This window comes from Rhineura floridana, chromosome 7 (genome assembly GCF_030035675.1).
Source record: "Rhineura floridana isolate rRhiFlo1 chromosome 7, rRhiFlo1.hap2, whole genome shotgun sequence".
Taxonomy (NCBI): Eukaryota; Metazoa; Chordata; class Lepidosauria; order Squamata; family Rhineuridae; genus Rhineura; species Rhineura floridana.
This window is the reverse complement of record NC_084486.1, coordinates 96897378-96969054: the sequence shown is the minus strand read 5'-3', so window position 1 is coordinate 96969054 and position 71677 is coordinate 96897378. Positions and strand designations below refer to the sequence as shown.

General features: G+C 42.9%; 2 protein-coding genes across 9 annotated transcripts; one reads left to right on the top strand and one right to left on the bottom strand.

Annotated features, from left to right (window-relative positions):
- Window positions 1-24932: 24932 nt before the first annotated feature.
- ANAPC13 (anaphase promoting complex subunit 13) lies at window positions 24933-33839 on the bottom strand. Of its 2 annotated transcripts, XM_061636593.1 has the most exons (4): window positions 33327-33839; window positions 32043-32163; window positions 27961-28086; window positions 24933-25659 (listed from the first exon to the last, which is right to left on the bottom strand). In XM_061636593.1, exons 3-4 carry the CDS (start codon window positions 28057-28059, stop codon window positions 25534-25536), a joined length of 225 nt encoding a protein of 74 aa, XP_061492577.1. In that variant the 5' UTR covers window positions 28060-28086; window positions 32043-32163; window positions 33327-33839; the 3' UTR covers window positions 24933-25533. The 2 variants fall into 2 exon arrangements, with proteins under 2 accessions (XP_061492577.1, XP_061492576.1); XM_061636592.1 differs by lacking the exon at window positions 32043-32163 and having other exon boundaries at window positions 33327-33685.
- CEP63 (centrosomal protein 63) lies at window positions 33396-68138 on the top strand. Of its 7 annotated transcripts, XR_009764053.1 has the most exons (18): window positions 33396-33504; window positions 33648-33795; window positions 33892-34054; window positions 35472-35529; window positions 37972-38152; window positions 39835-39930; window positions 44238-44363; window positions 48020-48133; window positions 49881-50114; window positions 51184-51329; window positions 52979-53098; window positions 54015-54129; window positions 56834-57019; window positions 57566-57631; window positions 59720-59925; window positions 60450-60738; window positions 67111-67205; window positions 67630-67716. XR_009764053.1 is itself a non-coding variant. In XM_061636588.1 (17 exons), the coding sequence occupies exons 4-17, from the start codon at window positions 35486-35488 to the stop codon at window positions 67786-67788; spliced, it is 2079 nt and encodes a 692-aa protein (XP_061492572.1). In that variant the 5' UTR covers window positions 33396-33504; window positions 33648-33795; window positions 33892-34054; window positions 35472-35485; the 3' UTR covers window positions 67789-68138. The 7 variants fall into 7 exon arrangements, 6 of the variants coding, with proteins under 6 accessions (XP_061492572.1, XP_061492574.1, XP_061492570.1 ...); XM_061636588.1 differs by lacking the exon at window positions 67111-67205 and having other exon boundaries at window positions 37975-38152; window positions 67630-68138; XM_061636590.1 differs by lacking the exon at window positions 67111-67205 and having other exon boundaries at window positions 44238-44336; window positions 67630-68138.
- Window positions 68139-71677: the final 3539 nt, after the last annotated feature.

Genomic DNA, 71677 nt, shown 5'->3' with positions numbered 1-71677 from the left:
TCATGCCACCACACTTGACAGGCGATGCTCCCTAGGGCTGGCCCAGGATATTTTGCTGTTTGAGGCAGAGCAGCAAATGGTGCCCCTCCCTCCAGCCTGACAAGTCAAGGTGCATAATACTAAAGGCCAGCCAAGTTATTTTGGCTTCTGGGACAGAACATTTTACAAGCATCTCTCCCACTCTTTGACAATATACATACAATAATAATAATACATTAAATAACTAACAGTTTGCTTTCCATTCATGACACCCTAAACCACTTTGCCTAACAGTAGAGCCAGCCATGATTCACTGCTGCTTTGGGAATATTAAGCACAGGACAAGGATACTGCTAGATTCATATGCATTTGTCATGGGCAGGCCCATTGGCAAATGGACATCATGTGTAATATTCCTGGAGCTCAGTCCAAGCAGAGTAACCAAATCAAATAAACAGTGTACTCCAGAATATGTCCCTGGATCCTGTGTGACACTGGAATTTATTCTGAGCTACATTCTAGGCACACTTTTAGTTTGCCCACACCATGCCCGAAGCAGCATGGGTGTGGTACTTCCCATAAAGGCAGCACCTAACACACTCTCTGAGAGACTATTGCTCAGAGCACGTATGAGGTTTGCAAACAGTTTCTCCAGCTGTCTGAAGAAAAGAACATAATACCCAAATAACAATAGCAATATTTATCTTGTTTTGTCCTCAATTAGTTTCCCCTTTCCTTTGTTGTCCTCATTTTATATATTTAGATTGCATACCTTTTGGGGCAAGGACTTGTTTTTATTGTTTTATGTACAGTGCTATGAGCATCTGATGGTACTATATACATTATTATTATTATTATTATCATCATCATCATCATTATTATTATTATTATTAACAACAACAACAACAACAATAAATGTTCTACTTTTAGGGTATCAAGGTGCCATAAGTGTAATAAATGATGTCTACAAAAGACAAAGACAAGTTGTAACTTGTAAATCACCTGCTCAATTCTTCAGCTTAATAGCCAGTTTAAATGTGAGACCTTCATTGAAACAGACTTTAGGTCAGGTCTCAGGAAAGATACTTCAGAAGGTTAATCTGTAGCTCTTTTATCTTCCTTTTGGGATGACATTTCATTTTGTTTGGTAGATTTATTTTCTTCCACCTTTTTCACTAAAATGGTATTGGACAAATAGTGACCTGTGGGCACATCTCCCAGATCTGAAACACAATGGAGAAAGTTTCCTCCCCAGGAATCTAGCCAGTACCTATCCAAAGAACTGGGCTTTATCACATCCTGCAGCTGGGCACTAGTCAACTGATAAGAGCAAAGGCACCTGCAGGCACAGAGCTGGGGCTGTGTGAAAAATCTCTGCTTTTACAGTTCACACTTCTGCGATAAAGGGATTTTACTAATTGAGACTAGGGGGAAATAGTGCCCTTGATTATTTCTCAAGGGGGCAGGTGAAGAAGTAGGCCTAAGCATTCTGTTCTTCTTTCCTTTCATCCAGGGGCGAGTCTCTCCATATGCAACGCAAGGACATGCAAGATACAGGCAATGTCCTTATTCTGGGATCCATGCAGAGGTGCCTATAGGTTCTATGAGGCAGTAGCTCTTCTGCCCCCCCCCCACCTTCCGTGAGAATGTTCTATATCAGAATCTGGACTTGGTGATTTTTCCAATGTACCTTAGAAGATGATTTTCCCAAATCTGTGAAGTCCTTTCTCAAGGGATCACTTCTCATGGAATATTTTCCATTATTGCTTGGCGAATTGTTCCTGTGCCAAATCCATAGGATTGTAAAAAATAACTCTAGACTTCAAGGGGTAGATCCCATGGAAATTCAGCTTGCTGTCATTGTTCAGTGCTACTGGTGCACAAAACAAACAAACAGTAAAAACCCAGTTCTGCTTGTGAAGGCTGAACACCTCAAATCATACTTTGCATGAAAAGGGCCCCCTTTCTTTGTATTATTATTATTACAGGTATCAATCAAATTGTGTTTAAAACAATGTCATTTCTTTATCAGAGACAACCAAGGAGAGAATCTTAATTCAGAGATGTAGGCTGCGCAACTAGATGGCCCAGATTTAAAATATTGCAATATAAAGTTTTACAGGACAATATTTTAACATGTGGAAGGTGTTCCACCCTTGTGATAATTTTGTTGCCTTTTCTGTATAGCAGAATGTGGAACTCTTTGTAGAGAAATGAAAGCTCTTACAATGCAGAGAGGAAAACAAGTGGCTCGTGCTCACTGTCCTATTTCTGTAGCAACAAGGAAAGTGGGACTTGTGCATCTCACCCACAGTGAAGACTTTGAGCACCAGGAAAGCCAGAAAAAGAAAAGAGGGAAAGTGGACAATTAAGTCTCTCTCTCTCTCTCTCTCTCTCTCTCTCTCTCTCTCTCTCTCTCTCTTACACACACACACTGCTGCCGCTTTCTGTGCTTCACTCTGACTGTAATGAACTGGCTCTGTGTGTGCATATGCCTCTTAAGCAACACTCATCCTTATGTGCAAATCAAAGCTAGTTAGCTTTAGCTACAGAGTTGTATTATGTGTTTACTCAAGCTGACATTTCTCCTGGCTGCCCCCAGCCCCCAGGTGACCTCTGTCCCTTTTCTTCCCCTGAGCTTGGATCAATTTTAACTTTTAATCCACACCCCTTTACACATTAGGATGATGAATGGGATATAAGGCAGGCTGTAAATATAGCTGATAACACCCAGGCTTGTACTTTTCCTAGGCTGCTGTCACACTGCACTTTATTCCATTATTCTGATGATTTCTTACCTGGTAATTTGTGCATTGTATTTGATCTTTCACATGATGTACCAGCTAGTTCTGGAATTCTAGTGGAATATAGTGCAAGTTTTGTGCTAATTTTCATGATAAATAATATCAGGAAGAATCCATTTGCAAGCTTACGCACTCTGAAAAATCGCAGGAGTTTTTCACTAGCTGCACTTGCTCATGTGACAGGCACCCCAGCATGCAGTGTGTTCCTGCCCTTTAGGGACACGTTTTTTGCTTTGGGGTTTGTTTGTTTTTCGCCTGACGAAAATTGTACTGATATTCCAGCGTAGGGGCAGATAGCAGCAGCATTTCCCACCCACCCCCATGTTTATACAACTTTAAAAAAAGTCGGATGCTAAAGGTGATGGAAAGAGATCTTAGACCTCCTACACAGTGGGGAACTACACTGCACATGTGTATAATGGGTGAGGAACAAAAAGAAGATGTTCACTGCAGCCGTGTGAAAGACAGTTGCACAAAATGCCTGTATATTGAAAAAGCTACTGTTGGTTAATGCAACAGATACTGCAGTGTGAAAGAAATTTTAGAAATCGAGAGAGAACAGCTACCATTTTAATCTTGTAAACTAACACAATAAGCCCCATATCTAAAAGAAGCCCTAGAGTGTCTGTCCTTTTGATAGTGGTAGTAAAGACTGATCTTGAAAAATAGGCATGCGTTATGATATTGGGCTGCTGTTTTCACTATCCCACTCCCCTTTAAGCTCTTAAATTGAAGCAGGGACAATGAATTGGACCAAAGGGTGCCTCCCAGTCCAGGAAGTCATGCCCTGTCAAGAAATATGCTACCTTGGAGGTATTTCCTGATCCCTTCCATGACCTGCCATTCCAATCTATTTGTTTCATATCCTGCTTTTTATAAGGCAGACTGCATGCCACACAATGCAAGCAGAGAAAACAAATGCCATTGTACAACTTATAGAGGGGCAAGCATACAACACTCTATAAGACTTTAGCCCAATCTGCACATTTAACAGGACAATGCCTGAGCATGGCTCACTAAAATGCCAAGGTAGCGCTGATTAGCTCCCTCCTGTGTTTCTGCCGCTGTGATTAATGCTGGCACTATTTAGAATTAAAGTTGTTTTTTTAAATGGCATGCCTTATATGATATAATTTTGTATGTTGTTAGCATGTCATGTTAGCCACGTTGGAGACATTTGAGTTAAAACATGGATTATAAATATTTTCATAACTAAACTAAAGACGTAATTCCGGGGCACTATACCTGCTTAAAAAAATGGTCTACAGTATTGCATGAGTTTCATCCTCATGTGCTATATTTTACATGAATATACTGCTTGGATCAGTTATTAAAGGCACATATCAGTAGCTAAAGGTAATGTATGGATTGGGCCTAACAGACTGGGTTGTAATTAGAACCATAAAATCATAGTAGAATTGGAAGGAGCCTACAAGGCCATTGAGTCTAACCTCCTGCTCAGTACAGGTATATACAGCTTAACGCTTACCTGACACTTCCGTGAGTGAGGATAGTTGTATGTACTGGGACTTACATCTGAGTAATTTTCTATTGTCTGAGCTGCTTGTCTATTATTTACATGTATATATTTCTCAAACACACCAGGGTAACTTTTAGTGCAGTCTTTTGCATGTTCACCTGGAAATATAAGCTCCATTGTAGTTAGTGGGGCCCATTCCTAGCTAATCATGTACTGTATATCAGGGTTCCCAAACTGTGGTCCTCAGACTACTAGCGGTAAAGATAAACACAATAAATTTCACCACAGTGGAGAAGATGTGATCTGTGTGCCTACTCATTCTGCTGTCCAGATGGTCACTGTCGATGGCAACTTCAAAGCTCCTACTTTCTCTTCTTATGATTCTTTATCTTGAAACCAAACTTGGAAACACCTTCAAATAGGTGCCCCCTATAAAGGACACGTTGCCACCCTAATTTATATGAGTGAGATCTAAAGCAAAACGAAGCCAGAATTTAACTGACATTAGTCAGTTTTTCTCTACAGATTCGTTCAGTGGTATAGTTATAAGCCCTTTTTGTCCCAGGGCAGCCCCCATACCTCACTGCATCCAGCTTTCTGTTGCAGATGGGATTATTGCATAGATTAGGTATTCGTTATTTTCCTCTCTGCTTCATCATATTCTGAGGCTATTAAACTTGTGTTTATATTAGTTCTGAAGTCCATCTTACATTTGGTGTCATCTTAGTTTAGCATGCTGTGCAGCTTGAGGTTCACAACTTCAAGAAAAGCATGGGGTAAAAGCAGTAACACAAGGGCTTCTCTCTGCCTGTTGGTAAGAATAAGCTCTGCTTTGTCTACATAACATTCCAGAGCAGTAACCTGAATGTTAGAGATGCAGGGAATGTACCCAAAGAGGCTGTTTACTCCCTCTGGACATAGCCAGTCCATGTTTAGAAAATATTTACACACTAGAAAGGAGCCGTGAAGACTCTAAAATACTGCACTGAGCAGAACAGTCACTCCTGTCAGTGTGTAGCTCTCATCTGATATACCCATCTTTTTATTGTGGGGAAGGGCAACCTTGTGTGGCAAACATCTAGTCTCTAAACCAGTTAAATAATTTTGGTCATTTCACTTTAAAAATGAGTTCATATAACACATATTGCCAACATTATGTCTTTTTGAGAAGTTGGTGGAATTTGCTCGCCTCTCTCTGACCGTAATGGATTGGTCTCTCAAAGACAAGATATTCAAGGCAACTTTTTGAAGAGCAGAGTAGACCTGCAGTGCCTTTTGTAATTTAAAAGTATACAGGTTGAGCAGGTGGCATCAGGGTTTATTTTTTATCAGGAAATAGTGTCTTTCACTTCCCCTGCCACCATCTGGAAAAAGGATCCCTATTTGAGTGAATGTTTGGAGGGAGACAATCAAACAGGGACAAAAATTTCACTACATCTGCAGCACTATTTACAGAGAGATTCCCATCTACTTATTGTGGGCAGTGGATGGGCAGGTTTAGGCTCCACGTGACATATTACTGAGGATTAGCTTCCCTTCTAGTGGCTGTTGGAGCCAAACTGCAGCATGATGCCCAGAAGGAACCCTCCCTTTTTTTCAGCCAGTGCTCTGTCAAAAAGGAGGAGGGAATCCACTGTCACAAGAAAAGGTGATTCTCTGCCCCACCACCACCACCAAGAATTCTGCTCTTTTAGATAAAACGTTGCATTCTCCACAATGTCACCTTTTGTTGTGAAAGAAATATTGTCATGAAAACTCAGCCCAGGGCTATGGGGCAAGTAAGCAAGCACCCAAGCAGTGTTAGCCCCAAAGTAGCATCAGTACTTAAATATTCAATAGCTACTTCTGCTAACCAGCTCCACATACCTAGAACTACCTAGATGTTTCTCCCTGTCTCTCTGGTTAAATTTAAATCTGCTTTAAAAAAAGTTATCCTGGTGCTTATACTTTCTCAACTAATTTGATGAGCCATTAATGGCCATTAAGGAGAACTAGGCTGCTGACACACTAAGGGTGATATCCAACTAAGTCATACTTGAAACCAATCTTCTAACTATGGATACCACCGTAGGTGTTAAGTGTGGCATTTCTATGCCTTGTTCACTCACATTTGTCCTCATCCATTTGTAATCCTCTCATGTTTTCCCAGTATGTCTCCCAGTTTGTTTCTTGCCATTGGACTTTATAAAATGGAAAAGTACAATATCTCCACTGGTTTAGATGCCTTTACTGCTATCCATCTTTTTAAAAGAGGTATGATTTTTGATATAGGTAGTGACATGGGCAGGTGAGCTTATCACAGTGCAGAACATATTCATCACAAACTGTTAATTGAGCACCATTTAATAACCCGGTTGATTTCCCAAATGGCGACTCAGTGAACTGGACTTTCTTTCCACCCAAAACAGTGATGTCACATCCACTAGTGTGGACATAACATACTGGGATGAACATACAGAAAAAAGTACATTTTCCTCAATAGTGTGGAAAGTCAACTGCAGTTCCATTTGTAGCTTACATCGGAAGAGCAATGATTGATCACCTCTAGAAACCACTGCCTAGGAGCAGCCGTATAGTTCATAAACTAGCAGACTGTACAACAACCCATAAAGAGTGGTATCTCTCTCTCTCTCTTCCTGCTTGGCATGACAGAACACCATTGCTGGAACCATTCATGATCCCTAGTTAAAAATCAGAGCTTCTCATCACACTTTTATGTTTTTCTAGGTGATGAGAGAATTCCTAAAATCCCAATTTAAGTATATAGTCCATGCTAATGCATCAACTCTTTACTTTCTTCCTTTCTTGTGATGGTCACAGGCAGATATGAGACTTCTTGAAAGAAATTGGAATGTGCCAACACAAAGCCATTAAAGGACATTCAAACACAGTCAGAGAAATTAAGTAAGGCGCCAGAGTTACAGTTTTTGGAGAGCACCAAAATAAGGCTGAACAACAAAGAAAGGGGGACAGTGAGTATGTTAAGGATGTGTGTATTTTCCAGCTACTGCTTCTCTGTCACAAGCTACTAGTGCAGAGGTGGGTGGCCTCCGGGCCAATCATGGCCCCCAAAGGGGGTCAATTTGGCCCATCAGGCCATTTCCCCCAAACCACTTCACCCACTCACCAGCTGATGTCACTAGCGAGGGTGGGCATTTGAGGACACGTTCCAATCTATTCATCAGTTGATAGGCCAATCAGGGCTGACCTTCAATCCCTTCCATGCTTTTCCTTCAGACCACAGAGGTCTGATGGAGAAGCACGGAGAGTAGCATTTGAAGGCATGCTCCCATCTGCCCATCAGCTGATGTCAGGTGATTGATGTCAGGTGATTGATGTCACTGTGATGTCAGGGGATTGACAGGAGGACAGCCTCACAAACCCATTACTTTTGGCCCACCAGGGGTTGGGGAGATGAAGATCTGGCCCTCCGGCTAGAAGAGATTCCCCACCCCTTTACTACTGTATATCATACCCTTGTAAGAAAACCAATATAACTAAATGTACTCATGGTACTCCCTTAGCTCCAACCAGAAGTGTATGGAAGAAAGGATATGGGAATGTGTGTAGAGCATTGCTGCTTTTGATACTTGTCTCCAACTCCTGCTCCCAATTCACAGTTCTGACTATTAAAAATAATTTGAAACCTCCTGTCCTCACCTCCCACACTCGAGATCCAGCTGTGTTACCCAGTCCTGAAGAACAAAGCTATCACTGGTAAGATGGAGGGACAGATATACGAAGCAGGCAATTCTGCCTAATTCAGCCCTTGGGGACATAGTATTAAGACTGTGCTTGAATGAGAGAGAAAGTTGGATCATCTGGAATAGGAACTTGGTTAGGTCAGGAGTATAATTTAGGCAGCCAGATTATCCCATCCTATTTCAGTGTGAACAGTTTTGCATCTTCTCAGTTTTCTTTCAAATTGCCCATCAGAGAGGTAGATGGGCAGTAAGAAAGAAGGGTCATAAGCAACGCTCATAACCTTCAAGGGAGAAGAACGGACTGTCTGCCTACAGCAGCGGTTTTCAAACTGTGGAGCAAACTGACCCTAAAACACCTGGAGATAGGGAGCAAAGTTTCAAGAAGTGTTAGGATCCTGAACCAGGTGAAGCCTTCCAAGATATGGCAAATTCAATGCCCTCTAGCGAGGATCATCACTGATTAATTTGTGGGAAGAGAGCAGCTCTCCCCCTTACCTCCTCATCCCAGCCTGATTCGGAAGAGCTACTGCTTTATTCTAATTTCATTTTCCTGTTGGTAGTTAGAAGTAGTCAGTGATACCTTGTTCTGTTCCTTTTTCTAATGCCAGTGTTTGATTACTGCTGTAAGCAAAATTCTCTAGCAGGTTGCAGATACATGGCCAAGTGCAAGGATCTGTCCTTGCTTTGCTATAGAACAGATGGTTGGAGATGGGTTCGAGGGACTCAGAAGGCATAATAAGTGTAGAGCAGGGCCCCCAAGCTCAAGATGTTTTTGAAACCCTGCTCTGTGGCAACACTGTACTCACCAATTCCACCCCCTCCACACTTCTCTCCCTATCTCATTTCCCCTTTCCCACTCTGTTGTCTCTTTGATCTCTTAACACCCTCTCAGATTGTAGACTTCCAGCTAGTTAAAGAGCCTTCCTCTGATATTCTCTTTCCTGTTTCCTGCTCCCAACATCCCTACCTTTATTTCACAATGATCAATCACTTACACCTCACTGCTTCTTTCAGTAGTGCCTTCAAACAGCAAAAAAAAGAAAAAGAAAAAGACACTTCTTTAACTTAGCCTCAAAAACTACCCATGATGGCAGCAGGCCCGTTTGCTTAAATCCCATGTCTGTCTGTCCCAATCATGTATAAAGCAAGGGGTGAGGATGGGGTCTGATTTTTGAGAGGAAAAGGGATGCACAAAAGTGAAATAAGCTGAGCCCATGTGCCTCCCATAGACTCTCTCTCTCCTCTCCCCCTCGTCTCCAGTTTCAGAACCGTGCAGGAATGGCCCTGGAACCAAGGCTGGGGAAAAGAAACAAACTGGTCATGATCCATAACAGGCCAGGCACCATGCAGTCAATTTTCAGGGCCCAGGAAGAACCAGCTGTTTGTTAGTCCAGTGGCCCAAGGGCAAGTGGTGTGGTCTACTCTTCATTCTGTTGCTCTAGGTGTTTTTCTGGCTCAATTCTGGTATTGGAGAAAAGCAAGAAAGAAAAGTGTCCAGAACCCCCCCCCCCAGGGAGTTATTACACCAGAGAGCGGGGGAGTTCGATAATGTTTCCCATGCACTCCTTTCACTGTAAAAGTAACACATACACCCGCATACACACATGCACACAGTATATTAAGGGGCCTGACATGTGAATGACAGTCTTGTCACATCTGCCCTCAGACTCAGTCCGTTATTCTTGATTATGAAAAGGGGCTTGGCCCATTAAAATAAAATTTTACTAGATGAGTAGGAAGCCCTTGTTTTTACAGTCATGTGTAAAACACATGCACACAGTAGGAAATGCAAACATTCCAAACATACCAAAGGATCCGTGCGATTATTATTCTCCAAACAGCCAAGAGTAAAATATTTCTAGCATATGGAAGCACTGAGGAAAAAAGAATCAAGCATTTACTCATGGGTCACTATGAATGTTGGTAGGGAGAGCTTGAAACATATATGAAAAGTTACCTGGGGGAAAAAAGTGACCGAGATCCCTTTGATGTCTAAGGAACAGCTGATGGTGTCATATTAAGGTCCCACATTTTTCTGGGTAATTTGATGGGAATTTGTATTGCCTCAGTTCCTTCATGACTCTATGGGTGGTCACTGTTGTGTAAACCCTAAGGCTCTTGTAAAGCCTGTTGATGTCAGTGAAAACATATTTTTTTTGCATTTGGACATCGGAGCAAATCCTCATAGATGATTGAGCACTTGCTACTTACTGCATTCACTGTCACCCTCTGGAGTAAAATCCTGGCTGTGGTAAAAGATGATAGCATTCCACATAAGACCTTACAAACTCAGCCCAACAATATGGGTTGTCACATTAATTAATACTTTTAATACATTAATTAATTAATACTTTGTTATTTGTAGTTAGGATTGCCCACTATTTTTCTTGCAGAACTCCTATGCTTTTAACAGCACAGACATGGTTGTTTTAGCAACATAGATGAAACATAGGTGAAATTCCCCCATCCCCAGAGTATTTCCAGGTCATGGAAAGGATTGATACTATCAACCCATTTGGCAGCTTTTGTGATATTAGCAGAATGTTCTTTCTAGGATTATTCTTTTGCTGGAGAGGGGAAATGCGCACTGTTCACTGCTGAGAGTCAGTGTGATATACTCGCACCGTTAGAGTGTTGGACTAGGACTAGGGAAACTCACTATCAGCCTAACCTACCCCATAGGTTTGTTGTGAGAGTAAAATAAGGGAAATGAGGGACATATCTTGTACACTGTCCTGAACTCTTTTGAGGAAAGGTGGGATTAAAACATAATAGAGAAAATGGATGGAAAGGTAGAAAATTATTACTATTATTGACTTATGAAAGTGCCTAAAATCTTCTGTATATGTTTCTGAAATAGCAGGTCATGGTTGTGGGGAAGTGGATACTATTGTTCTCTTAGAGGGTTACCTGAATGCTCAAGCATATAAGTGGATTTGCACATATACCAGTCTAAATATGTCTACTCAGAAGTAAATCTGATGGAGTTAAATGGCATTTACTTCTAGATAAGTGGGTATAGCAAGTTGGCTAACTTTTGGCTGTCTAGATGTTACTAAACTACAACTCCCATCATTCCTGGCTACTGGCCATAATGGCTGTATCTGATGAGAGCTGGAGTCCAGCAACATCTGGAGAGCTACAGGTTAGCAGTCTATACACACTTGGTAGGAAGGAGAGCAGACAGCATTATTCATCACCAGTGCCTGTCACAGGCAATAGGTGTCTATGAAAGTCAGACACTATTTGGCTGCCCCCCCCCCCGATCATGCCAAAAGCACTACCAAAATGTGTGTTTAGTTTGAGCTGAGACGGGTAGAGGGTATGGATGTGGACTGTAGGCAATGATGGCTCTTCAACACCATCTTCTGTTCCAATAACCTCCAACCTCACATGGACTCAGGGCTAGCACATGCATACTCTTCTGTTCCCAGGAATTCCTGGTGGCCTGAGGGAGGTATGTATGTACCACACTTGTGCTGCTGCACTTTGTGTGTGTGTGTGTTTTGGGGAAGTAAAGAATTATCCAACAACCTGTGATTCTTTGGCAAATATAGGGGTCTCTACTCTAAAGATTCTCTACCTTCCCTACCCTGCTGTGTGGATAGCAACATATAGTTTACTCATGAGCAGGAGTGTAGTTGTCCAGGATCTTGAGGGGTCTTAGATGTCTTACTTTTTTGGGAGCAGGGTCCCAGCAGGGTCCCTATGTTTCCAGCATCCTATCAGCCAATCAGCATGAAAGGGGAGCGTGTTAGCCACTGAGAAGAGTCTTCTAAAAGGCTTCCTTGTCCTTTCCTGCTGATTGGAGCCACTCAGAATGAAGTGAGGTGAGTCAGCCACTGAGAAAACTTTTCAGTACCTAACACACTCCCCTCTCATGCTTATTGGCTCCTAGGTATATCTTTTGTTGTGAGAGAAGGCCTTAACAAGGACCTCATTCTCAACCCAGCAACAAAAAAGGGTGTGTGGCTTTGCCTATGTCGGAAGGCAGAACTGGGGTCCCAATCCCGGGGAGCTGGATCCCGGAGAGTTGGGAGAAGAGTATTTGGATGGATGGCAGAGGGAAGGGGGAGGAACTTCCCCCCTTTGGAGCGAAGACGAAACAGAGGAACTGCCAGTGATAAAGTCGCTTAGCAACGGGGAGCCTGAGCCCTCCCTGGACATTCTCACGCCTCCCCCTCTTTCAGGCTCAGAGCAAGAGGGGAAAGAGGGAGGGCTGCTCACAGCCGAAAAGCGGGGAGGCAGTTTACCATCAGCCCCTCCCCTAACCCCCATCCTGGAATCGGAAACTTCAGAAGAGGAGGGGGTGATGCTTCCCCCCTCACCGCGCACACGCAGACAGCTGAAAAGACAGGAGAGAAGGGGGGGAAGGCGGGCAGTACCTGAGGGGCAGTTAAGGAGGAGCGAAAGATTGCGCGCCCGTTTGGCCCCTTCTTAAAGAACAGGCGGGAAGAAGTCCCTTGCTCTGTCAACTTTCTCCCAATGCCGCAGGACCTGTATCCCTGTATTGCTTCATGAGAAAACGCAGTCTTTGTTTGGACATTACCCTAATAAAACACGAATTAACTACAGCCGTTGGTCTGGTTCCTGAGTCACATCCTGGGCCTGACAGCTTGACAGAGCCACCTAAATCACCCTCAACGCTCTCTTCACTTGACTGGGACAAGATGTCAAAGGGAGCAGCGGGGGGGACGAACCCCACTTCTGAGACGGAAGAAGTGGAACTCTTGAGGACTAAGGTAGCTGATTTTCAGACGGATGTTCAAGCCCTGCTAGCAGCAGTCAAGGCGCTGAAGATGGATAATCAAACCTTGAAGGCCACGATAGACCAGATGCGAACAGCCCCTCCAGCTGCCGTAGTAAAGGTTCCCATTGGATTGCCCCCAAAATACGCGGGACAAAATGATCAGTTGGCAACCTTCGTGGCTCAATGTGAGTTATATCTGGATGTCAGGCACACGGAATTTCCAGACGATGGGGCTAAAGTAGCTTTCGTGATTAGCCTCCTGGAGGGAGAAGCTGCAAAATGGGTGACTCCATATCTCGTGAGAAAGGATACTGTCTTAGGAAGGTACAGAGGATTTATACAGGAGATGACCGAGATGTTTCAAGACCCGCAAAGGGCTGAAACAGTAGCGCGGCAACTAGGTGCTCTGAAGCAAGCTAAAGGGACTGTTTCCGAGTACACTAACGTTTTTAAAATTCTGTCCCAGGAAACTGGTTACAATGACGCCGCCCTAATGTTTATGTACCGGAGTGAATTAAATGCTGAAATCCTGGATGAGTTGGCCAGGACCTCCCCCCCCCCGCTGACCTACCAGGGCTCATCCAGCTATGCCTACAGATAGATCACCGGATGGAAGGAAGGCGCCTGGAAAGGAAGCAGGAGGTCCCGAGATACTCAGCCTCGGCATCCCGCAACAAGACCCTTCCCACTGCAGGGATGGCAGGTAATGCAACTGAGGGACAGGGAGGGGCTAGGCCAAGACTGTCGGAAGAAGAAAAGGAAAGACGACGCCGGGAACGTTTATGCTTTTATTGTTCAAAGCCGGGCCATGTGGCCAGAGACTGTGGACTGAAAGGGGGGAAAGCCGAGCCGTCGGGAAACTAGAACACCCAGTCCACGTGCAGGCCGGTGGACTGGGGGCAGCGTTGTATAAAGGCCCCCCAACGATCCAACCTCCCTCAAAGGGGGTGTTGGTCTTGCCTATTCGGATTACAACTTCCAGAGGAGTGGTGTTTAATTCCACTGCCTTAATTGACAGTGGAGCCTCCACAAATTTTATTGATGCAAAGTTAGTCAAGCGTCATGGAATTTCCCGGTGGAAACTGGACACTCCCCTAGCTGTGGAGACTATCGATGGGAGACCCCTGAAGTCAGGAGGGGTGACACAAGCCACGGAGGAAGTGAAACTTCAAATCCCTGGGCACGAAGAGTTCATTTCGCTATACGTGTCAGATCTCTCGAACTTTGAGGTGATTCTGGGAATGCCCTGGCTAGCAAAGCATGAACCCAAAATAAGTTGGAAGGAGGCGGTGGTGTGGTTCACCTCACAGTATTGCCAGGAGAACTGTCAACCTGAAGGAATCAAGAACACCCTAGCGGGGGCAGTGCAAGAGATCGAGCAATTGTCCCTGCCGCCAAAGTATGAAGAATTCAAAGATGTGTTTGATGAAAAAGAGGCAGAGACTTTACCCCCCCCGCCCTTACGACTGTGCGATTGACCTAGTGCCAGGAGCCAACATCCCATCAGGGAGAATCTACTCTCTCACAGAGAATGAGAGGGAGGCCCTGAAGAAATTCCTGGATAAAAACCTGAGGCGAGGATTCATACGCCCCTCACAATCCCCTGCTGGAGCGCCACTATTGTTTGTGAAAAAGAAGGGGGGGAACTCAGACCCTGTAACGACTATCGTGCATTGAACCAGATCACCATCCCCAACAGCTACCCGCTGCCCCTGATCTCAGAGTTGCTGGACCGACTGCACTCTGCAAAAATCTTCACGAAGTTGGATTTGAGAGGAGCGTACAATCTGATCAGAATGAAGGAGGGAGATGAATGGAAAACAGGATTCTTGACCGCTTACGGACAGTATGAATACCTGGTCATGCCGTTCGGGCTTTGTGGAAGTCTAGGAATTTTTCAAAAATTCATGAACGACGTGTTTAGAGACTTGTTGGACACATATGTAATCTGTTACTTAGATGATATCCTGGTGTTCTCAAAGAACCAGGAAGACCACGACCAGCATGTGAAGACGGTGTTGAAGAGACTGAGAGAAAATCACCTGTATGCTAAATTAGAGAAATGTGGATTTGACCTCAAGTCTCTAGACTTCCTTGGATATCGAATCTCAGCGGAAGGCATGGAGATGGACCCAGGGAAAGTAAGCTGCATATTGGACTGGGGCCAACCTGTCACCAAAAAGGATGTACAACGGTTTTTGGGGTTTGCCAATTATTACAGAAAGTTCATTCCAGGGTTTTCCAAATTAACAGCTCCTCTGACTGACTGTTTAAGGGGGAAGAAGAAGTTTCAATGGACAGAGAACGCCACCGAGGCCTTTGAGGAGCTGAAGAGAAGGTTTGCTACTGAGCCCATTCTGCGCTTTGCTGATCCGAACCGCCCTTTCGTAGTGGAAGCAGATGCTTCAGATTTTGCCATCGGGGGGGTCCTGCTACAATTAGACCAAGAAGGGAAGGAGCTGCACCTCTTAACTTCTCTCGGAAGTTAAAGCCTGCAGAGAAGAACTACACAGTTTGGGAGAAGGAGCTGCTGGCCATCAAGGACTCTTTTGAAAACTGGAGACAATACCTAGAGGGGACCTCTCATCGAATTGAAGTGCGCTCCGACCACAAGAATCTTGAAAGCCTCCAAACCACCAGAAAGCTGAACCAGAGACAGATAAGATAGTCCCAGTTCTTCACTAGGTTTAACTTCCAGATTACTTACCATGCCCAAGCCAAAAATCAGAGAGCGGATGCCTTATCCAGACAGCCACAATACAAAGAAAGTGAATCCGAGGACCAGCCTCAGTACGTAATCCCGCCAGAGAAATTAACGTTGGGAGTATGCCAGCCTTCATGGGAAGAGGAACTCAAAAAGGCACAACAAGAAGATGCAGACATGCTAAAATATCAGCAGGAGACGGGACAAGGTCAAGACTCAGAAGTAACCTTTCACTGGAGAAATGGACTGTTATGGTTCAAAACCGCCAGATATGTGCAAGAAGGGGAATTAAGGCTCAGAATCCTACGCCAGTGTCATGATTCCATCACAGCGGGACACTTTGGGATTTACAAGACCATTCAGAACGTGGCCAAGGACTTCTGGTGGCCTAAAATGCATCGGGATATTGAGAGTTATGTAAAGTCCTGCTCTGTCTGTCTGCGGACAAAAACACAAACAGGGACACCAGCAGGACTGTTACAACCGTTGCCTGTCCCACACGAACCCTGGAAGGACCTCTCCATGGATTTTATAACTGATCTACCCAAGTCCCAAGGAATGACAGCCATCTTAGTAGTGGTGGATCTACTTACCAAAATGGCACACTTTCTTCCTTGTGCAGGGGCCTTAGAGGCTAAAGAAATGGCCAAGTTATTCATAAAAGAAGTCTACCGGCTGCATGGATTGCCAAACAGCGTAGTCTCAGACCGAGGAACTCAGTTCACAGCCAAATTTTGGAGAGCAATGTGGAAACAGTTGCAGACGGAATTAAAACTCTCCTCCGCCCATCACCCCCAGACAGATGGGCAGACGGAACGCTTGAACGCCGTTTTGGAAAGATATTTACGAAGTTATGTGTCCTATCAACAGACTGACTGGGTATCATATTTGCACTTTGCAGAGTTCGCCTACAACAATTCTCTGCACTCCAGCACTCAACAAACCCCGTTCTTCGCTAATTATGGATTCCATCCTAAAGTCTTTCCAAGCAGCTCAGAAGGAATGCTGGTACCGGCAGCTGAGAACTTCCTTAAGGAATTGCAAGCGGCGCAACAGACACTGAAACAGCAGTTAAACGAAGCCAAAACGGAGTACAAGCGAGTTGCTGACCTGCACAGGAAGGAGGGCCCCCCCTTCAACCGGGAGACCAGGTATGGCTGTCCACCCGCTTCCTCCAGATGCAGGGCAAATGTAGAAAATTACAAGACAAGAGGGTGGGTCCTTTCGAAATAGAAACTCAAATCAATCCCGTGGCGTACCGACTGAAGCTGCCTGACACGTTTAAAATACATCCTGTGTTCCATCGATCCCTCTTAACGAAAGCCGCCCCTCCCAGTGAGTTACGGCCGGAGGAACCTCCCGGAGCTCCACTCCTGGTAAATGAGCAGCTTGAGTTTGAAGTTGAGGAGATCTTAGATTCCAGGATCAGACGCCACAAGCTGCAGTACTTGATTCACTGGAAAGGCTATGGGGTGGCTGACAGATCATGGGAAGATGCAGCTGATGTGCATGCTCCAGAATTGGTAAAACTTTTCCATCAACGTTTTCCCCACCGTCCCAAGCCAGACAAGGGGAGGGGGGCACAGCCTGGGAGGGGGGATGGTGTCGGAAGGCAGAGCTGGGGTCCCAATCCCGGGGAGCTGGATCCCGGAGAGTTGGGAGAAGAGTATTCGGATGGATGGCAGAGGGAAGGGGGAGGAACTTCCCCCCTTTGGAGCGAAGACGAAACAGAGGAACTGCCAGTGATAAGGTCGCTTAGCAACGGGGAGCCTGAGCCCTCCCTGGACATTCTCACGCCTCCCCCTCTTTCAGGCTCAGAGCAAGAGGGGAAAGAGGGAGGGCTGCTCACAACCGAAAAGCGGGGAGGCAGTTTACCATCAGCCCCTCCCCTAACCCCCATCTTGGAATCGGAAACTTCAGAAGAGGAGGGGGTGATGCTTCCCCCCTCACCGCGCACATGCAGACAGCTGAAAAGACAGGAGAGAAGGGGGGGGAAGGCGGGCAGTACCTGAGGGGCAGTTAAGGAGGAGCGAAAGATTGCGCGCCCGTTTGGCCCCTTCTTAAAGAACAGGCGGGAAGAAGTCCCTTGCTCTGTCAACTTTCTCCCAATGCCGCAGGACCTGTATCCCTGTATTGCTTCATGAGAAAACGCAGTCTTTGTTTGGACATTACCCTAATAAAACACGAATTAACTACAGCCATTGGTCTGGTTCCTGAGTCACATCCTGGGCCTGACAGCCTACTATGAAGGAATCCTGCACTTCTAAATTTGCCACTACATTACTGCTCATGAGGTGGCACTGAACTTAGTTGTATGTGGAAGTGGAGTCAGGAATTTCATGTTGCCTTTCCTTGTTCATTTGAGAGAGACAATAACGTTGTCTAGTTTCTTGATTGGCATGTCCTTTTAGCCTTGCAGGACACCTGCAAACTTCCTCCCAACATTTGTTGCGTCCTGAAATGCATTGCAGACACATTAGGTCATGAGGAACAGATACACAATGTCTCTATCCACCAACATTCTGGTCCTCTCCATACCACTTAGGCACTTTTACACATCTTGGCTAACATCACAATGTAATGTTTCCATATGTGACACGTGACATACTCAGTATAAGCCATAATTTTCCACTAACAATTTATTTTCCTGTTGTCTCAGCTTATGCCAGAGTCTTGCTTGTCTTCAAATCACACACTAAGGTTAAAATAATAAGATAAAGATTTCTTTGGAACATCTGGAGAGGCAAGGTTTTAATTCTAGATAAGAGTCTCACTTGAATCACCCTTTAGGATGGTCCTTAGATCATATGGGGAAAAAATCATCATAGGAGACCACAGTGTCTGAGCTGGGTGAGAAATTTCTTTTTATGTAGTTTTAGGGTCCCCGGTGGTAACTGATTTTCTTAGTAATGCTTCTGCCCCCTATGTGGCCATTGCTTTTTATTTTTCTTCATTTTAAAAAGAGGACTTTTCTGATTCCAGTGAGGCCTGGCTGGCAGTGCTGAAATTCCTGTGCCTCTGTTTGTTGCTCTCCTCGTGGCCAGTTTCCATGGTGACCCAGATTCCATGCGAGCTGGCGGAGAGCCTACCAAAACCCCATACCTCAAAGTCTCCATGGAAAAGAACCTCCTCCCCACTCTGCCTTTTTGAAGAAAGCATGGGGAAGAGAAAATAAACCCATACCTTTGCCTTCCCCCACCCCTGAGCATATCTATACACTGTGCCATCTTTTTTAGTTTGTGTACTGGGAGCAAAACAGTATGTTGATTATTATGTTGTAGGGCAACAAGTACCAACAGCTCACTCTTCCATTCCTTGGCATATGCTCCAAAATTACCACATCATGCTAATATTTCAACATTAGCAAATACTCCAGATGGTCCACATTAAAATTCCAATATTGTCTCATTTGCCGACAACAGCTTGCTCCTGAAATTATCTCACAAAATAAAAACCATATAAGCATTTAGCAATGTTTGTTGTGTGTGTGTGTTTGAGCAAGCATGTGCATGCATGCTCATAAGGATGATGGAAATCAGCAGCAGATTTACTACAGTGGGCTGCTTCCAGTGGTGGTTTGTGCTAGCATAAAGCACTTCCATTCACACAAGGCAGGGCTATTCATTTTCCCCACCTGCCAACTACACCATACTGCACCTTCTGAAAAGCTGCTGCCAAGGGTAGGGGGACCCTCTGGCACAATAAAGGATATTATGTATTATTTGTTTTTGAATTTTATATCTCACTATATCTCAAAGCTAGGTCTCATAGTTAACTTACGGTGTGGAGGGCTGCAATAATTAGGGGGGATTCGTAAAAATCACATGCCCTGACATGTGTAAGCAGAAGTGCTTTCCTCTAATGAAAAGCCACAATTGGATACAATCTGTTGTTGGTGTGGCATATATCAAACATGTAGCCAGTGCTGGAGTACAAATTTATGACACAACAAGTGAAACTGTGTTTTCCAGATGGAAAGGGAATGTATTTTTGGACATGTATATTTCAGAAATTTATTCGGTGGGCCTTTCCTCCACACTCCATGGAAGTGGTTTGCTCATTTTGAGGACACATACTCATACAATGAATCTATTCTCTGTTTTCCTCTGCTAAATGTTCAAAGGTAGAGAGAATATGTTCTACTTTTCCTAAGCCTTAGGCCAGAATGCCAAAGTAGTTTTGATATGGATGACGACCTCTTGCTTTGGTGGCTCAAAGTGACTATTCCTGTATCTTCTCTTGAAGTTTTCCTGCTGAGTGACTTGATGAATTGCAGCTGTACTGTGGTGATAGTTAAAGATCATTAGTTGGGGAGCAAATAATGTTAAAGGGGCAGAGGGAAGGCTTTGAATCTTAAAGAAGACAAGGCAATATTATTAATTAATTAGATATATATATCCCGTCCCTTCTCCCAGCAAGAGCCTAGGGAGGCAAACAAAAGCACTAAAAACAGATGTTAAAATATATTAAAACAAAACATCTTTAAAAACATTTTTAAAAGAAGCTTTAAAAACATCTTTAAAAATAAAAGGTTTAAAAACATATTAAAAAGCAATTCCAACACAGATGCAGACTGGGATAATGTCTCTACTTAAAAGGCTTGTTGAAGGACGAAGGTCTTCAGTAGGTACCGAGAAGATAACAGAGATGGTGCCTGTCTAATATTTAAGGGGAGGGAATTCCAAAGGATAGGTGCCACTACACTGAAGGTCCATTTCCTATGTTGTGCAGAATGGACCTCCTGATAAGATGGTATCTGCAGGAGGCCCTCACCTGCAGAGCACAGTGATTAACTGGGTATATAAGGGATAAGATGGTCTTTCAGTTATCCTGGTCCCAAGCTGTATAAGACTTTCTACACCAAAACTAGAACCTTGAACTTAGCCCGGGTAGCTAATAGGTAGCCAGTGCAATACTTTCAGCAGCAGGGTGATATGTTGGCGATACCTTGCCCCCCTGAGCAGTTGCACCGCCGCATTTTGCACCAGCTGCACTTTCTGGAGCAATCTCAAAGGTAGCCCCACATAGAGTGCAGTACAGTAAGCCAGCCTGGAGGTTAGCAGTGCATAGACAACAGTGGTCAGGTCATCCTGGTCCAGAAATGGCCACAGCTGTCTTACCAGCCAAAGCCGATAAAAGGCACTCCTAGCCACTGAGGTCACCTGGGCCTCCAGTGACAAAGATGGATCCAGGACCACTCCCAGACTAAGGACCTGCTCTTTCACAAAGAGTATGACCCCATCCAAAGCAGGCAACTGACTAATTATCTGAACTCAGGAGCCACCAACCCACAGCAATTTTGTGTTGCTAGTATTCAGACTGAATTTATCGGCCCTCATCCAGCCCACCAACAAGTCCAGGCAGTGGTCCAGGGCTTGCATGGCCTCTCCTGATTCACGTTACAGAGAAATAGAGCTGGGTATCATCAGCATACTGCTGATATGTCACCCCAAATCTCCTGATGACTGCTCTCAAGGGCTTCATATAGATGTTAAACAGCATTGGGGATAATATGGTACCCTGCGGCACCCCACAGCACAACTGCCAGGGGGCTGAAAGACAATCTCCCAATACTATTATCTGAAAACAACCCTGGAGATAGGATCAGAGCCACTATAAAACAGTGCCTCCGATACCCATCTCACCAAGTAGGCCCAGAAGGATACCGTGGTCAATGGTATCAAAAACTGCTGAGAGATCAAGTAAGAATAACAGGGTTACACTCCCCTGTCCTTCTCCTGATAAACATCGTCATTCAGGGAGACCAGGGCCGATTCAGTCCCATAACCAGGCCTGAACCCAGACTGGGATGTGTCAAGATAATCTGTTTCATCCAAGAGTACTTGCAATTGCTGCACCACAATCACCTTCCCTAAGAAGGGGGTATTTGTGACCTGGCAGTAGTTGTTGCAAACCAATGGGTCCCGGGTGGGCTTTTTCAGGAGCAATCAGATCACTGCCTGTTTCAGGGCAGCTGGAACCACTCCCTCTTGCAACGATGCATTGACCACACCCTGGATCCACTGGGTCAAACCCCTTGGCAAGCTTTAATAAGCCAAGAAGGGCAAAGGTCGAGAGGACACGTTGCTGGCCGCATTGTCACAAGCACCTTGTCCACATCATCAGGTCACATCAACTGAAATCATTCCCAAGAGGTTGCAGTAGACATTGCACTGGATGCCACACTGGGGACTACAGCAGGTGTGGATGGGGCAGCAAGAATGCTACAGAGGTGAGCAACTTTACCCTCAAAGTGCCTTGCAAACAATTCACAGTGGGCCTCCTAAAGGTCTAAAACTCCATTTCCTGATGTCAACAGACCCCTGACAATACGGAAAAGCTCCACTGGATGGCTACTTGAGGATGCAATGGAGGCAGAGAAGTGGGTCTTCTTCGCTGCCCTCACTGCCACACAGTGGACATGGTTATGTTTTACTTGTGCCCGATCAGCCTCACAGCACATCTTTTGCCACTTGCACTTTAGCCGTCGTCCAGCCTGTTTCATTTCTCTTAGCTCACTGGTGTACCAAGATGCAAACTGGGCTCCACAATGCCAGAGAGGGAGCTCGGAGGCAACCATGTGAAGAACCCAACATGCCTCGCTTTTCCACAGCATGACAAGGGTCACCTGCTCTATCTATTGGGAATTCCCCCAGGGCATTAAGGAATCCTCTGGATTCCATTAGTCTCTGGGGGCGGACCATCTTAATCTGTCCACCACCCCTGCAGGGGAGGATGGGAGCCATAAGTCTAAACTTCAGCAGGAAGTGGTCTGACCATGATAATGGGGTGACATCCATTCTCCCCCCATCTCCAGACCACCTCTTCCTCCATCTGGAGCAAAAACCAAGTCAAGGGTATGCCCTGCCTTATGCATTGGGCTGGTGATAACTTGAGACAGCCCCATTATCATCATGGAGGCCATGAAGTCCCATGCCAGAACACTAGATTCAGCCTCAGCATGGGCATTGAAATCACCCAGGACTATCGTTCTGGGCTTCTCAAACACCACAGCTGAGATGGCCTCTGCCAGCTCGGTCAGAGAAGCTGCTGGTTAGCAGGGTGGATGGTACACCAGCAGCAACCCTAGTTTACTGTCTCCTTGGCCTGACACCAGGTGCAGGCTCTCACAGCCAGCTCCAAGACAGAGTGGTTTCCTGGTGACAGAAATTGAAGTTCTGTAGACCTCAGCAACTTCTCCCCCAATCCCTGCAGCCTATGCTGCTGTTGCACTGAGTATCCAGGTGGGCAAAGCTGGGTCAGACCAACTACTACCAGCTCACCCAATCAGGTCTTGGTAATGCACACCAAATTAGCACCTTCATCCACAATGAAATCTTGGACGAGTGTGGTCTTATTGTGTACCAATCTGGCAGTAAACAACTACACATGCCGGCCAGTGTGCACAGCAGATGAGGAATCCATCCATAAGAGAAGTGGGAGCGAGGAACAAGGTGTAGATAGTCTTACCCTCGTCTTTTATGGTAACTCGCCACCTCCCCATGGCTGTATCTCCCTCTACCCATGATCACTGATACTGGGGTAACATCACGCATGCCCCTCCTTACTAAGGCTCCTTCTAAACACCTGATATGGACCCAACAAGACCCCACTAACAAAACCTACCTGAACCAGTTATCCCAGTAGGACTCTGAGAGAATTGGGAATAGTCAGACTCACTCAATATCTTCCACACAGGCACATCTACTTCCCCCCATCTCACACCCAGGGAGGCCCAGTCTTCTGCCAGTTGCAGACTCTCACTCTGAAGGCATTTGGTGACTTTCTCCTGTTGTTCAGTTCACTGCACAGGCTCTCACCCTGTGCAGGAATTAGTGAATAGCTGCTTTTCACCAGAAGCAGCAAACACCTGAGTTTGATTATGCATGTATGTATGTAACATGTAGCACCCCCAATCTGTCTTCTAAAAGAGCATTATAGAATACGAAATTAAAGGGCCTTAATCCAGCAAGTCTCCCTGATTCTCCATGAAACCCAGCTCAGAATGAATAAGAATTCACTATAAGAAAACCACACCACCACTCCAAACACATAAAGAGTTCATGCATTGTGATTAAGCTGACCAAAAGCTGCCTCAGCCAAGCAAAAGGTTGTTCTTTTGCGACCTCTACTGGATAGTACAAGGAAGAGTTTAGTACTTAAACACCATAAGAAGCATTAGATTGGATAGTTACACAGCATCTCCCTATTGAATTTTATATTGCTCTGATTGATCAGTACTCTAAAAACAAAAGACATATTTCTGGAGGTTGCCTTCTGAAGCAGGCGATAGGTCCATGTGACTTCTGAAGTAGCTTAACGGTTAACAACTTCAGTTGCAAAAGGGATGGATCTGACGTTGTAGGACACACCTGCTTTTTTCCTATTCAGCTTGAAGTACTTCAGTCATAAACCCAGCTGCTAAGATTAGCACTATGTTTTTAATTTACTCTGTCTCAACTTTTCATGCCACTTAAGAAGTTTCTGTAAAAATTGGTCAAATAGATGAAATTTTGTTGCTGTGATACTGTTTCACTTATTTGCTTTCAATGGAAATGTCTCCATCTTTAATTGTATCAATTTCTTCCAGTTGCTTCCCATTATAGTGAGCCTCTGGCTGCAGATGGAAGGACATGAGACAAAACAATGAAGTGTTAGAAAACACGGAGCTTACCAGGATGGGATTCCTGGGACCATGGCCTTTAACTACCCTGTTTCTTTTCCCACACACCCTTGTGTACAGATTAGAAGGAACAAAAACGGGATGCTCAAATCCTGCAAAAGCAATCTTAATCCCCGTCACCTGAAAATTAGGTCTGAATAGTAGCAATTACAAGAATTCATGGCATGTGTGCCATTAATAAGCAAGAAGAAAGCTGAAATCAACTTGCAGTCTTGATTAAAAAATCAAAGATTAATCACAGGTCCAATCTAGTTATCACTATTTGACACATGAAAACAGTTTTGTATTCTGAATGATGGGCTGCCCCTGTGGACTTTCTCTTGGTAGCAGTTCAGTATCCCTTCTTGCAACTGTCAGTGCATTAACCAAAATAATTATTACATGGTTCTTTTATTAGGGTTGTCATCTCACAATTCAGATACCGTATATAAACCAGAAGGCAGCCACAGTGCCTTCTGTTTCTCTCTGCAGTCATTTTGTCTCTCTGTCATGGTTCTGTTGCTACTCCTCACACTCTGACTTTGATGTGAGATCCACACATCCTTCCTTGAAACGCTAATTGAAAGAGTTAAATTTACAGGACAGTTTTACCTTCTGACTGACTGATGGGGAACTCATGAGACATGAAGAATATAAACCAAGTTTCTGATGCACTATAATCAACCTTGTGCCCAAATATCCCATGTAAAGCTACAATCCACTACATAAGGCATACTCCTAAAGAACTCAGTAAGAGTTACTTCTGAGTAAACATGCACAGAATCAGGCTACTAGGTTATCAAAGCCCCCACATATCTCACAAACCACTTTCAAAGAGCAACCACAGAGTTACAAACACATTTCTTTAATATAAATATATGGAATAAATGTTACCAAGATTTCTGTTTCAATGGGAGTGAAATCTGTAAGCAGAATATACAAATTGCAAGGCTCCTTTTCCTCTCTTCAAAGATGCTTATGTAGAATTCCTTTAATGCTTATCTCAGTCAGAAGCAGTCTTCCCATAAGAAAGACTCAGATACAGTAAAAGAAAGTTCAGATTTATCTCCAAGTCTAACTTGGGAGAGGTCATGTAACATAAAAAAACAAGTGCCAAATAGAGAATGACATTAACCATACACAGTTTGGTTAATATTTACTACTACTGTAATCAGATTTCATATCTTTGGCTTATATCACATAACCTAATACTAAGACATAATTTAAAAACAACAACCCTGTTATCTGAACATTGTAAGGAATTATTAATTAACACACACTAGGTGTATGCAGCTGTTAAGGCTTTGATATATTGGCAAAGACCTAATCAGTGACTCAGGACTAGAAGTTTTACAAATGTCTTTTTTCCCACTTAAAGCAAGTTAATATAAGATGATGAAGAGCTGCAAAAATTTGCAGAGAAACTACTGCAAGAAGCATCACTGACAGACTAGTTTCCTGTTGGAGGAATATTTTCATGAAGATACTGCAAAGCCAAGTCCGTCCATTTCATTTCTTGCTCTTTTACTGATTCTGTTGTGCCACCATTGTCTTGTTCTGGTTCAGGAAGCTCATTCTGAGAATAGAAAACATATTAAAGTATTTAAAATGTAAAGAAAAGCCATAGTATAGACATATTTGTCACTGATGATTGTAGGGACAAAAAAATGTGACTGAGAGCTACAGCTGCAATGGATCACCAGCTCAAACTGTACATGAGAGAAATAAAGTCTGGAAATTAAGGCTGCAATTATAACCAGACTTAGTGGAGTGTATGTCCTGCTGAACTCAGTGGTACTTTCTTCTGAGTAAACACATAGACCAGGCAAGATAGAAACATTATACTAGTTCAGGTTCACATTCTAGCTGGGCAAAAGCACTTGAGGAGGGTGTGGAGCCTGAGAAGAGGCCCAAGGACAGGATAGGGAGACCCAGAGGACAACATTTGGCTCCAGGTCAGAGACTCCTCACCTCTGATGTGTATGATTGTCCTCTAAAATTATAATCCACATACACATATCTGCAAATAAACCACAGTGAACACTGTGTGATGTACTGACTAAACACACATAGTATGAAACTACACGAAAGAGTCCCACGATGCTCAGCAAGACTTTTTTGTGATAAGTATGATTATGTTTGCTGCCTGCTTGGGAGAGAGACAGCGGGAGTGTGACCCTCTTGATTCTCCTTGATCTCTTGACAGCTTTTGTTACTATCAACCATGACATTCTCCTGCAGCAGTTCTGTGGGTTAGGAGTTAGAGGCACAATGTTATGGAGGTTCTGCTCCTACTTGCAGATTCACTACTATAGACTGGCATTGGGGGATTTTTATTTGTCCCCATGGTGTTTGTGCTGTAGGATCCCACAGTATTTCATGCCGTCCCTTATACTGTTCAGCATCTATATGAAGCCACTTGGAGAGGTCATTCAGGATTTGGGGCATGGTGTCATCAGAATCCCACCTGAATCAGGTGAGGGTGTGTGGTGCTGAACTGTTGTCTGCAGTCAGTTGTGGACTGGAAGAGGGCCAATAAAGTGTGTACTCTCCCTGAAGGAGCAGGTATATAATTTGGGGAAAACACCTGGAACCATCTTTGTCAAGATAAGCCCAAAGCAGCTTCAGTGGCTAGGTGTGCCTATTTCCAGCTCCAGTTGGGGTGCTAGCTATGGCCTTTTCTGGACCAAGATAGCCTGGCCAGGTTACCCCTGCCCTAGTAAATTCCTGGTTAGACTACTGTAACATGTTCTACATGGGGCTATCATTGAAGGTGGTCCGGAAGCTGCACCTAGTGCAGAATACAGCTACAAGAGTGGTGAGTGGTGTGCCAAAGAGATCTCATATTACACCAGTTCTGCAGGAACTATACTGGCTGTCTAACTGCTACCAGACCAAATTTAAGGTGTTGATATATAAAGCCCTAATTTGCTTTGGTCTCTCACCAGGTGTGATCCATTGTGTGCTGACCTGACATAGGATCTTCTCTGTGATGGCTCCCAGGTTATGGAACTGCCTTCCCCGTGAAGACTCTGTTGTCCCCCTCTCTTATGTCTTTGTACTGGCAAGTGAAGATTCATTTATTACCAACAGGCATGAGGGGATTTCAGTGAAAACTGAATATCTTTAGAGCCACTGCCAAGTGTATTTTTTGATCCAACTGATTAACTGTTTGTGATGATACTGTATTTTAACCTATTTCAACAGTGGTTTATATGCTTGGGCTTTTTTAAATTGCATATGATCCTGGAAGACTGGTTTTATAATAAAATAATAACAGAATATGGTGTACATATATTATTGCATCATAGCCCACGTCAGCGAAACATGCTTAGTACAGCCAGTTTCTTGTACTGCACTGTATCCCAATCCAACAGATGTGCATAGGGTCAGTGGTACAGAACGTGGCTCTTGACAATGCAGTTCCAACACTTCTTATGATGCAGTTTTGACCTGTTTCATTATAGTTACTTATTACAAAAGATGTTAAGTGAGCTAGGCACCTCCATGGAGTATGCAAATCTAGTTACAAGGTACATTTAAATATCCTTGCCTTGATAAGCTTCTAGGAAATTACCCACATTAGCACTGTAGTCAAATGCTGACTTGGGAACCCATTGCTTCCCTGATAATATGTAGTTTAGTCCATAGTCACAAAATGTTCATCTATTTTCTTTTAAAGTAGGACCGCACATATTCTGCTGCATGTGTTTATCTTCCCTGGTATACGATGGCTGACAATATCTGTCACCAGATGAGGAGGCAGAGGCACAAGGATCAGTCTCTTTCCTCAACCACATTGGCACAATATATCTGATACTGCCAACTGTGTGGTCAGGGAAACCCTTTCAGGATCATACTTTGAACTTTCACTTACCAATGGTATTGCTACATCTTCATACGGCAACTTATCCTCCCTCCATGCATCATCAATCAAATCTAGGATCCTCCCATCTCTCTGTACCTCGCTGTCCATCTTTTAATAGTTTAGAGAGAATCAGGGCTGTGACACAAAAGAAGCATCTATAAACATATTTCATTGAAAGAAAATGCCATGTGTCAATGCAACTCATTTCTAAATAAGGGACTTGGAACCCAGCCTTTGATCCTCTATACCAACCTTTCCCAACCAGTGTGCCTCCAGATGTTGTTGGACCACAATTCCCATCTTTCCTGACCATTGGCAATGCTGGCTGAGGCTGATGGGAGTTGTGGTCCAACAACATCTGGAGGCACACTGGTTGGGAAAGGCTGCTCTATACTGAGTGTCAGAGGGTCAGAGGCTTGGCTTTGCATGCAAAAGATCCCAGGTTCAACTCCTGGCATCTCCAGGTAGGGCTGCCTGAAACTCTGGAGAGCTGTTGCCAGTCAGTGTCAACAGTACTGGGCTGGAGGGACCAATGGTTTGACGTGGTATAAGGCAGCTTCTTATGTTACTGTGATCCTAATATATTTATGTCATATTAATCAAACAGAATTTAGCTTTCAATGTTAACTCTTGCTATTTTTCAAATATACTCTGTAGAGTCAGAAGTTAGAAACCACAAAAACAAACCAAGAATAGAAGAAAACTGGTTCACATTAATAAATAAATACATACATAAAAATGCATATACTCTCCACACATCCTTTTTAATATAGCTTCAGTTTGGGGCACTAAAGATTGCAAGAATCCTGTACTGCTGGATCCCATCAAAGGTGCATCTAAGCCAGCATCCGATTTTCATAAGAGCTGACCAGATATTTCAGATAAATCCAGCTGCAGGGCATGAAGGTAATAGCTCTCTCCTATTGTTTGCTTCTCAGCAAGTGGTGTTCAGAGGTGCACTCTCCATAAATGTGGAAATTCCACATAGCTGTCTTGGCTAATAACCATAGACAAACCTATCCTCAGTGAATTTGTCTGATCTCCTGTTCAAGCCATCATTTCATCTTGTGACAGTGACACTAAGTTCCCTTAGTTAGAGGCATTCTTTGTGGAAAAGATATTTTTATTTCTCTGTCCTGAAATATATTACCAATCAATTTCACTGGAAGGAACTGAATTATAACATGATGACAAAAGAAGTAAAAATGAGATGAAGAAAAAAATTATCTGTCCACTTTCTGTCCATAATGATTTTGAACCTCTGTCATGACCCACTTAGATGCATTTTTCCAAATTAAGAGAAGACCAAACGCTTAAGCCTTTCTTCATCTGGAACGTGTTTTATCCCCTTGATCATTCTGGTTGCCATTTTCTACATATTTTTTAGCTCTACAATTACCCTTATGAGGTGGGGTGACCAGAATTCAAAATGTGGCTACACTATACATTTATATAAAGACATTACAGTACTGTAATCCCCATCAGATTTCTTATCCCTTTTCTAATAAACCCTATCATAGAATTTATATTTCATTACTGTCACACACTGGGTTTACATTTTTATTGGGCTATGCACTATGACCCTAAGATCCCCCTAGTGTCAGTTCACAGCTCATTGGTGTCTATGTAGTTGATATTTGTTATCCCAAGCTTACTTTAACTTACTTACACACTGGATTCCATTCTCCCTTTTGAAAATAATAATAAAATAATAAATAATAATAAATTTAATTTATGTGTCGCCTATCTAGGCGACGTACATACCATAAATATGGCAGAATACAATATAAAAATACAGTGAAATATATAAATTATAAGAGCAAACAATACATAATAGGAGGCATTTAAAACAGAAGAATATTAAGCCTCCCCAGAAGTCCCAAAAGCCTGCTGAAAAAGCCAGGCCTTTCAGGCCTTGCGGAACATATTCAGGGAAGAGGCGTGCCGAAGATCTTGTGGGAGGGAGTTCCAGAGGGTGGGGGCCGCCACTGAAAAGGCCCTCCCTCTAGTGCCCGCCAACCTAGCTGCTTTGGTTGGCGGGACTGAGAGAAGGCCTTGTGTGGCCGATCTTGTCAGGCGGCATGATTGGTGGCGTTGTAGGCGCTCCTTTAGATAAACTGGGCCGAGACCGTGTAGGGATTTAAAGGTTAAAACCAACACCTTGAATTGGGCCCGGAAAACAACTGGAAGCCAGTGTAGATCGAACAACACTGGCGCGATGTGGTCCCGGCGACGACTGTTTCTGAGTAATCGAGCCGCCGCATTTTGAATAAGTTGTAGTTTCCGGACCGTTTTCAAGGGTAACCCCACGTAGAGCGCATTACGGTAATCTAATCGAGAGGTGACCAGGGCATGTACTACCAGTGGGAGCTGATGAACAGGAAGGTAGGGTTGGCAGCCTACGTATAAGGTGTAGTTAGTACCAAGCTGCCCGGCTCACAGCTGAAATCTGAGCCTCCATGGACAGCTTGGAATCAAGTACAACCCCGAGGCTGCGGACCTGGTCCTTTAGGGGTAAACTCACCCCATTGAACTTCAGGTCAACGGTTCCCAACCTTCTCTTGTCCCCCACGAGCAGTACCTCGGTCTTGTCGGGGTTCAGTTTCAGCCTACTCCTTCCCATCCATCCACTCACGGACTCCAGGCACTTGGACAAGGTCTCCACAGCCAACTCTGGTGAAGATTTAAATGAGAGATAGAGCTGAGTGTCATCCGCATATTGGTGACACTGCAGCCCAAATCTCCTGATGATTGCCCCCAGCGGCTTCATATAGATGTTAAATAGCATGGGAGAGAGGATAGAGCCCTGTGGCACACCACAATTGAGAGGCCAAGGGTCTGAAACCTCCTCCCCCAATGCCACCTGTTGGTACCTATCAGAGAGAAAGGAGCGGAACCACCGTAATACAGTGCCTCCTATTCCCAATCCCTCTAGGTGATATAAAAGGATACTGTGGTCGACAGTATCAAAAGCTGCTGAGAGATCGAGGAGGACAAGGAAGGTAAATTCTCCCCTATCTAATGCCCTCCTCATATCATCTACCAGAGCGACCAAGGCTGTTTCAGTTCCGTGACCAGTCCTGAAGCCCGATTGGTATGGATCTAAGTAATCCGTTTCATCCAAGTGTGTCGACAACTGATTGGCCACCACTCGCTCAATGACCTTGCCCAAGAATGGTAAATTCGAAATTGGGCGAAAGTTATTAAAAACTTGGGGATCCAAGGAGGGCTTCTTTAAGATGGGCTTTACAATTGCCTCCTTGAGGGCTGATGGCATCACACCCTCTTTCAAGGATGCATTTACCACCGCCTTGATCCCCTCACCCAACTTCTCTCTGCATCTCATGATGAGCCACGATGGGCAAGGGTCAGTTAGACAGGTGGTAGGCCTTACAGTCGAGAGCACATTCAATCAATCTGGAGAGTTTTTGGAGCTCTCTGCAGTCCACTTGGGTTTTCACTATCCTGAATTTAGTGTCAGCTACGGATTTGGCAATCCAACTCCTTACTCCAGCTCTTTATGAGCAAGTTAAATACTACGGATCCCAGTATGGATTCCTCAGCATCACCAATGCTTATTTTGCTCCATTCTGGCAAACATTCATCTACCTTCTGCTTCCTATTCTTTCCCCAGTTACATTTCCATGAGAGAACCTGCCCTGCTATTTTATCATGTCTGCTAAGTTTACTTACAGTACAATCCTATCCCTGTACATGACAACACCGAGGTCAACAAGATTTACTCATAGGTTAGGAGTGAAACTATCTTAGGATCTTTGGTGAGGGGGCATTGCAAAACCTTTCTGGAAGCATGTATTTAATGTCTATGGACTAATCATTTATAACTATTATGATAATGATTAATAACAACAATTTATAGGGCTGTATGCAAGGAATAATCATATTGTGAAGGACATCAGATTATTTTAATTATAATGTATGTATAGCAACATTTTATTGCAGTCAACCATTAAATAGTATACAATTGTATAAATACATAATCATAAAATCAGAACAACAAAGCGGAAGATTTAAGAGCTAACAGTCCTTGATTGTCTAAGAGATATTCCTACATTCAGAAATATTGCTACCTGTTCAGTAATGAATTTATTGAATCCCTCAAGGAAAATGCTCAGAAGAGTTTCTAAGGATCAACTGGGAAACTGCCTCATAAGGGAGTGGATTATACATTCTCTGACCCCTTGATAAAATCTACAGAAAAAAAAACACATGGAAAATTCTTTCAAGTTCCAGTTGATTACAGCACCTATCCTTAACAGGAACTTTGGCAGATCTGCCCTCTAACAGCTTTGAGAATAAAATGTTAAAATGTGCCAGCAGAACAGCTCTTGTACATTTAGGAATTGTTAAAAAGTGTAAGTATGGCATGGCTTGATTAGAGGCAGACCAAGTCAGGCCCAGTGAGCATGGTGAACAAGGCCCATTAGCTAAAGCAGGTAGCTCTGGGTTATCCATATCTTTTATTCTCCATTTAACAATGGATTTAGCTTGCATTGGGTCCAAGGAGACAAACCAACAGGACTCATTTTACCAATTAGCTCTCTTTTCCAAGTAGACATAAAAGAATCAAACAGCACCTGATAAGTCAGAGGCACTGGAGAAGTGAAAAACATGTCTATGCCAAGATGCTTAATGAACTGAGTCCAGCTTCCAAATTGAGGGCAGCGTTAGCAACATATCTGGGTATACCTAAGGTAGCTCTAAGAAAAAGGGACTGAGTTCCTTCCAGAGAAAATTTAAGCCCAGGGAACCAGATTGAGGTTCCATATAGAATCTGGTTGACAACTTTTGCTTTATATGCTTGTAAAGCCACTGGAACGTATTTTCCTCCTTTTGTATAATAATTTTTACGTTACAAGATTGTGTTAAAGGATTACTGCTAGTTAACAATGCATATGAAGCGCTTTGAACACCGAGAGTGGTATACAAGCGTGCTTCTAGAGGGGTGTTTATGGTCGGACTGGAGCTATACATGCAATTTTTTTACAGTATCTACAGGAAGCTGCAGGCATCAGAATGCCAGCCTGTATTTTCCCTCATTTAATCCAGATCTAATGGTTTCATTAAAAAAACGAACTTTTTAAAAAAACAAAAAACACAAGGTTTCCAGTATCTGGACGCGCGGTTTGCAACATTAAGCCCATATTTGGAATCCTCCAATGCACTGACTCCCCAAAACAGAATTGGGCAAGGAATGGAAGCGTCTCCGCTTGTGTGTCTCTCTTACACACGCTGCCTCCCCGCAACAGCGGACCAAATCTGACAAGCTTCCCACCCCTTGCTTCCACCCCTTGCTTCCCACCCCAGCTTAGGGGAGCGAGAGCTACCGCTTTTGCCTCCCCCTCTGTTCTCACCTAACGAATACCAGCCCTCCGCTGTTCTCTGCTCTCGGAAGTGGAGGATGTGACATCATAGGCAGCCGCTCCAGTAGACGGAAACCATAGAGATGAGGGAGAGAAAGGGGGCGTGACAAGTTCTCTCCAAATAGTGCGGGAGAGTGTCGTGAACCGGGTACCGACTCTCAGCTCAGAGGTAACGGACGGTTGAGGGCCAGGGGTGGCTGGCGAGAAAGGACGAACCCGCTTAAGGGTAGCTTGAACCTCTTCTGATTAGGGAGCGTGCAGTGGGTGTAAGAAACTTGACTCTTTGTTTGCTATCCATTTGTCCTGGCACAGTGTTGATCGGCCGGTCTTATTTTCCTTTACCGTTTTTACCGTGGACTCGACATTAGCGCGGCGCCTCATTCTCCTTTCTTCACCTCACTGCGTCTTGTTGGCCTTTTGTCCGCGGCGGACAGTGGAACTGCATTCTCTCCCTCATAAGGTATTCTTTCTTTGTTGAACGTGGATAGCGCGTTTTGAGGTAACTTTGTAACGTTGCATGTGGGTAAACTGTTGCCTCGTTCCTGCTTGTCGCCAGGTGGGCGCTGCTTCTTTCTCCGGCCCTTCACGGCAAGTCTTCCGGGGAATTCGCGTTCCGCTACTCGGGCTGCTACCGCCGCCAGCCGACCGATTCTTCAACTGGTCTTTAGGAAGCGGTGTCTGTAAAAGCGGGTAGAAAATCAGGAATGGGCGGCAAAGCCGTAAGCAACGCTTTTTATCTCCGTGCCCTGAAAAGTTTTCTCTTTTAAGCCTTGAGGGATAGTAGCCGATAGTCTGTTACGGCAAACGCAAGCCTTGTGGCACCTTACAGACAAACAAGCTTTTTATTGTGGCCTAAATTCTGGTGCCCTAGAGCCCAATTCCTTCTTATAGTTAGCCTTTATTGACCGCTACAGTTGGGAAGTCGGCAGGCTGGTTGCAGGAATTCAACCTATGTTTTGTAGGGAGGTTTACAACCCAGTCCTGTCCATGCTTCCTCGGAAGTAAGCCCCCCCACCATTCAAGTAGAGTTTACTCTGAAATAATGTGTGGTTATGATTTTATGCTTATAGATACTTGCTTTCCTTAAAACATTTATTTGTTTTGCTTACTCTGGATGTGTATGGTGTTTTTTTAACGAACGAACTTTATTGTTTTCCTTGCACATGAGGTTTTTAATCAACTGTTTGTGGCTGGAAAGCTATAGGCTTAAACGTTTTTATCATCCTGTCCCTACCCCAACTATTTATCTAAGGGTGTTTATACAGTACCACCTTTCACTGAAGATTTCCAGATAGTATTCAGAGTTCTTATTGTTGTGTTTCAGAACAAACAATAGTTAAAACTGCAGGAAAGACATGTTTGCTAAAAAGTATTTTAAACCTGCTCGTTTCGCTCTCCAACCCTGCCTACACCCCACCCTGCAGCACCCCCAGTGACTCCCCCCTGCCAGATGCCCCAGCCATCTCTTCATCCCCTCTGCCATGATGTCCCCTACCACTCACCCGCTGCATCTGTCCCTAGCCATCCTCCCAGCCCTCATGAAGGCCACACCAACTACACCACACCACACGTGGGTCATTCCCCTGCCTTCTCTCCCCCCCTTCCCCCCTTTTTACTTCTCTAAATTGTCCAGATCTTCCAGTAATAGTTACATCAGTCATTTGTGCCTGGATGGGTGATCCTCATAGCCCCACGTTTGCTGCTTGGAAAGAGAACAGGGCACAAATGTAGCAAAATAACTGTAAGTGGCCTCTTCCCTTTTTATTTTGAAAGGCCCAAATAATTAGCACTCTTGGTTTTAAAATACTACAGCAATGTAATATCCTCTATCTTCATGATCTGAAACAATGCTCATACTTGACTAATGTGTTAGCAAAATCTAGATATTCAGTGAGTATAACTGGTTTGTTTTCTGGTGATTTATTTTATATTTATGAACTCCCCAATAACTGGTCTGCAAATTTATTGAGATGACAACTATTCCCTCTATACTTATTGTAAATTGTGCAATTCTTTCCCTTTCTCGATTGTCAGAACATCTCACACATTTTGCAGTCAACTAGAGAGGGATTGGACATGGAGATGAATTGCTGTAGCATAACCTTTGTTTTGTTTGCTTTGTTCACTGCCCCAAAGGATGTGATTTCAGGATGGAGGCATTGCTAGAAAGAATACAGAGGCAAGGACAAGGCAGGTATGTGTATGCTAGTTGTTAATAATAATTTTATTCAAATGCATACATTACACAAATACATAGATTACACTGAACTTGGATATTGCTTTGTACCTGTGCTTCATATGTCAGCCCCTTCACACTCCCAAGCAGAATATCTTGCTTCCACGCTAATTGTGCCCACAGCTCCTGTTTTGCTGGCGTTATATGAAAGCATTATTATCTTCCTCAAACGTGCAGTGTCTCTGGTGAGTAGCACCATTTTGACAGAAAAAAAAGCAGCTGCAGCTTCGACAATGTGCTTACGAAGTTGTTCTTCCTGAAACCCTAATACTTGAATTTCTCTTTGATCCTGTTGTTTTAATTTGAGGCATAAATATGTACTGTAATTCAGTGGCAGCTCAGTAGAGGTTTTCAGCAGTCACACCATGTTTTTTACTTTACGTTTCTTTTTAATTCCTGCATCAAAACTTTTTTAAAGGCACAGTTGCAAAGATTAGTTGAAAAGTTGATAACACTATGCCTTACAAAGTTACTGTGAAGAGCAGTTCAGTTTGCTTATAGGGAGACATACGCAGTCCAGATTCAGGCATGCATTAGAGATGTGAAGGCCAGGAAAAAAACAGAAAAATTCATAAAAATGTTCCTCCCTTTTTTTCCTGAAAAAAAAAATCTGTTTATCTCCTCCCCTTCCCCCCCCCTCCCCAGCCTTCACATCTCAGGGCATGCTGTATTTAATGGAACTTAGGCCAAGCAAGTGGCATGTCTATACTGTGTTGTCCAGTTGGCTTCCTTCTGGGAGAAAGGGCGGGATATAAATAAATAAAATTTCTGGAAATGTCATTTTGTTAAGTTTTGAAGTAAGCGCTTATGATTCTGATTTCAGTAGCAATGCAAAAATAAGTCCCTGCTCTACAAACACCATGAATTTTGTTTTGTAGTGGGAGGGAGAGCAAGAAGAATAGGCCTTGAGTTACCAAAGTTTTCAGGAAATCGGGACATTGCCCAGCTCTCCCTCAGATAACTACAGTCCTATTATTCCCTCAATTCTTATTCCCATTTATCCACTGCCACCTCAGCCTTCGCTAAAAAATTCAAAAACCTTTATAAGGCTAAATCTTAAAAATCAGATGAAATTATGCAAAAAGATATGCAAATATTCATGATCTATATAACATAACAAATATGTTTGCTATTTTTAGTGCATAGCAATTTATAGCCATTTAACATAAACCTTGAAATCATTATTATTTATTTATTCATTTATTAAATTTATACCCCGCCTTATGGCCAAGGGGTATTCTGCAAAACGAAAGATGCTACTCTTTGTTAACATATCACCATATCTGAGATAAAAAAGCAGATCTACAGTGAGACATGAAGCAAAATACAAAGTACTTTCATAGTGTATCAACAGTGTGTAAAAAGTGATTGCCAAGTTCTAAGCATTGGTGTACAGTCCCCAGCATGGTGCCTGTGGGTGTTAAGGTGCCCCTCCTATTTTTTTTTAATTGAGTGTATTTGGGGTTTTTTTGGTTAGTTGGAAAGGGATTGTCTGTTTTGTATGGGTGGTTGCATTTATGATCTTAGACACCAATTTAGCTAATAATATTTAAGTTTCTTTAAGCAAGTTCTTCTGATACCAATTGAGTATTGAGAGGAAATTCATGTAGTTATCAATAAAAGCTGTGAACTCTTCCCTGACAACTCTCTTCCTGAAATCTTTATGCTTCTGGCTTTGTAGGAAAGTGTATGGAGAGAATAAATGCCTTCTTGTTTTAAGATTTATATTTCAAACCATTTAGCTTCCCCAGGGTAGAGGTCTTCTAAAAACTTTGAAAATAGCACAGGCTCGTATGGTCTTGGTTTCCTGTTCAGACCGGTGAATTATATCAGTTGTGTCTCTTAGTTTTATTGTTGTTTAATTTTTAAGAGGCTCAAACACAGAATGAGCCTAAGCAGTGTACTCAGAAGTAAATTCCACTTAACTCTTCCTTGTAAATGTGCTATCACAAAGTTATCGAGTCCAAGTTTCTTAAATTCAAATTAGCTGAAGCCCTTCTGGTCACTTTATTGTATGAACCCTGGTGCTGAGCAAGCTTTCCGGATTTAATCCTTGTGTGCTCATTGTGAGGAATCTATGGCATGCCCACATTATAGCGCATTACCCCATTACATGCTGTTGTAGAATACTGTTACTCCTTTTCACTGGAGGAATCCATCCTTTACCATTGTAATAGAGATATGCAGGGAAAGGGATGTCTTTGCAGGGAAAGGGATGTCTTTGCAGGTACTGTCATTGCCTGATTTCGTTGTGAATAAGAGAGAATGAGGGAAGCAAATAAAGCTTTGCTTACCTGGTATCACTGTTTTGGTGTTTGCTAAGTGGTCAGAGCAACCATGGGCATGATTTAACATGAAAAACCTGCATACAAAAAGTGTTGATGATAATTTTCTTGACAGCAGAAGTTTCCTAACTTCATGTGAGGCAGAGCTACAAGAGCTGATGAAGCAGATAGACATCATGGTAGCTCATAAAAGAGCTGAATGGGAAAGTAAAACTCGGACGCTAGAATCCTGCTTGGATATCCGAGAGCAGGAGTTGTCTTCTCTCAGGAATGCATTGGATGAGAAACGCAAAGAGGTAGTTATATTATGGTTTTATATTATGTTTACTTGTCTCCAATATGCTTTCCTCACTCTGTGAAACTTCACTATAGACTATGATGCTGCATATATTATGATGCTATACCCTCTTATCATTGCTACATTCCTATATCAGTAGTTTACAAATGCTGAATCATTTGAGGGGAACAACTTCTAAGTAAGAATATTGTAAAATAACTGCAACATGTCCACCAACTGTAGTTTGGCAACTGCAAATCATATGCAAATCATAATTTATATTGTCAAACTCTGCAGAGTAGTTGTGGCTCTGTTATGTCTGATTTTTCCTATCTATTTCTTCTGTACTGAAGAAGGTTTTATATATTGCTTTTGTATAATACCACTGTTTGCAACCTGGCCCTCTGCAAAAAAACCCACAAGAACTCCAGGGTAGCAGACAAATTTTAAAAAATTAAAAACAATGTTACTGATAATTAAATACAAGCAAAAAATATTGAAAGACTAGGATCACAGCTTCAACATAAAACCAAAATAAAATACTCCTGTTTTAAAAGATCTAAAGGTCCACCCTCCCCACAGCTGATGAAAAGGTGACCTGATGAAAGGAAAAAGTAGAGTTGTCATCAGCATGTTGGTAACACCTTTGGATGATTTCACTCAGAGTTTTCATTTAGATGTTGAACATCATAAGAAACAAAAACAAGCCTTATGGCATAGCATAATAACACAAATGTCATGGGGCAAAGCAGAAGTCTACTGCATCATCTTCTGGAATAAAACCACTGAAGAAGAGTGCATCAAATTCCCACTTGGGACTGATTCTGAAGGATACCGTGTTTAATGCTATCTAAAGCTGCTGACTATTCTAGGAGAATTGTCAGGCTTGCCCTGTCCTTCTCCCAACATAGAAACCAAGACTGTTTTGAGATCAAACCCAGGCCTAAAAAAAGGGGTGAAAGAGATGTATATGATGATTGGCATTATCCAGGAATGACTGGAGCGGCCCAAGAAGGCATGCTTGCAACAAGCCTATAGTTGTCACAATCTTCAGGCTTCAGAACATTGTTTGAACAATTTCTAGGGGCTGCACAATCTTGTTTTGACACCCTTCTTCCTCCGCACCTCACATTGTGTCTATCTTAGGTCAAGAGAGAAAGAGTAAGTTATGTGTCATTTCCTAGTCGATGTTAATGTGGGCAGCTGTTCCACCTACTCAGTTCTGTAGCTTCTTGGTGCTTTGGGAAGGCAATAGGGCATATTTCCTGTTTTGTAGGTATTTTTAATCCTCTGTCTCTACCTTGGGAACTTTAAAACATACCATGGGCCAAAGAGACTTTTGCTGTATCCCTTTTTACCAGACAACCAATTCAGTCCTCCAGCTAAGTAGTATTTTGTTTTCTTTCTTTATTTGTTTATTTAATATTTTATTTCTATCCCTCCCTTCCTCCCAGCAGGAGCCAGGGCGGTTGTTGAACCTCTGTAGGCACGATTTCTTAAATGAAGTAGAAAGATCACTGTAGCAGGGTTTGGGTTAACTTTGAGGAAATAATGTGTAGGGAATCTTGCCTTAATTGCGCTGAATGGGATGATTTTCACATCTTTGATTCTGTACTTTTGTGATTTTTTTCATTGTCCAGTAAAAGCTGGACAATAAAAGGGGTTTCTGTGATTGACCAAATGTGTTTTGATGTCTTTCAGATTGAGAGGCTGTGTCAGCGTCTAGAAGGGATTGAACAATTGAATCATGATATGACTGTGGAGTATGAACAGCAGTTAAAAAAAGTTCAGGAAGAGGTGAGCCTCTCCAAGCCCAACTTCTTTGCAGAAGCTAAGTAATGCTGGTACTGTCCTCCAGGTTAAGGCCATGTGGTGCCAATGTGTCCAGAGAGTATATCCAAAAGTTCTCCGTCTCAGTCAGTGCTGCTGGATCTGTTGGCATCTCTATAGCTGTTATAGAAAAGTCCAGTAGACTGTGGCCCTCAGTGTTGAAATGTTTTGCAACTGGTTGCTCCACTTTTTTGGTCAAGATTGCTGATTTGTGGTTTCAGAAGTGTGCGCGTAGGTCAGTTGTAGTTTTTCCTATCTGTTGGATATGACATCCTGGTCTTTTGCATTCGGTGACATAAATTATATTGCAGGACCTGCAGGTGATGTTCTCTTTAATGTAATATGTTTTGCCTGTCCTGGTGCTTTTGAAAGTAGCTGTCTCCCTGAGGTACACGCAGGTGATACAGTGTTTGGAATGACAAGGATGAGACCCTGGATTGCTGATAGGTGGCTTCAGTACAGCTCTCACTAACAGTCTGTGTAAATTAGGAGGCTGGCAAAATGCTACAACAGGAGGCTTGTTGATGGCTCTAGCAAGATGTTCAGACACATACGCAAACACACACACACACACACACACACACACACACACACAGCACATATGTCAGTTCTTCTTAAAACATTTTAACTGCCCTCTTTAACTGCTGTGGAATATGCAATGATTACTCTGTGTGTGCATACACGTTTAATGGATGCAAATAGTCTGTAGTTACATTATTGCAGTAGACAAAAAAGTTTCTTTTCTGCATAATCACTGAGTTTTAAGGTGGACTTGTTCACATAAAAACATTTTGCTTCGTGAAATGATTGCAGTCTTTCTGTCTGTCCTTATATATCCAGATATGTAGAGAAAGTTAAATTGAAATAAAAATATTTGATTGTTCTCAGATTAGCAAAGGCAAATGGTGTTAATAGGAGTAAGAACGGTTCACATGCAGCAGAATATGCACACTTGGTACTGGGAAAATATAGATGGTATATGTCAGAGGTGTATGGAAACTGGTCCTCTGGATGTTGCTGGAAGCCAAGTCCTGTCTCTGATCATTGACTATGTTGATGGAAATTGAAATATAGTATCTGGAGGGCCACAAGTTCCCCATCTGCAGAATATGTATTTTTCTGGCATATGTAAGATATGTGCACCTTCATTTGTTCTTTGTTTTACTCTGTTGGGAGACCTTAAATAGCTTTATTTCTGCTCTGCTAACTATAGGCCATTGGTTAAACCCAGCCTTGTCAAATATCCAGTTCATTTATATCATGTAGACTCTTCATATATAAAAAAGAAAGTTTTCATAATCTGTAGAACTTACTTTTCCTTCCAGGTGAGGGAATCAATCTTATTCAATCTTGCTAAGAGTTGGTTTTTTTATTTAGTATGCTTTGTTGTTTGATTCTGAAGCCTAGGTTCATTTAGGGAAGGTTGAGAGGGTTGTGGTGCAGCAATTGCAAGTGCTCTTGGATAAAACAGATTATCTTGACCTGTTCCAATCTGGGTTCAGGCATGTTTATGGGACTGAATCAGTTTTGGCTGCCCTGAGGGATGACATTTATCAGGAGAAGGACAGGGGGAGTGTGACCCTGTTATTCTTACTTGATCTCTCAGTGGTTTTTGATACCATTAACCATGGTATCCTTCTGGGCCGACTTGGTGAGATGGGTATTGGAGGCAATGTTTACAGTGGTTCTGATCCTACCTCCGAGGTCATTTTCAGAGAATAGCATTAGGTGATTGTCGTTTGCCCCCCAGCAGTTGTACTGTGGAGTGCCACAGGGTACCATCTTGTTCCCAATGCTGTTTAATATCTATATGAAGCCCTTGAGAGCGGTCATCAGGAGATTTGGGGCAAAATGTCAGCATATGCTAATGATACTTAGCTCTATTTCTCTGTAACATCTGAATTGGGAGAGACTGTGCAAGCCCTGGATGGTGCCTGGACTCTTTGGTGGGCTGGATGAGGGCCAATAAACTGAGTATGAATCCTAGCAATTGCCTGCTTTGGATGGGGTCATACTCCCTCTGAAAGAGTAGGTTTGTAGCCTGGGAATGCTCCAGGATTCATCTTTGTCACTAGAGGCCCAGGTGACCTCAGTGGCTAGGAGTGCCTTTTACCAGCTTCGGCTGGTAAGATAGCTGTGGCCGTTTCTGGATAGGGATAGCCTGACCACTGTTGTTCCATTCACTGGTAGCCTCCTGGCTGGATTACTATAATGCGCTCTACGTGGAGTTGTCCTTGAGATTGGTCCAGAAGCTGCAGCTGGTGCAAAACGTGGCAGTGTGGCTGCTCACTGGGTCAGGGTATTGGCAACATGTCACCCCTCTACTGAAAGAATTGCACTAGCGACCCATTAGCTATCTGGCTAAGTTCTGGTTTTGGTGTACAAAGCCCTATGCAACTTGGGACCAGGGTACCTGAAATATCATCTGTGCTCTACAGGTGAGGACCTCCTGTAGATACCATCTTATCAGGAGGTCCATTCTGCACAACATAGGAAGCGGATCTTTAGTGTTGTGGCATCTACCCTTTGGAACTCACTCCCTTATATATTGGACAGGCTCTGTTACCTTTTCGGCACCTACTGAAAACCTTCCTCTTTCAAGAAGGCTTTTAAATAGAGACCTTATCCCAGTCTGCATCTGTGTTGCATTTGCTTTTTAAGATGCTTTTTAAGCTTTTTTTTTTTTAAGATGTTTTGTTTTTAAGATGATTTAGAGTGTTCTTAGTGTTTTTGAGATGCAAAGAGTTCTATCTCAGCAACTTTTTGATGGTAATAACATTTCATTCTGATGGCACCAGAATTGCTTTGCAAAGTCAGTCAGATTTTTTTGTCAGGGGTTGGGCAGCAGATCAGCTCAGTGTATTGTTAGCTGTTGATCAAGCATGGATCTTGCTTTCCCTCGCTTAATAGTTCCTCCAAATCGCAATTCACTGTGGTAGGCTTCTCTGTGTTTTTTTTTCATGGGGAATTTGTTTCTGTTTCTGGGCATGATATTATTATGACATTCTTTGAATGCATGGGGCCTTATCCTACTAAATATGTTTACTTGGAAGTCCTGTGTTCAGTGAAACTTACTTCCAAGTAAGTGCATATGATTGTATGCTAAATCTGTTTTATAAAATCTTCTTTAAGAAAATAAGAAACAAAAGGCTTGCTTTACTGCAGCAGTTTCACTGTACAGAGTCAAGTGCTATGACAGCATTTCATGTTTGGCCTTCACTTTGTCCTCCTTTCTTCTCAATTGTCAGCTGCTTGAAGTTAAAATGCCATATGAGACTGGTAATGCATTAACCTTTTCCTCTGGAGAGTAGGTTCAAGTCCTGCTTACTGTAGGCCATAAATAAAATTAATTTTGTGCTGTTGCTTTTGCAAACTGAAGACGTCTGTCTACATTTTTAGAAGTCTTTTCATTCCAGCACGAGTAATGGTGCTTGTTTAGAAGGCTCCCCCATGGGGATAGTAAGGATTCTGCCAAGCAAGATTGAGGTGCAGTGGCAGATCTTTGCAAAGATTGTAAGGTGGACTGGCAGCACTATGGGGCAGTCAAGAAGGCTGAAGAGAAGGCAATCTACAAGTATGCTAGCGCTAGAGTGTGTCATGTCATAATTCCTGCTGGTACTTGGCCCTTTTTTAAGAGTAGCAACACTACTATCTGGAGTTAGAATTATAAAATTACTGTGATTTATAGCACTTTGTTCACAATTACCCTCCGGCCAAATACAACATGCACGTTTTAAAAATCTTTACTGTCTTAGCTCTCAGTTCTTGTTGCAGCATTTGCAGTGTTAGTCTTTATAGCTTTCTCATATTTACTGTTCTTTATTTGTTGTTGATGTTGATCTGTTTCTATTTTTATAGTTACTAGCTGTTTTAATTATTTTACATATATTTAATTACTTGTTTGTAACAGTTTTATTGATTGTTTTAATGTTTTTTGTAAACCACTTAGAAATTGTTACATTCAAGCAGTATATACATTGTTAAATAATAAATAAATAATTTTTTGTTGTGCCATTAGCAGTTTGGTGGGAGTTAGAATGGGAATTTCTGGGAAATATTTACTTTCCTTTGTATGTTGTGTTAGTTTTAACAAGAGATAATTAACCTTGCTCAATTGTAATGATGAAAAATCATTAGTTTCCAAATTTTTTAAAAATTGTAATATATTTTCTGTATCATACAAAGCTATAATATGTGTTCAGTAATATCATAATGGTGTCCCTCCTACTTTAGCACTAGTCACAATGTCTGAAATTGCTTTGCTTTACTTATAGCTAGCCAGGCTGAAGAGAAGTTATGAGAAACTGCTGAAGAAACAACTGAAAGAAGCAAGGCAATTATCTTCCAAGAGCCAGGAGGAGGACCACTCTGAAGTAAGCATCCTAACTAAGAAGTTAGAGGTAGGTGGATTAAATGCAGGCCTAGTCAGTAGTTTATAAATTCAGGGCTACTGAACTCAATGGGTCTTACTTCTGAATAAGAATGTATTGTTCTGTAATGCAAGTAAAATCAACAATGCACACTAACAGTATTGTCTGTTCTAAGTACTTCCTGAACACAGATGTTTTCAACTCTTTCTGTATATAGATTTGCATGACTCTTTAGAATCTGATGTACAAACATTGGCAAGCACAGTATTCAATAAGGTTTCAGAGAATATGTAGAACAAAAAGTGCTTTATTTTTGTTCTGTATGGTTTGCCCATCCATGGTTAAAGAGCAACTAGATGCATTAGACAGAAGCAAGAAACCAGTCCCAGCCCTGATAGTAAGATGGATAAAAATCAGTGGTTTTCTTTAAATATAGGCTTTGTAAACATTTAAATTGGATTTATATTTAAAAAATCAAATAAAATTTCTCTTTCTACAGTCCCTTTGAACTTAAGGAATTGCTTCCATGATTCTTTGAATCCTACCTTTAGGCATTAAGTAAGCTATTTGCCTACTGTCTTTTTATATGTACAGAAACATCAAAAAGATGGTGTTTTTTTTTAATTTTTCTCCTGACCTCTAAACAAATATAAAAATATGCATGTGGACTGCATAACCAAATACCTTGGATTATACTCCTGGATATGTCTGGAAATTAAAATTTTAATTAATTAAGGTATATTTAAGTGCAAAGAAATATGTCTGAATTGTTATAACAGTCAGTTAACAACCACATTTTGGCTGTGTATGATACCTTAACAGACATGCTGCATGGTTAGCAGGACAATGTGGGGCACTTCCACTGGTGCCAGGTTCTTCATCCTCCGCATCTGGAGTTGGAACTGAAAGGTCACAGAAAAGTGTAAGTGCACGGAGGGCAAGTTGTAAGCGAGCACAGTTTGTGACATTGCACAACATCATTGCTGATTGTTGGGCATGTCTGTAAGGCAGACTTAGCTTCAGATTATTTGACGTTGTGACGCTTGACCATGAGGTATCTTAATTATGATCTTTAACCAGTATTTTTTAAATCATTGCATATATGTCATCAAACATATTTTGAAACATTTGTCAGCTTCCAGTATATTACTGCAGAAGCACATGTGTGTTTATGTTTATAGTATAAGAGAAAGAGGCAAGAATCACTTGCTTGGGGGTGGTATTAAGGGTATGTCTGTACCAGCCCTGTTTGCCGTATTTGTCTTGTTATCAAACTTTGCATATTTCCAGTATATCTATGAACATATAAATAAAATTCTCTTGGTGGGATCCAAGAAATTCTGTTGGTGTGCGTTTGCATGCATGACACATGCCAGTACATTATGCCTTTGCATTTTCCGTGTGTGTGTATTACTAAACCCATGCCACTTCTTGAGTAGAGCAGTAAGCAGTTGGTGCGGCCAGAATCCTTCCTGGCTGGGACCAAGCCTTATTGGGTTCCCCACTAGATACAACCATAAGCACCCACATGCTGCTTTTTGTTCCATAAATAATACTGAATTAGCAATTATGTATCTATACCATAATTGTCTCAATACATATGAAAATAACTTTGATTCTGTGTACAAAAAGTGTGTGTGAAGATGAACCTGAGGGTGATAAGGTAATCTCTTGTAATGGAGAAGGAAAGAAAGAAAACCTGGTTAGGATGAGGGATATTGTTGTACATTAATCACAGTTTACCAAACTAATCACAGGGTGGATAATGTCTCTTTAAATGAGGCATTAACTTTCATGTGAAGAAACTAGGAAGCTAAGTTTTAATTATAAACAGGACATAAGCTGAAGTAGCTATTGGTTGCACCAAGACATTGGGCTATTTTCAGTGACTGCATGAAAGTGAGCTGGTGCCAATATATCCTTTGGTGCTATCCCCCATTGGATTACATCCTTTCTGCTAATATGCCACCGAAACTCAAAATTGGGCAATTTGTAGATCAAATCTTTTCGGTTCTGAAATTTGCTGAGCCCAGTTTTCTATCTACTGAATGTAAACATTCTCGATAATTTAAACTGAGGTTGATTTTGAGTTAATAGGTAGCTGTCTGTATGTGTGGCAGGTTGCTGCTGCTGCTGCCCATTCACCTGCTGCTGCCACCCACCCCACCAATAAGGTTATTGTGCATGCTCCATCTCCATACTTCACTCTGGAGAAGAGGTCCTTCGCATTCTCAGCAAGGTGGCCTGGGCTGTTACCATTTTGCTGATGCAGTTAGAAATTCTATCTAAAGTTGGTTAAAAATTACAAAATGATTTATTTTAAATGGAAGTTCTGCTCTCCCAGGCCACCTTTCCTGCAGTGCCTCATGCTGAGGAAGGACCCCCTTCAGAGCAAGGTGCTGCCACCAATAAGATAGTAACAAAATATTTATTTTAAAAGTGTAGGGGGGGGGGGAAGCAGAGACAGAAAAACCATTAGCAGAAATAGTCATAAGATGCCAATTAGTATTTTGCCTTTTCCTTTCTTTGTTCAATGTGGGTTTTCATTCACAAAAAATGCATATATTTATAAGATCTCAGAAAAATTGAGATTTCATCTGAGCTTGTACAGTGGGATTCATCCTACAGAGCAATTATGATAAAAACAAATACATCATCCAGCTGAAGTGTTGCATTTTTCCAGGTACAAAATATTGTACATGGAGCGTTTGGAAAATGTGATATAGTTGCTACAATAGTATTATTTTAGGAGATTATATATGAAGTGTGCACAGGATATGATGGAATCAGTATTATACAAAATGCTCATTATTTGGAAATATACTTGGTAGATTAATGTCTTCTGATAAACAGGAGTGAATGCGTAATGGCAGATCATTCAAAATACCTGGAGGCTGCCTTGTTCCCACTGTTGGATGGAAGCATTTTGTAGCATCTTCCAAGATCATCTTAATCTTCCTGCTATGATTAATTCAGTCCATCATTATTGCCACAGTTCACTCCAAGCTTGCAAGTGACATGTTCTCTGCAGCAGCCACTTTAGAAAGCAGAACTCTCACATTTATAAAGGCAGTCATGTATCACCTATACAAGCAATAATTGGATGCCTTGGATATCCAATACCTTGGACGGGAAGCCCAAATAAAATATTGTTCTTCTGAGCTGTTGCATTGGATAGTTGACTAAATGAGGTCCCTAGAGTGGATAAAAGAGTGAGTAAGGATAGGGATGAGGCAGAGAATATTGGACTTGAAAAATATCAATCCCAAGTCCAATATTCTCTGCCTCATCCCTATCCTTACTCTTTTATCCACTCTAGGGACCTCATTTAGTCAACTATCCAATGCAACAGCTCAGAAGAACAATATTTTCTTTGGGCTTCCCGTCCAAGGTATTGGATATCCAAGGCATCCAATTATTGCTTGTATAGGTGATACATGACTGCCTTTATAAATGTGAGAGTTCTGCTTTCTAAAGTGGCTGCTGCAGAGAACATGTCACTTGCAAGCTTGGAGTGAACTGTGGCAATAATGATGGACTGAATTAATCATAGCAGGAAGATTAAGATCTTGGAAGATGCTACAAAATGCTTCCATCCAACAGTGGGAACAAGGCAGCCTCCAGGTATTTTGAATGATCTGCCATTGAAAAACCAGATGGATTGTGAATAGCAATTGTCTTTACAGGAGTTCCGCCAAAAATCTCAAAATTGGGAGAAGCATCGCTTGCACTACCAACAACATGTGGCATCACTGGAAGCACAGAGGAAAGCTTTGGCTGAGCAGTCTGAGATCATTCAGGTAGAGTTAATGGATAATGATGAGTTTGCCTTGGAAGTCAGGGAGAGGACTTATTGGCAATCTTCTGAGCCTTAGTGCAATTCAGGTTACCATTGAAATGACCTTGAATCTCCTGATGGAAAACCCTGTACCCATAGCCAGGAAATAATTTGAAATCTGTGCAATGGCTGAAATGCAAATGCTCCCATGTACTGTTAAGTACTAGTTGGTGATATGCTATAAAATGATTCTTGTAGGGGAATAGCATAATGTGAAATAGTTAAAAACTATTTTGTCCAAAGCTGTGTAGCTGCCAAGTGCCAGACAACATGCCACAAAATCTATGCAAACTGTTTAAGTATTACTTTTAAAAAATGGTGCATTTCTTACAAGGTGTGCGTGTGGCAAGGTAATCAAAGTAGTGCAAATTCATAGCTCTGTTTGTGTCTCCTGAACCAAGAGTACAGCACCTCTGCTGTTTCTGAAAAATTAATCTGTTCATTGAGTTAGTGCTGCTGTGTCTTAGTTAGTTTAACCGACTAGGTGCCAGCTGTGAAGAAATTTGGTCCAATGTAATCGCAGCAGACACTGATAAGAAGCTCTTGCTGGGAGCTTTGCACTTAATGGACTCCAGAGTTGCTACTGAGTGGAAGTTGTGCATGGCAGAAGTTGGTAGTGACAGGACTAAAGCTGACACTGATAGTGGCTTTATTGAAAGTCAAACGCTGGCAGATTTGCTCAAACGAAGTATAAGCCTTTTAAAGACAAATACCTTGCTGTAGTTGTGCAGCCTTGGATGCTGGCAATGTGAGCTTTTCATAAAACTTTCTTCTGCCCTAAATCAATGAAGATCTTATTTAACATGTTTGCTTGACTTGCAGTTAATAATTTTTTTTACAAAACATGTCATGTTAATTTTACCCACTCTATAAATATCTGAAGTTTTTTCAAAAGTCAAAAATAGTTGAACTGAAATACTTGATGAGAGAAAATAAAGTTGAATTAGTTCAGTTTCCTATATTTGCACAAAATCAAAGCTTTACTTGGGAATTATTTTGATTGGGATACTTGTAAATATTTTAAAAAGTGAAGACAATTATATACATATTCCCTACATTATTTAGGTTTTAAGGGAAAAATAAGGAAGATACTGACAATGGTTGGTTAATTTTAGCATGCCTGAAGAGCTATATGCATAAACATATGTGCGTCCTAGGGATAGTTGGCTAAAAAATAATTACAACTTTTGTTTTTAAATTTCTCTTAACATAATATCCATTCCAATTGCCCAATTAGATTTGTATTGTATTCATTATGTAACTAACTTTATGAAATGATGCATTTCTAAAAGAAGAAAAACATAAAACTGAAAATATTCCCTGCCCTACATCACTGCTGGTTGCATATCTGCATTTAAAAGCAATGCATGCCTAGGTTGCTTTACAAGTCCTGCACAAAGGGTTTTGTGTATATCTATCCCTTAATTTTCATGGATGCCTTATAGAAGAGATAATTTCTGCAGATTCCAAACATGTGCTTGCTCTTATTTCCGGTATCGCTTATAATGACTGTATCATAAGTAAGCGTGTTATATTCCTTTAGCAACATTTGCTGCAGCTGGAGAAGTTGCTCTTGTAAACCTCTTGATTCTCCTTTCTTCCAGAAGTGGTGTCATGATCAATGCTACAAGTGGATAAAAATAGACCTTAACCCGTTTCATTTATGCTGGGGTGGAGAATTTAACAGAACAGTGTTCTGTATGTTACAGGCTCAGCTGTCCAGTCAGAAGCAAATGTTTGAGTCTGTGGAGTTGGCAAGCCACTCTGAAATTCATCATCTAACTAGCAAACTTGAAAGAGCCAATGACACTATCTGTGCCAATGAACTGGAAGTGGAAAGACTAAATATGAGAGTGGATGATCTGACTGATACAAATCAGAAAATTCTGGAGGAACAACAAAGAGTCCTAGATGAGTTGAAAGTTTCCCGGAACTCACTGGAGGTCTGTGAGTGAATTGCTCTGAAGCAGGGTAACGTACAGCTTGTAATGGTAGTGGGCTGGCAAGTCATTAGTTAAGTAGGCTTATCCCAGCTTTATCCTGAGTCAAGCTGAGAAGCAATGTCTGTTAGGGAAGGGGTTCTTCCAAGTTGTCCTTGTGACGCCCTTCCCTGGCTCTCCCTGTCAGGTTCCTACCTGCTCGTGGTTACTGCCTGTCTCTAGGCACCACCAGGGACTCCACCAGTCCGGACTGTCTATGGTTTCCCTCTCCGCTCTAGCATAGATCTCAACAGATCCCCCTGCTAGGCAGCACCACCAGTCACGTCCTATAACCAGTATTCCTAGAGTCTCTGCCTGAGTCTCCCTCAATTAGGTTACCTCTGTGACTGCGTGCTTAAGCTGTCCCAATCCCTTTGATTTACTCAGACTGCTTATAATTCTGGTTTGCTCTGAATACTTGTGGTGTTATATTCTTCCCTTCACCCGCTGCCACCATTTGCCACTCTTCAGCCTTGGTTATTTACCTCACCCTCCCTTCTGGTCTGTGAAACCCCAGCCAAGGATCAGGCCTCTGGTAAACCAAATTAAGTATTTATTAAATAACACAGAGAACAAGATTAACAAGATTTCTTCATAAGGCACATAAGCATATGGTTTTATCTAATACTAATCCGAACTCCACCCCCCTCCTTCTCCACGCTCTCCTGACAAACAACTCTCTCAAACCCACCAACGTCCACCTCACATCCACACCACATCCACCTCACATCCACTTCACATCCACCCAGATTTACCTGTCATTCTTCCTTTTTATACTGTCAGCCATTTTAAACACTCAGCCAATCATCCAGCATTCTACTGCCCATTCACTCCCCCTCCTCTTTCACTCCACTTACCATGTATCTTCTAAACAAACAGCACTTACCCTATTTACACTAATACAGGATCATCACAGTCCTCCCCTTTGGGTGTATGTACACATAGGCACAATAGCTTGCTTAATTCTAACATTGTTACCTTAATCTTATTTATTGTATTGATGTACCAGTGATTTTAATCTTCTCTTCTGAAGGTTCTACATGATGAAAAGATGGAACTCAGGGCCACTCTGCTGTCTCAGGAGGACTTCATTAACAGCTTACAGATTCATAATGAACACTTACAGAAGGAGGTGTCCAAACTAACTGAAACTGTGTGGTCCAAAGAAACTCTCATCAGGTATGATTCTTGGCATCAAAACATATCCAGACATTGCCCTTTACCTGAAACCTGCATGTTCTACCTAAGACAAGTCTGTGGTACATCTGTTTTCCATTCGAAGTCAAGAACGTATGGCCAGTTCTCCCTAAATGTAAGACAGATAGAGATTAGAATCCAGTGTTTGGTAAATACATTCTTTAAAAGAAAAAAAACACAATAAGTCCACAATATGATTTAAGATTTTTTTGCTAAATGTTTTTTGGAGAGAGAAATAGATGAAGAGACAAATCAGCTGTTACCAGTTTGAAAGGATTTCAGTGAGGCATCAAACCTTCACCAGAAGCTACCATAATCTCCTACCTCTTTATATAACTCTTTCAGTAGAGGAAGGTTGACAAGTACGCTTGCCAAATTTAATGGTTTGTTTTTGTAATATAAAATAAAGTGAAGCTATGCTTGTTGTTTATTCTCTATACCACTAATCCTATTTCTCTGAATTTAGAATTGCCACTGTAGCAAATTCATACATTTTGGGTTTTTTTAGGATTTTGTACTACTGTCCGTGACGTGCATGAAATTCCAGCCCAACTAAATTCATTTTTTCCTTAGAGTTATTGACTATCTCATTCCTTCATTCCAAGGATCCACAAATTTCTACTGGCCTTGATAGATAGGAAAACTTGTGCTTGACACAAACCCCGTCTGCCACCTGATGGATGGGTCTTGTCTCTTGGCATCCTGCTGAACTTCAGGTATAGAATCATAGAATAGTAGAGTTGGAAGGGGCCTATAAGGCCATTGAGTCCAACCCCCTGCTCAATGCAGGAATCCAAATCCAAGCAGGTAATTGGACAACATCCAAAGTTTAGTGCAAATGTGGGGATTAGCCTCTTCTCCTTCTCAGCTTGATGGTGCGGAGGGAGACAAAGGCTCATCACTGCTGCATTTCTCACTCACTAGGATAGGGGACAGATATTTGTCTGGGCATCTCTGGCAAGCAAATTTATGGACCCCAGCTTTATTGTATGACTCATTTTCTGGTAATAGCCACAGTATAACTAAGATAAATCCAGCTTTCCATTCCAAGTAATTCTTACACGCTTTGTAGCATCACAGAGCCCGCCATAAAATGCCTGCAAGACTCACTGTCCTTTGTTTTGATGACTTACAGCTACTCAGAATATCATGTATATGTCATTTTAAAAAATACTTTAAGATAGTGAACTCCTGTTGGACATGGGGTTTCAAAAGTTGAGCACTTTTCTTTGGCAGACATTGTGGGGTGAATGATCAAAGTGCCCACAATCCCCTCTAGGAGCATGGTTTGGCTTAGTGTTACGTGTAAATTGAGTCATAGCTGTACTAGGACAAAGCTCAAGGTGGGTAACACAGCAGGACTGTGCTGTTCCCTTCATCATTTGCAACACTCATGGTGAGAATAGCAATCTGCCACTGTTATTTCATTGACTGACAATTGCTGTTAATGCAGACCTGAGGTACTTTTGTTTCTGTTTTAATAATATATTTAGCACTTCAGTAACACCCATTGCAGTGTTTATCTGTGTTGTGTGTCTACTTACACGTCTCCAAACAGAACTGGTGTGGCTGATTTAATTTGGAGATCAGAAGGCTAAGGTCTTCAGGAATTGACCCGTGTTCCTGTACAGGTCATTGGAAGAACGCCTGCAGAGCACTGAAGGAGCCAAAGAAATCTGTCATGATGGGGCAGAGTTGGAGAGCATATGCTTGCAACTAGATCATGCTGAAATGTCTCGTCTTGAGGGCAGGTAAATGATCACCTCAAAATTTTCTCCATCTTTAGAAAAGAATTTGGTCATCTTTAATGTAACTTGGGACTTTGTTGGTGGCTTAGAAATACTTAAAAGCTTTTAGCAATTTATTTTGGGTTATACGAATATGACTTTCTTCCTTGGAGACAGCTGACTGTTAGGGTATTTTTATCTCATACTATGGTCTAAGAATCATGTATGCTGGCTACAGTGGCCATAATAACAACTTTTTCTTCTATTGAATTGTTTGAGTTAACAGCAAGCTACAAAAAATACATAACTTGGATGTTCTGGGTGGGATTTGTACATCAGAATTATTTGGGGCACAGATAATTGCAAAATGACTGCCACATTCTTCTCTGAGCGCTTGCTACAATAGCTTATAAAATATTGTTATGGAAATACGTATGCACAGTGATTCAGCTGTTTGAGCTGCGTGTGTGCCAGTGTGTGTATTTACCTAAGTAGCAGACTTTTACCCTGCATTTAGATCACTGAGACTAAGACATAGTAAAATAAGAAAAAGCTACTTTATTTTTAGAAATACATAGTAGATAGGAAAGGCATACCTAGTTCTAACTAAGTTGGAGGCAATATGCCCAGACTTGGGTATTGCCCTCATGGCTCAGGAGAGAGAGCAAAGACAAAGATGTCTCCTCTCTCCTCAGACAGTTGAAGAGGAAGACAAAGGAAGGAGGGGCAGGTCAGCTTCCCTGAGCATATCAATTTACAATGGAAGGAAGTTAGGTAGAGAAAAGCACAGGTAAAGGTAGGCAAGTCTAGTCAGCTGGAGGACCCTAACTCCATCTTCCTTCTGGAATCCAAACAAAAGAACCCAAACAGGAGTTACTCTTGCCCCACTTCCAACAAAAATTTGATTTTTTTTCTGTGTCTGTACCATTTTGGAGTTTAGCCTGAGGTCTGCAAATGCAAAGCACATCCAACCGAGTGAATTGTTAACTGAGAAATGCCGGGATCTGCAGTTGACTGAAGAGCATCTGTGCCAGGCCAAGGCTGAGATAAAAAAGGTGAGGCCTATTGTGCAAATAAATAAGTATCAGGGGGGTTGTACCCCGCTGCTGGCTTTACTTGCCAACCCCTCTCCCACTCCACACATGGTAACCCCTTAGACCTTTCCTTCCCACCCCATGCATCTGCTAAGTCACCATTTCCATGTCTCTACCTGCCCTCTTTCTGCCAACCCCCTTTTCAAGAGACCTTGCAAGACTCCCTGCATGCAAAAGAGTGCCTTTCCCTCCTCCTGTGTTCCCCCCCATGATTAATCTCCTTAGTACACTCCCATTTTCTCCTCTTTCTCTCACCCCCCTTTGTTTTTCCCATTGGTTCACTCCTTCTCACTATTTTTCTGCTATTTGGGACACTTCTCTCCCCCCTATTTCCCTCTTTGGTCCATGCCCCTTAGCTCCACCCCCATGGTTTTGTATCCTTGGCACCCCCTATTTTCCCTTTCTCCCTCCTCCCTGCTCTCCTTCTGGTACACCCTACTTCCTACCCACCCTATTAGGAATCCTGCAACATTGTTCTGATCTAACTTGGTACGCTCCACTCTCTTCCCTCCACTCAAGGAATCCACTTTTGGTACACTTCCTCTCCTTAACTTCATATACTACACACACTACACATTGCTCCCTCCAAGGCACTCATGCATACATACCCCCTTTCTTTCTCTCACATGTGCATATGCTCATAGACAATGCATGCTTCTCGCCATCTCCCTCTATCCCACACACTATACTGTTAACACCTTCCCCCTCCCACAATCAAACAAGCCTCTCCATGGGGTGAAGCAAGTAAACGGCAAACAGTCAAGCGAATGAGTGGATCACTGCAGCTACTCCCTCTTTCCCCTTGCCTCACCACAGGGCAGTCCCCACTCCTCCTAGTTGTTGTCATACTACAGTTTACATGCTAGTGTCATCTGTTGGCAACCATGCAAACGACAGTGTGTTGACAATATTTTACGAAAATAGTACAGAGGGAAATAACAAGTATGCAGATGTATATCATTTTAAAATAGGTTTGGACATCATGGGAATTTATTGGGCTGCTTCCTATTTCCATTTTCTTGGGAGTAAGCCCCACTCTTTTCAGTGGTTACTCCTGTGCAGACATACATTTCTTTTGTCTTTTTGGCACCTAGCAAAGACCTTCATCTTTCAGCGTCTTTTAAGCAGAAATCTTAATCTCAGTCTGCATTTGTATTGGAATTATTTTTAACTGTTTTTATATATGGAACTGTTTTTAATTGTTTTTACACTTTTTTGTTTATCGGCTGTAACTTTTTTAGTTTTTATAATTGTGTTTTTTATTTTATAACCCACCCTTGGACCTTTTGGTAAAGGGCAAATAACAAATCTAATTAACTAATTAATAATATAAGATGGCACTGCTAAATACAGGATGTTGGTTTCATTAGGGATACTAAAGGTGAGGTAGGTATAAATAAGCACAGAATGTATAAGCTAATGCCTGCATTGTGTCTTGAGGCTATGCTCCTAAGAGAACCCATTTGAAAATTATGTCTATTGAAATGAAAGGGCTTTCATGTAATGTGTGTTAGTGTTAGAAAGCCAGAAAAAATACTAAAAAAGTGATATATTCTTGAAGAATAGCGGAATGCAACAGTCTGTGGACTGGGGCACTAGTCCAGCACTGGCATTAGAAGAGGAACAGCACATGAGCCCCTATTCAAACCATGCACAGTGGAACAGAAAACACCTCTTATAAATCAGATGAGTTACATACCCCCAGGAAAGAGAATTCACCTTGGATGCTTCCCTGTGCATGATTTCAGGAAGGGGTCCTGTTCTTTTCTGTCAGTGCTAATGCTGGATTAGTGGCTCAACCTGTAGCATGGATGAGGAAGCTTTTCAGCCAGAGGGCATATTATTCCATTCTAGGCAACTTTCCAGGGGTTACATGCCAATTGTGGGTGAGGCCAGAAGCAAAAGTGGGCGGAGCAACAAATGTTAATTTTATGATAGTCTAATTTCTACACACACTCACATATCCCTCACTATCTTTCATCCAAGCAAACAAACATTATCAGAATTGAAGTACACATTTGAGCCAGGCATAAACACACGAGGAGGGTGCAAAGCAGGGCCAGTTAGTGGTGTGACCTGGGGAGAAGGGTTGTTGCTGGTGTGGGGATGCAGGCTGGGGAGAGTCCAGAGGGCTAGACAGAGAGGCCTGGAAAGCTGCATTCAGACCCCAGGCCTGAAGTTCCCCATTCTTACTCTAGACTTTTTCATTCCTGTAGTATTTTCTAAATATGGCCTCTGCTTTGTCATATTTGCACTTTTTTGTTGTTGACAGTGTGCAGTAGAAGCCCAGGAACGGGGGAAGGGCAGTCGTGTATTGTTATTACTGCCAGAATGTGAATAATTCCATTTGTCACTTCATTTTTGGGAAATTTGCCAGGTCATCATGAATCTCTGATTCAGTGGAGTACAACTACACCAAGAATGCAGGAGATCAATGTATATACTGAGGTCAAGTGGGACTATTAAGTGTACATTAACACTGAATGAATTCTGAAACAGTGCTGCAGTCTAGAATTCAATAGTGAGGAATTGGAGAAGGGTGTGTATCTAGACAACTTAGTATCAGACTTTGTTGAGGTTTTTGTTAAGTATGTTGAGGTATACAATCTGCTTGCTGATACTCACTGAAATGTTAACTGCAAATTTCATATATCCTTCTGTCTAGCTGAAGGAGCAGCTATCCCACAAAGAACGAAGTCACAGCAGTCAGTTGGAAGGAATGAAGCAGGAGGTTACCCAGCTAACACAGGAACTGCACCAGCGTGACATCACCATTAGTTGTTCTACTTTGGGCTTGGAACAACTAAAAATAGAGATTGAAAAAGCAGAACGAAAGGCAGTGGAGCACAGGGTAAAAAGGCTGTTACCCCTTGAAATGTTAGTCACAGCCATGTCCTCCCTTTTTTGCTGTGGTGTTGAGAATGAAATCCTTGTTAATGCCTTCTCCCACAACAACAGAGGTCCCTAGGGGCCAATCAGCATGAAAGAGGAGTGTGTTAACTACTGAGAAAAGACTGTCTCACCTCCTTTTACTCTGATTAGCTCCAATCAGCAGGAAAGGACAAGGAAGCATGTTAGAAGACTCTTCTCAGTGGCTAACACGCTCCCCTTTTATGTTGATTGTATTAGAGGAAACCATATGATATGAGACTTCTTTTCTTTGGTTGCATGCCTGTTCCAGACCCTTTTGTCTTTTTGGCGTCACATTTTCAAAGTTAGCTATGAGGGCTGGAAATTGCTAAGATGAAGGTTGGGATTCTCAGAACTGAACTAGTTTATGGGCTGTATAATGCATGCCTTTGTGGGTAGCACATAGCCAAAGGGCTATATGCATTCTCCATCTGAAATATACTAACAATCACAAAAATAACTTTTCCCCCCCCACCTGTCACTTCAGGCTGTCTTGTCTCAGTTGGAAACTCTTAGGCAAGAAAATCAGCACCTCTCAGAAATGCTTCAAAAGGTAGAGTTTGATATGATGGGGATGCGTTATTTCAAGCATTGTGCACTTGTAGTCTCTCTAGGAAACGCTTGGCTTTTGTATGTGTTGTGCAGACAAGCGCATCTTTCATACTTTTATCCAAAGCTGAAAGGTGATTTGATATTTTTCTACTGAGGTTTGCAGTTTAAGTCTCAGTGAGTCTTAAGTGAAATTGGTAGGACTTAAATTCTGAGTAAACATTCTAAGCATTAGGATAAAAAAAAATCCAAGTACAGAATGAGTATTTTACTTGCTGGAACCACTAGATGTCAGTGCAGCGTTAATGAGGGAAAGTATAAAATGAACCATTGCAATAAAAGTTGACATTCAAAGCCTGCTCACACGATGTTGTGATTGAACCACTACACAGTCATAGCAATTTGAAGTCCAGCCACATTGTCTGAGAAAAAAAGTCACAGGACTCCATGCAGTCTCTTCTCAGTAATAAGAAGACAGTTGCACGTGATTTCCCTTGGCACGTGTTGCTGAGTAGGTGGGACTTGCTTTCTCCACATGGCTGCAGCAGATAGAATACCCTCATATTAGTAATTAAATTGGGCATATCAAAGGGAGGTATCTTGTTGTTGTGTCCCCGCCCCCCCCCCCGCCCTTCTTGAATAATTTACAGAGTAATCCTAACATAGGAAGCCTCTGGGAGGGTCTACTGCCGGCTGAGCTGGCAAGTGAGTGTGGATCCAAGTTTTAAGGATTGAGTATTGGGTCACATGACTGAGCTGAACAGGGTTTGGAAATAGGGGTAAGTTGCCCCTTGCCCTGTCCCACCACTCCCCTGGAACACCCTAGGTTGCTTTTACTTACGCTGGCATAAGCTCCATCAGTTTATGTTCTACTGGCTGAGCCCCGACAGAGCCCTGATGGAGGGACTTATGCTGGCTGAGCCTTGGCTCAGCTGGGAAAGTCCAAGAACCTCTGAATTGAAATTCTCTCATCCCAGTGGTTCTTGGGATTGGATTGTGCTGTTAGGATCTCTGTAGATAATAAGCATTTGAGAACGAAGTGTCAAAAATTAAATACTAGGGAGGATTTTTTGTCTGTTTTATTTTAGTTGTAAGAAAAATACAATTTGGTTTTCATTATAATCAGGTGAGATAATTGGGTTGTTCAGACATTGCAAAAAAACAAACAAACCCACTCACAGTCACTTTCACACCTGGTAAGAAAAAGTGCGGGCCTTGGGCTTCCTTCCATCTCTTCCACCACATCTCTTCCTTCTCTTCACCATGGGTAGAAGTGAACACCCCAGTGAACCCTGTGCTTGTTTGAAAATGGGTTCTCCCTACACTTTGGATAATCTCCTAGTTTGGGCATTATATAGGAAAATTCACTTGAAAATCTGGAATGAAATCTCAGCATTGCCAATATGTTGCAGCTCTTGAAACTAATTAATATAGGGAAGTGAGAGAGATGGGGGAGAGACTGACTGAGTTACATAATTTTACTAAGTAACTCCAAGGAAAAAAATTGGAAGTGGTACTTCAAAAATCATTATTTTTGCTCAAAGCTGCTGAGCTGACATAAGTTACACTCCGATTTGTGTTTGCATGTGTGGTTGGTTTGTTGGTAATAGGATCTTGGACTCATTGCTCTAGAGGGGTCAGTCCCAGCTGGTTATTTAAGCTTTTGTCTGCAGCTGGTAAATACACAAATCACACAGCAGTTTCAAATGAATGGAGTTTCAAGAGATTTTGAATATACACAACTACAAGTAGGCAGTCCTATTGGCTTGGGTGTGAATGGTGAGCTATACAGCTGGAACACATTTAATGTGACTGATGTTTAAGTGATCTCAAATTGGTCTTGAAGTTCACGCCCAATTGAGATGAATGAGGGAAGCTTGTACCTGTGTAGGTTTGATTAGTTCCGTCTTTCTAGATGCAGACTCGTTCAGACAGTTTGTGATTGATTTACCCTCTAAAGGGATTTTTTCCTAGTAGAAGACCTGGAAATTTTACTTCTCAAATTTGCAGTACAGAAGCAAACTTTTTAGGGACTGCTGTGCTTGTGAACAAAACACATCAGCACTGACTAAAGCATTTCTGTCATCTTAAGGCAAAAAGCGCCTCCCGAGCAGAACTCCATGAAAGTTATATCAAAGCCCTAAATAAAGTGGAATCTGAGAACCAGCGTTTACAGAAAGAACTAGCAGAAACTAAAGCCAGTTTGGAAGCCTCATCTTGGGAGTCTGAGGGCAAATATCAGAGTATTGTGCAGCAGATGCAGCATCAGGTGACTGAGATAAAGAATACAGAGAGCAGGTAATGAGCTATATGACTTTGGAAATTGAAATTTCCTTTTGACAGTAACTAATATATATTTAGGCTTACTATTGCTTTTAGGCACTCGTAAATGAGGAAGCATTCTAAAATAGCTTGTGTTTTTTTATCAATTCTAACCATTTCCTAAATTGTTATCCTTCAATTGTAGATGAACTCTGTTTAATACTCTTGTTGTCACTGTTGTCAAAACAGATTAGGGGGAACATTGAAAGGGAATCTCTGTATTCAACCAGTTCTTCTCATCCCCTTGCCCATTCCTAGGTCTTCTGGTGAATAGTTTATAATAGCAGAAGTCCTAGTACAGCTGTATGAATATAGAGTAATACAGTCATTCTGCTGTTATACTTTGAGTTCCATGTGGGCTTGACATGTTTTCTGCCTGGGATTTATGTGTTAAGCACTGAAAACAGCCAGTTTATTCCTAAACGTTCTTGGCATAATATTTGCAACTGAAAAGAATTGGTCTGTCCTGAATGAGCTTATATTTTCTAATCCATGTCCAGGAGACTGGAAGAGCTGCAATGTAAGCATGAAGAAGAAATGAGAGCACTTCAGGCTAGATTGGACAGAACTGTTCAGCACTATGAAGAGGAAATGCAAAAAGTGCAGCACTTGTCAACCAGAAGAATCCCTGTTTCTACTATAGCTCCTGGAGTGTCACCTCACATCAGCAGGACCAATTCTCTTGAATCCATATACTGTGATCCCCTTCTGAGATCAGATTCCTTGCCACATGGAAATGAGGAATTTACTTATGCGCCAAGTGAGAGTGAGAAACATTTTTTGCCTTTGGTAAGCATAACAAAAGAGAGACTATTATCTGATGTCAAAGTGAGTATGCTAGATTACTCAGAGACAAATCCTATTTCAAAAAGTAATCTTTCCAAATGCCATAATACCTCTGCTCAACTGAAGGCTATTAGGATTCTATAGTAGGACACCAGGTGGCAGCAGCTTGCTAACAGGAGGGCATAAAAAAGGGTGTTCCAATTTCAGTTGTCTTGTTCCTTGTCTCCATGCAGGCCAGGATGATGCCACTGTCACCCTTCATTTGAAAGGAGTGCAGGACTGGACTTGGTGCTTATCAAATCTTGGGCTTAGATTGGATGAAAACATGGGAGGGCTTGCTCATAAGTCCTACTGCCAATGCTGTTTGCATGCATGCACGTTACATGGTGAAATTGGCCAATGCCACACTAGTAGTGAGCACTCTGCTGGCATGCTACAATCCATTCTTGGAGGAGTGGAGCAAACAGGAATGGGTTAACTCCTCCTGGAGGCAGAGTCAGCACTGTAAAAAAAGTTTAGTTAGTGGCCAGCTGGAAGGAGCAGGAAACCTGCTCCAGTTCTGGACTCTGCCTTTAGCAAGCAACAGAGTCAACCTATTCCTCCCGGGTCCCCATAAGGTATTCGGGAGCAGTTACTTTCTCTGCTGTTCTCAGAGAGTTTTATCTTCATCAGCTGCCGTTGCAGCACACAGACTTCTGCCTCTCTCTTCTTTCACCTCCCGCCCTAAGTGAATAGGTAGATTTGATGGAGAAAGAGAGGGATTGTTTTCCTGAAGAGGCACTGGAAGCACTGGGTGTGGCAGAGGCTGGGATTTGTCTCATGCCCCCCCTGCTGCCCTTTATTGGAACGCTGTTCTATGGTGCTAAGGAGAGGAAAGCTTTCCAGGAGCATTGCCGCTGCAGAGCCTGGGAGGAGCAGGGATTGGTCCCTTGCTCTCCAAGGCTTTTTATTTGAGTGAGAAACTCCCTTGGGCAACAGACCTCTACGACATGCGGTTTGCCTCCTTGCCGCCTTGTTTTCAGGTAAAGCCGCTAACCTTTTCTTATCAGGGGGGTATCTCCAACTCAAGCCTCTCCCCTTTTTCAGCTGGAACTTAGCTATTCTTGGGGGGAGAGACAGCCCATCTCACGCCTCGGCCGAGGAAGATGGGTCCCTGAGTGGCGGGGAGCGGGAATCTACTTTTCAGTCAAGCAATCCCCTAGCCACCCTCACCTCAGTGGTGGGCACAAACTAGACTCACTGCCTGAAATAGTTTCACTTTCTCAATTCCTTTCTACTTAGCTGGGGATAAGGAGGATGCACACATGACTCCGGCAGGAAAAAAGCGTGCCTTATCTCACTATTTAGATAAGCCCTCTACCCTTGTCAGCCATGCTGGCCTGGCTTAACAAGACCATGAGGAGGGAGGCAGGGGCTTCCTTAGCCAAACGTTGGGTCTGTGTGCACAGAAAAAAAGGCTCCAAGCACTCAGGGCCTGTTGCTGTTATTTCTTCTCTTTTTGCTCTGCCTCTTCTTCCTTTGATGCCGGCCCAGATAGAGGAAGGGGGAAGAGCAAAAGAAGGGACTCCTTGTGGGGTTTAGGCTTCTGGAAGGATAAACACCAAAGACGCTCCAGTTCTAGGTTCCAGCCTGACTGCCTTTCCCTTAGCCCAGACTCCTGGGGAGAGGGTGCCCCCCATCATCTGCTGCATCAGACTCAGAGAAGGAAGAGGGGGAGCTCTCGGGAGGATTCCCCCATGCCATTCCTGGTGCATAAGAGACTGTATGCTCCTATTCTATTTTGATTTCTAAACCTATGGCCTGCCTTCAGTTAGACCCTCCTAAGGAAACTCTTCAGGATCAGAAGGTGGTCATTCCCTTTCCAAAGTTCTTCAAGAACATTGTTAAGGAAGAATGGTCTATAAATAAAATAAATAAATCATCCAGCCAAGTCCAAAGCTCCTCATGCCCTGTCCAAAAGGTTGTATGAACTACCTGCCACGACCATGACAACCTTTCAAGTCCCAGCTATTGATGAGCCTGTATCTGTCCTTGGGGCCAAGACAGCTGTCCCCAAAGAAGGAGCAGATACCCTTTCAGACCAAAGTGACAGGCGCAGCAAAGCTATCTTAAAACATGCACACGAAGCATCCACATTGGCCATGAGAGTTTTGGCAGCCAACTCTTTTCTGGCACGGGCTGCAGTTAAGTGGGCTAAAGCGCTGCTAACAGAAGTGCCTCCAGGCACGTCAGGGAGGGGCTACACAAATTGGCAAAAACAGCTGAATTCCTAGTGGACTCCTTGGACAGTCTGCAATACTTAACACAAGCACTTGGATATGGAGTGGTAGTAAGACACAACATCTGGCTAAAACAGTAGGAGGTGGACCATCACTCCAAAGCCAGTCTTGTAGCTCTTCCTTGCTCGGGTGGTCAACTTTTTGGCAAGTCCCTAGAGCGCCACCTGATGGACACCGAGGATAAAAAGAAGGCTCTTCCTTCCGATCCCAGGAAGGATGACAAAGCCCATAAGAAGACTTCACATTCCTTTTGCCCCAAGGGCTATCCAACTACCTACAGAACTTCTTGCCAGTTCCGTGGGTCCTGGAATTCTTCATGGAATTCCACCCGCCAGCACACCCTTTCCACACCCTTCTCCAGTGGGGGGGGGAGGCAACATACATTGTCAAAACCCCAAGTCAAGCAAAGCCAAGCATGATGCCAGGACGGCCCAGGTGGGGGGCATGCTTCAATTTTTCACACATGCCTGGGCGATCTCCACCTCAGACAAATGGATACTGAGCACCATCCCGTCTGGCTACTCCCTAGAGTTTGCCACCATACCACAGGACAGATGGAGGACAACTCCATTGCGTCAGCTGGAGAAGCTGCAGAGGACCCTGGATGCCATTTCTCACCTCGAGATGGGCACCATAGAACCCATGCCAGAGTATCCTCAGGAATCTTCTCTGTGTTTACAGTTCCCAAACGCAATGGCGATTACTGCACCATCTTGGGTTTAAAGTTCCTGAACGGCTTCCTGCAGACAAAGAAGTTCAAGATGGAGATGCTTAAGTCTATTGTGGAAGCCATTCAACCAGGGGACTTCCTGGGATCTATAGATCTCACAGAGGTGAACCTGCATGTTCCTATTCTCCAGCAGCACAGACGCTTCCTCCACTTTGTTCAAGGCCACCACCGGTACCAATGCAGGGTCATGCCTTTTGGCTTAGCATCGGCCCAATGGATGTTCATCAAAATAATGGTAGCAGTAGTGGCACACCTTTGCATTTGAGGAGTCCATGTATACCCTTACCTGGACGCTCTTCTGGTGAGGGCCTCCTCAGCGATAGTGGCGCAACGGGATCTCAAGATGACCATCCAGTGTCTGAAGAACCATGATTTCATTATCAACAGGGACAAGAGCCATCTGATCCCCACCCAGTCCCTTCAACATCTAGGTGTGATCATCGACCTGCTCAGAGCAAGCTCTTTCTGTCTACCAAACGCACAGACAAACTTCTGTGCCAGCTGCACATGTGCCTGCAAAGCAGACAGGCTCCTCTGATGGAACTGCCTCAGCTGCATGGCTCCATGATAGCAGCCATAGACTTGGTGCTTCCACTCAAGAGCCCTGCAGTGTCTGCTACTTCCATATCGGGACCAGATCACCTCATGCCAGAATTGGCACATCACCCTCGCAAGGCATGTGCTGGAGTCCCTCCAATGGTGGGGGCATTTGCCTCATCTGGAGAAAGGCCTTTCCTTCAGACCCCCAACAGTCTTGATAGTCAACATGGATGTGAGCCTATATGGCTAGGGAGCAACCTGTTGCTCCAACATCGCACAGGGGAAGAGGTCAGTGCAGAAGCAGTGTCAGTCAATCAACTGGTTGGAGCTCAAAGTGATCCGACTAGTACTAGGAGTTCCTACCTCTTATTTATCAGACATGTACTAGTATGCACCGACAACAACATGGCCAAATCACATGTCTGCAAACAAGGGGACACGAAATTGGACCCTTTTCAGAAGGAGACTAACCTGCTGTTCCAGTGGGCGGAAGGGTACCTGTCATCCCTATCGGCCATACATGTGCAGGGGATCCTGATTACACAAGCCGATTAGCTGAGCTGGGAACAAGTCCACCAAGGAGAGTGGGTCCTTCATAGGGACTTGTTCCTAGAGATCACTCGGAAGTGGGGGCTTACATGCATGGACCTGTTTGCCTCATTGGTGAATGTCCAACTGGACCAGTTCATGGCACAAGGCTGGGATCCATGTGCCCAGGACATAGATGCTCTGTCAGCCCCCTGGCCTCGGGGACTTCTCTACGCCTTCCCACCTTTACCTCTACTATCCAGACAGCTCCGCAGAATCTGAGTTTTCCAGGGCCAGGTCATAGTGGTGGCTCCACACTGGCCACAGAGACTGTGGTTCTCCGACCTCATGGACCTCAGCTCAAGTCCCCTGTGGTGACTTCGCATCAGACAAGATCTTCTCTCACAAAGCCCCATCCTTCACCCAGACCTAGAGTGGCTCCAGCTTCACGCCTGGAGGCTGAGCAGCAGTGGCTAAGTGAAGAGGGGCTGTCTGAGAGGGTTGTTTCCACCAAGGTGGCATCTCGCAAACAATCCAGCTAGAGAATTTTATGACCTCATCTGGAAGGCATTCAACAGGTGGTGTAGACCCAAACAGGTACCTGTCACAGAATGCCACATCTGCACCATTCTCGACTTCCTGCAAGACAGTCTGGACCAAGGGCTGGCCCCCAACACACTCAAGAGACAGGCGGTAGCCCTAGGCAGTGTGTTTCCAACAGTGGAAGGCCATTCCATTTCCTCTCACCCTTGAGTCAAATGCTTTCTCCGAGGGGCAATCCTGTTGTCACCTCCAGTGCAAAACAGGTTACCCTCCTGGGATCTCTCATTAGTCCTCAGAGCTCTCTTACAACATCCATTTGAGCCAACACGTTCCATACCAATCAAGGACCTCACCCTCAAGGCAGTTTTTCTTGTGGTAATCACTTCAGCTAGGAGGGTGGGGGAACTGGGGGCCCTCCATCCAGGAGGAGCTGTACATTTTCCACCCAGACAAGGTGGCTCTTCAACCTGACTCCAGCTTTCTCCCCAAGGTCAATTCCTCTTTCCACAGGGAACAGGACATCTCCCTGTCGAACTTTTGTCCCAACCCAGTCTGTCGTAGGGAGAAGTGGCACAAAGTTGATGGCAGGCAGGCACTTTGGATCTACCTGGACTGCACAGAACCGTTCAGGAGATCTGAGGCTGTGTTCATGTCCGTTAAACAGGGTGCATAGGGATTGAAGGTTTCCAGGTCCACCATCAGCTCCTGGATGAGGGATTGCATGGTTAAAGCCTATCAGGCAACAGGGAGAGCTCCTCCCCACAGGGATCACTGCGAACTCAGTTAGGGGGGCTGCCACCATGGCAGCACTTCATAAGGATGCCCTGCTGAAGGAAATCTGCAAAGCCACCACCTGGGATCACCCATCCACCTTCGTCAAGCGCTACAAGGTGGATAAGTTCGCTTCTGCCGAAGCCGCTTTAGCAGAAGGGTTTTTCAAGGGTGGTGGCTTAGGTTTGCTCCCATCTGAGGATGTAGGGGGGGTCACTGCTCAGGTCCATCCCATTCCTGTCTGCTCCACTGACCAAGAATGGAAAGTTGGACTTAGTGTGAAGTGTCCTTCTGGTCAGCATAGAGTGGAACAGACAGCCCCACCCTGCAGCAAAACCTAGGCTGTGTGGTGGGGAGGGCACCTCTCTGGAAACCCTCAGGTGACTGCCGGTCTCTCACCCTCTGGAGTGGTAAGGGCCTCCTTTGTCCCTTCCTGGCACTGTTTGCTAATGTGTTAATGTTTGTTCTTACTCTATCCACTGTTCAAGTTTCAATGTTCATGTAGGTGGAGTGGCTGGCTGCTCACTACTCGGGTTTTTACAGCTGTGTTACAAACTGGGGAACAGGAAGTTTCCTCTCCCCGCTAGCCAGCAACTAAACTTTTTTTATAGTGCTGACTCTGCCTCCAGGAGTAGTTAACCCATTGTCTGCTCTACTCTTCACTGACCAGAAGGACACTTCACAGTAAGTCCAACTTTCCATTCTGTGGATGAGCAGGCTTGATTAGCACCGTTGATCGTGCATACCTCTCTCCCAGACAAGATCTAGACAGTGCAATTGTAGCTCTTGCAATGGAAAGCCATGTAGAAGTGGGCACAGGAGGGTGGGTAGAATACAAACAGCATGGATAAGGTGTTCTCTTAATATGGGCTATTGATATTCATGTGCAATGCAAGTAGCTCTGGAAAAAGTAGCATGTGTCCTCTTAAACACTCTCTGTGGGTTGTATATGTACCTTGAACATTTAAACTTTATTTTTGGAAGGTGTGCCTCCTAGCCATAGGTTGCTGAGGTATGCTGAGAATCTTGAGGGGAGCATGAAAGGCTTGCAGCCCAGTCCTGACCTTGTTTACCCAAAGGTCAGTCCTGTTGATTTCAGTGAGATGGAGTCACAAAAACACTTAACTGTGAAGATAACATTAGTGTCTTAATTATTATAGTTTTCCATCATGATTTCCAAATGCAACCTCATCACACCCAATCTTAGCTCAAAGGCTGAAAGCTTATGTGTGCTTAGAAGCAAACTCTACTAATATTTGATTGATTTAATTTCCAAATGATCATATTTGAATAATGGTATTAGCTAAATACTATACAATCCATTTGTTTCACACTCTGCAGGGTTCCAGCAATACTGAGATGAAACTTAGTGGACTTTTATCCCTATACTGTAACTGGTGTTGTAATACAGTGCTTTTTGTGTCACAGTTTAATAGTAAAATGTAGCATTAGTCCAGAAATCTTCTGTTTGAGTCATGTTCAACATTTATGTTTTCTTTTTAGAGCCCCTTGCCTACCACAAACATTGGTGAGATTGCCGCCAAGTTCCTGGAAGAAGAAGAAGAAAGATCTGACAATATCTTAGAACGCTTAGATGCACATATTGAGGAGTTGAAAAGGGAGAGTGAAAAGACAGTACAACAGTTCACTCACCAAGAGTAAATTACTTCAAGACCTGTGGATTGGAAAGCTGGCTTAATTTAAGATGCATCGAGCATGGGGAAGAAGTGCCTATGACCAAGGGAACCCTCAGCAGCTAGCAAAAAGCTTCTCTTCTCTGTCCTGGGTTTAGTGGTGGTGAAACCAAGGAAATGAAGTTTGTCTGAAGCAAAATATTTTGTCTCATGGCAGTAATTGCACTACTTCAGAAAAGCTTTCTAGATGCCTTTTGTCCTGCTGCCTCAGTATGCTGTGTCCTTTAGGAGTGAGGTAGCCATCTCTATGGGGAAAAAGTGAAACTTATTTTATGTATATATTTATATGTGAGAAATAAAATGACAAATAACCCATCATCTTCCTTTTATATCATTACAAACTATGTTGCTGGCCATTTTGAGAATTGGGTTGTCCTCTGCTTCCAAGATTGCTATTTATTCCGTGAAACTTGTTATTCAATTGGGAAAACAAGAAAAGGAGTTGCAATTTTGTTTCCTTCTTAGTTTTCCTGTAATATTGGTATTTCCTTTACTTTGTGTTTGATATCACTTGCATACTCAAACACTACATTAATGATTTGGTAGTGGTTCAGTTTTATTACTAGGTTGCTTTTGCAGTGGAAGAAGATGAAATGCAGTGAAATAGGTGTTGCATGAAAAGAGAGGTGTTTTGTTAGAAGATAAGTTGGTTGAGAAAGTGAAGTTCAATGTAAGTAATAAACACCTATACATGAGATCCATTTTACTTAAACAACAGCTGCCTTATGAAGTACTAAGCAGCTGTTCACAACCATAAGAGCAAATCTAGAAGGCTGGTCAGGGTTCCAGACAGCTTTTTAAAAGTTGTGTTAGTTTCTGCAAGAAATAGTTTAAAAAATATCTCCTTGGGCAAAAACCAGGAACCTAAGTATTAGGCTATCATCTCCAACCCAGTTTATCCTTTCTGCCCTAGTGTCCTCGATAATTTGAATTAAAATGATTTCAAATTCTTAAATTACCAAATTTAAAATACCATCTTCAGTGAAATTGTACAGACATTCAGTCTTGCCACCTGATTCCTTGAAACAATACCTGTGTTCAGCTAAATTCTAAATCCTTGCTTTGCTTTTTCAAAGGCTTTTGTTCATTTGTGCATGATATATACCTTTCATTTTCTGTTTCTTCGGAAGTCAGAGAAGCCCCTGTATATGACCAATATCTCCTTTTTAATAATGTATATCTGCAAAGGTCTTCACTTGAAGTTGCTTCCCTTCCATATATGTAATGGTGATCTTGAGAATATCTCATCTGGACAAAGTGGAGGATGTCTGTATTCTAGATGCAATGAGTTATCAACATGGTACCTCTGCTGTGCCACTCAGGCTGATGCTGCTAGTCCATTTGGACAGGCAGTGATTAGAATGAAAATCTGCTTGCTGGTATTAAGTCTAGCAACCCAGCACATGCGATGTTGCCAAATTGAGGATGTCTCAGGTGCTGGAGTGATGGCCATCATTAACAGCCCTTTACTTATATCTTGGTTCAGGACAATTCTTACTCTGAATATGTACACTGGGATTTACCTTTTCTACCCACGAAGGTGACTTCTGTAGGAGTGGCCAACACACAAGAAGTTCTGGATCCCTGAAAATGCAAATAATTATGAATCTCTTCTAGCTGCAATTTCAGAGGCAGAATTCAGTGATAATTTTCCGTTGTGAAACTCAAAATCTTTGGAGTACAAGAGAATCCTTTATTAAATTTCTATTCCACCATTCCTCCCAAAGGAGCCTAGGACATACTTTAGTTAACAACACATAGGATGAAACTTTAAAACGAAGGCAGACTGGTGACAAATGAGAATAAGAATTCTGCAACTTCTGTTTTTTGGCGATCTGGGATCCTTTTTTTTCTTCTGTGAGGGTTGGTAGGGAGAATTCAACAGCCATGATACTGCAGCTGTGCTCAAATTGTTATGTCCTGTTTGACAGAGTTTGCTGTCTGAACGGGTGAAACTTGGTCTGCTCTTAAAACCCTATCCACTTTGGACTGCAGGATCTGCTGTGCAGAACGCTATTGTGTTGAAGGGGGCAACTGTATCATGTTCAGTGGAGCTGCTGTCAAGTCATTGTTGATGTCGCCCTGAAGACCATTCATTTCCTACCATATGGTGATCTTTTAGTTAACGCCTTTAACACAGTGCATAGAAATCATGGAGTACCAGTGGATGCTCAGATAGTGCAATGCTGTGAAGGCAAGAAATACTTGGAGAACATTATTAGTCAAAAGAAAAAAAATGTTTTAAAAAATTGAAATACATGCAGTATGTTGAGGTATAAAATATGGCTTGTTGCAGCCATATTTTTTCCTTTTGTTAAATCCTCAAGGGTGTCATATATGCTGCTGTCAAATTCAACATAATTTTCTTTCTGACATTCATAATTAGTCAAAGATGATAGCACCTAAGCATTCCTCTTGTAAATTATACAGCCGCAAGAGTGGCTGTATATTATTGTTAGCATGGATATTTCGCATTCTGCCATGTTAACTTGAAAATACCCCCATGCCATTCTGATGCTTCCCATAAGCTCACTTCAAAACAAAACCTTACAAAACATAGTCCTGAACTCAGGAATGCTTGCTTAACAACCCTCTATATTTTCATGGCGATACACAAAGCAATCAGAGAAAATCAGAGTCAGAGTTCAAAGTGTAAAAAGAGAGAGGAAAAAAACAGACCCGTTTTGGGCTTTTTTCTGTCAGAGTTCTCATAATCTGTTGAAATTAATTAAAAATCAGGCATGTTCACAGAGTACCTGTCACCCTATTACTGACCTTGCCCCATACTCTGACCATCTTCTGCAGATTAAAAGTTAAAAAAAGGGCCTGACTGATTTTTAATTAATTTAAGAAATTTCGCATTGACCACAATGATAAGGTTGGGCCTGCTCAGTAAGAACTATCTACCAGTGTTCTAAAAGCCAGACTCACAGCTGCAGGGCTTGCCTAATCTGGGTCACACCCACACCAGACCTTTATTTCACTTTAGACAGTCATGGCTTCCCCCAAAGAACCCTGGGAAGTGTAGTTTGTGAAGGGTGCTGAGCAGAGACTCCTATTCCCCTGACAGCTCCAGTGGACAGAATGGTTTAACAGTCAGCTGCTCTGATTGAAGCTCTGTGAGGGGGACAGGGCAACTCTCAGCACCCTTCGCTAACTACACTTCCCAGGTTTCTTGGGGAGAAGCCATGACTGTCTAAAGTGAAATAAAGGTCTGGTGTGGATGTGGCCAGGGACAGCTTTGGTTTAAATGTGGGTGGAAGGCTACATGTGCCTGCTGTAGAAAAAAAGTTGGGGAAAACCCTGAAAAAGAATACTGTTCCCAATGTTTTCCTTTTGGAAAGGAAAGGGGCTTCCCCTCTGCCCAGTGCCCACCCATCCAAACTCCTCCCCCAGGTCAGTTTCACCTATCCTAAGCATGATTGCACAGGAGTAAATCCCACTGAACTCAATAAGCATGCAAATTATCAAACTTGCGCTCCCCGTCCCTCTCATCACCTCCATTTTGCCCTCTCCCTCCCCTTCCTTCTCCCTCCCCTCCCTTCCCCTCTCCCCTTCCAATCTCCTCCATGGTCAGTTTTGTCTATCCTAGCCATGATTGCACAGGAGTAAATCCCACTGAACTCAGCAAGCATGCAAATGATCAAGCCTGCCCTCCTCCCCCTCCTGCTTGCTCCCATTCTCCTCTCCATCCCCTGTGGTAAGTTTCACCTATCCTAAGCATGCCTTTCTCCTCCCTCCCCTCTTCCTCCCCTCTTCCTCCCTTCCTCCGTCACTTTTACATATGCAAAGCATGATTGCATGGGAGTACATCCCATTGAACTCAATAAGCATGTAAATCAGACCTGCATTTCCTT

Bases quoted from the DNA above. Each gene is read 5' to 3' on its own strand.
- ANAPC13 (XM_061636593.1), bottom strand. From the start codon at position 28,059: ATGGACAGCGAGGTACAGAGAGATGGGAGGATCCTAGATTTGATTGAT. The intron at 25,660-27,960 runs GTAAGTGAAAGT...TTCTATTCTCAG, and splicing joins AAGATGTAGCAATACCATTG to AATGAGCTTCCTGAACCAGA.
- CEP63 (XM_061636587.1), top strand. From the start codon at position 35,486: ATGGAGGCATTGCTAGAAAGAATACAGAGGCAAGGACAAGGCAG. The intron at 44,364-48,019 runs GTAGGTGGATTA...TTGTCTTTACAG, and splicing joins TCCTAACTAAGAAGTTAGAG to GAGTTCCGCCAAAAATCTCA. The intron at 53,099-54,014 runs GTAAATGATCAC...TTTGGAGTTTAG, and splicing joins ATGTCTCGTCTTGAGGGCAG to CCTGAGGTCTGCAAATGCAA.